Source organism: Pseudorasbora parva, chromosome 14, assembly GCF_024679245.1.
Source record: "Pseudorasbora parva isolate DD20220531a chromosome 14, ASM2467924v1, whole genome shotgun sequence".
Taxonomy (NCBI): Eukaryota; Metazoa; Chordata; class Actinopteri; order Cypriniformes; family Gobionidae; genus Pseudorasbora; species Pseudorasbora parva.
This window is the reverse complement of record NC_090185.1, coordinates 22760963-22833051: the sequence shown is the minus strand read 5'-3', so window position 1 is coordinate 22833051 and position 72089 is coordinate 22760963. Positions and strand designations below refer to the sequence as shown.

The following is a 72089-nucleotide window of genomic DNA, read 5'->3' as shown; positions in this document are numbered from 1 at the left end:
CAGGTAGATCTGTTTGCCTCCCACAACTCGTCCCATTGCAGCCTGTACTATTCCCTGACCGAGGGCACGCTCGGCACGGATGCACTGGCGCACAGCTGGCCGCAGGGCCTACGCAAGTATGCGTTTCCCCCAGTGAGCCTTCTTGCACGTGTTCTGTGCAAGGTCAGGGAGGACAAGGAGCAGGTCATCTTGGTCCCCGTACTGGCACGGCCGGACCTGGTTCCCAGAACTAGTTCTCCTTGCGACAGCCCCTCCCTGGCCGATTCCTCTGAGACAGGATCTACTCTCTCAGAGACGGGGCACCCTGTGGCACCCGCGTCCCGATCTTTGGAGCCTCCACGTGTGGCTCCTGGACGGGACGCGGCAGGTTTGAGTACCCTACCACCTCCGGTGGTGGCTACCATCACTTCCGCTCGGGCCGAGTCCACAAGACAGGCCTATGCATTGAAGTGGAACCTCTTCGTCAATTGGTGCTCTTCTCGCCAAGAAGACCCCTGGAAGTGCCCGATCGGGTCTGTGCTCTCTTTCCTCCAAGAAGGGTTGGATCGAAGGCTGTCTCCATCCACCCTGAAGGTTATGTGGCCGCTATCGCCGCCTACCATGACCTCTTGGACGGGAAAACGGTAAGAAAGCACGACCTGGTCATCAGGTTCCTGAGGGGTGCGAGGAGACTACATCCTCCTCGTGCTCCTCTCGTACCCTCTTGGGACCTCTCAGTAGTTCTAAGTGCTCTGCAGAGGGCCCCATTTGAGCCTTTGCGGTCAGTAGATGTTAAGTTCTTGTCTATGAAGACAGCGCTCCTGAGCGCATTGGCCTCCATCAAGAGGGTAGGGGACATGCAGGCATTTTCGGATGACGAAGCGTGCCTGGAATTTGGGCCGGCTGACTCTCACGTGATCCTGAGACCCCGGCCTGGATATGTGCCCAATGTTCCCACCACTCCGTTTAGAGATCAGGTGGTGAACCTGCAAGCGCTGCCTTTGGAGGAGGCAGACCCAGCCTTGGCATTGCTCTGTCCAGTACGCGCCCTTCGCGCTTACGTAGACAGGACGCAGTGTTTCAGGACCTCAGACCAGCTCTTTGTCTGTTATGGTGGGAAGCTGAAAGGGAAGGCTCTCTCAAAGCAAAGGCTGTCTCACTGGATAGTGGACACCATTGTTTTGGCTTACCGGTAGCAGGGACGTCCATGTCCCCTTGGGGTCAGGGCCCACTCCACTCGGAGTGTGGCCTCCTCTTGGGCTTTAGCACGTGGCGCTCCGCTGACAGACATCTGCAGAGCTGCAGGCTGGGCGACACCAAATACATTCGCCAGGTTTTATAACCTCCGGGTGGAGCCTGTATCCGACTATGTACTCGCCTCTACAAGTGGCCGGTAATGGATTGGCTCAGGTGTCTTCGCTTGCTCGCCATTCCACTCCACGGACTGGATACGTGCGATATTCTTCTCAGGTGAGCTCCCCGAGAGCCCTGAGCTCCTCCAGCACTGACGACGCCGATGCCAGTAAGTCTACCCTTAGCCCAGACACTCGTGTCCGGCCAGGTGCCCCATGTGCATGGTTCCCCTCCGGCGACCCCCACATGTGTATTTCCACCGTAAGCCTCCCTGAGCGGGTGTATTCCCTTGGCAACCTTGCCACCCCCTGGGGTTAAAAAACCACCTGTGGCTGGTACCCCAATATGCCTCCCAGTGTACCTTGGTATTCCTGCGTTAAGTAGAGGCCTTTGACCGTCCTAACTTGCATCAGGTCACGCTTGCGCAGGGCACTGGAAGACAGCCGAGTGGCGTTATTGCATTGGGACCCCCATTCGTCAGTCACTGACGTTACATCGGAGTGACTGAACGAAAGGGAACGTCTCGGTTACATATGTAACCCTCGTTCCCCAAGGAGGGAACGGAGACGTAACGTCCCGCTGCCACTTCCCCTGTACCGCTGGAACGGCCGAGAGTTCAGTCTTGGCTCCTCAGCAGGTAACATAATGCGATTCATGCCAGCTACTTCCTTATATACCCAGGTGGGTAGGCGGAGTTACGGATGCAAATCTCGCATGCACATGGCATTGGCACTGCCATTGGGCGTTTTCTTAGATCTCGAAGATGATTGGCTTCAAGGGCGAAACCCCCATTCGTCAGTCACTGACGTTACGTCTCCGTTCCCTCCTCAGAGAACGAGGGTTACATACGTAACCGAGACGTTACCAAGTGTCCCTTTGGAGTCTCCAAGTGGCCTTTTTGGAAAGGTGCCTAGACATATGCAGAACTAAATGCTTGTAAAAAAGTCATTTTTGCTTGTATCAACTTCAAATTTGAAACGTACATTTACAAGACATGTGGCTTTAGTTTGCATGTGTTTCCAGGTCCGTATATATTTATATTTTTTATTTTGGATATGTAATTTTGCACTCCCTTGCCAAAAGGTAGGAAGACTGCTAAGGGGTTAATGCAAGTAACAGTAACCCTGAAGTAATCCTTTAAGATGTGAAAATCATCTAGTGTGTCCCAGGCCTAAGAGAGACAAAAACCAGGATAAACACCAGGGACAAACAATTTTACAGAGAGCTTGCTGAAGGCAAAAAACCTTACACTGTTTGTTCTCTGGTATGCTTTATAGTTTCCTGCTCGATGACGTCACCTGCCTATGACGTTTCGTCACACCGCTGGACTGGTTTCATAAGTGCTTCACGACAGAATCACCCAGAGCCGTTTCCATTAACCAATGTTATGCGACTAAAAATTGTTTTTCTTTCTCTCGTGTTAGGTCATTCCAAAAACGGTAAACGGTTTATAATTATGCCTTTAACTTATCTGTATGGCTAAAAATGATGGAGTATTGTGAGTTATATCCGATATATCGGAATATATCGATTAGAATGTATCTATTTAGTTTCATAGTTAGGCTATGTTTAAATATTAGCCTATTATATTATTTTTTAAATTGAATTATGTTGATTATGAAAAGGGAGCAGCACAAGTAAGATAAGCTATGCACCATAAGATCCGCATATGTCTGGAGATTCTGACCACTTCCTTTAGTATTGTTTTGCAGAAAGACTTTCTTTAAATTTATTTTTGTTTTGTATAAATTGTATTTTCATTTTGATCAATGTTTTATCAACTACTTGCTTGTGACGTGCATAACAAAACTGTAGTGGAACCTAGGTGACACTAGGGGGCACACCAGTTTATTAACGCCTCTAGAGAGTGATGTATAGAATATAGGAGAATGAGAAATAAAGGTATCATGAGTGACTGAGCTGTTGATGTGTTGTGATGTTCCACGTTACGAAATAACCATCTGTTACATGGTGTCAGAAGTGGTTTTCAGAACCTGAAAGAACAAGACGCAAGCGCCTGAGATTAAAAGTGAGTTAACAGAAAAATATGGATCAAATATTTTCGCTGACACCTCCGGAAAGCTTTAATTTCGACGAGCCCAGTGCATGGCCACAGTGGATGCGCCGTTTTGAGTGATTCAGAGTAGCATCAGGGCTTGCAGAAAACCCCTTGCCTACCAGGTAAACTCACTTCCTTACATTATGGGGGAGAAAAGTGACAATGTTTTAAATACGTTGCCCCTAAGTGAGGAAGAAAAAACGAGTTATGAAGAAGTCAAGAAGGCTTTAAGTGAGCACTTTATTGGCAGACATAACATCATTTATGAGAGAGCGAAATTCAATAGCAGATTTCAACAGCCTGGCAAATCAGCAGAGAGTTTTATCACGGACGTGTATAAGCTCGCGGAAAACTGCAAATATGGTAATCTTCACAAGGAAATGATCAGAGATCGTATTTTAGTGGGCATAAGAGATGCAAAGCTCTCAGAAAAACTGCAACTCGATCCAAATTTGACATTGGAAAAAACGATAACCCAAGTCAGACAAAATGAAGAAATAAAACATCAGCAGCCAGTAATTAGACGAGAAAAGTCTGATGTGAAAGAGATAAACGTTGACACGGTCATGACAAAGAGAATATCTAAAGCAAGAATGACAACAATGAGAGCTGAGGGGCCATTACAAAGAATGCAAAGTACTCATGATGCAGCTCAGAAAATAAAACAGATGGATTCCTGTAAATTCCATGTGGGAAAAGTCCACAGCACCCGTGGAAAATATGTCCAGCCAGAGAAGCAGAATGCAGAAAATGCAGAAAAAAAGGACATTTTGCTGCAGTTTGCTGGTCAGCTCCAAGACTTGAAGCGATAGTTGATAGTTGATAGTTAGTTCTTATGAGTCTGCTTTTTTGGGAGCGATCCAGACCCAAAAACAAGAAAATATGTGGCAACAGAAAATCCTGGTGAATAAAGAACAAATCACCTTTAAAATTGATACAGGTGCGGCAGTCACAGCAATTCCAGTGTCTATGTATTCTGCTGCAAAGCAAGGGAAACTCAAAGATTCTAAAAAGATGATCTTGGGCCCTAACAACACTCCTTTGAAGGTGATGGGTACATTCAGTGCATGCCTGCAAAAGGACAAAAAGAGGATTCGGCATGATATATACAGTCTTGTTCAAAATAATAGCAGTACAATGTGACTAACCAGAATAATCAAGGTTTTTCGTATATTTTTTTATTGCTACGTGGCAAACAAGTTACCAGTAGGTTCAGTAGATTCTCAGAAAACAAACAAGACCCAGCATTCATGATATGCACGCTCTTAAGGCTGTGCAATTGGGCAATTAGTTGAATTAGTTGAAAGGGGTGTGTTCAAAAAAATAGCAGTGTGGCATTCAATCACTGAGGTCATCAATTTTATGAAGAAACAGGTGTGAATCAGTTGGCCCCTATTTAAGGATGAAGCCAACACTTGTTGAACATGCATTTGAAAGATGAGGAAAATGGGTCGTTCAAGACATTGTTCAGAAGAACAGCGTACTTTGATTAAAAAGTTGATTAGAGAGGGGAAAACCTATAAAGAGGTGCAAAAAATGATAGGCTGTTCAGCTAAAATGATCTCCAATGCCATAAAATGGAGAGCAAAACCAGAGAGACGTGGAAGAAAACGGAAGACAACCATCAAAATGGATAGAAGAATAACCAGAATGGCAAAGGCTCAGCCAATGATCACCTCCAGGATGATCAAAGACAGTCTGTAAGTACTGTGACAGTTAGAAGACGTCTGTGTGAAGCTAATCTATTTTCAAGAATCCCCCGCAAAGTCCCTCTGTTAAAAAAAAGGCATGTGCGGAAGAGGTTACAATTTGCCAAAGAACACATCAACTGGCCTAAAGAGAAATGGAGGAACATTTTGTGGACTGATGAGAGTAAAATTGTTCTTTTTGGGTCCAAGGGCCACAGGCAGTTTGTGAGACGACCCCCAAACTCTGAATTCAAGCCACAGTACACAGTGAAGACAGTGAAGCATGGAGGTGCAAGCATCATGATATGGGCATGTTTCTCCTACTATGGTGTTGGGCCTATTTATCGCATACTAGGGATCATGGATCAGTTTGCATATGTTAAAATACTTTAAGAGGTCATGTTGCCCTATGCTGAAGAGGACATGCCCTTGAAACGGTTGTTTCAACAAGACAATGACCCAAAACACACTAGTAAACGGGCAAAGTCTTGGTTCCAAACCAACAAAATTAATGTTATGGAGTGGCCAGCCCAATCTCCAGACCTTAATCCAATTGAGAACTTGTGGGGTGATATCAAAAATGCTGTTTCTGAAGCAAAACCAAGAAATGTGAATGAATTGTGGAATGTTGTTAAAGAATCACAGAGTGGAATAACAGCTGAGAGGTGCCACAAGTTGGTTGACTCCATGCCACACAGATGTCAAGCAGTTTTAAAAAACTGTGGTCATACAACTAAATATTAGTTTAGTGATTCACAGGATTGCTAAATCCCAGAAAAAAAAAAAATGTTTGTACAAAATAGTTTTGAGTTTGTACAGTCAAAGGTAGACACTGCTATTTTTTTGAACACACCCCTTTCAACTAATTGCCCAATTGCACAGCCTTAAGAGCGTGCATATCATGAATGCTGGGTCTTGTTTGTTTTCTGAGAATCTACTGAACCTACTGGTAACTTGTTTGCCACGTAGCAATAAAAAATATACTAAAAACCTTGATTATTCTGGTTAGTCACATTGTACTGCTATTATTTTGAACAAGACTGTATGTGGTAATGGATTTAGTGATGCCGTTACTGGGATTGCCCGCAATCCAAGGCTTACAGTTACTGCAGCAGGTAGCCAACATGCATGAACCTGGTGAGCAGTACAAAGCAATGTTCCCTAAAGTCTTCTCGGGTCTCGGGAAATTAGAGGGAAGCTACACAATCAAATTGACAGAAGGTGATGTTCCATGTTACGAAATAACCATCTGTTTCAAAAACCACTTACCTGTTTCCGCGGCCTTTGAGTAAGGTTGGATCTATAGCGCCTTTCTGTTTTTAATACATTTCTTGAATATGTCTTAATTACAGACCTATAGATAGTTATGATATTTGTGGCTGCACTGGGGTCCGTCATTACTAGGTTAAAGTTACGCCACTGAGGCTAATCATGAGCGGTCCATTGCCCCAAAAAGTTTGTGAAATTTTGATTTAGACAATGGCTATTTTTTATGAACTGTAGGCTACATCAATAAATAACAACAATGTCATGCTATGGGCACTGCCACTGATACAGGGAGCAGCGGAAACCTATTCCTGAGCTTGCTTCTGCTTTTCAAACATGGAAGTATAACAAAGGCACATAGACTATATAAATTCTCTAATGTGATAAAGGCATATTGTCCACACCACTATACAGCATATGTCCTTATTAGGAGAAAAATATGTAGTTTAAACAGCATGAGATCTCTTTATAATGAGACAACATAACATTTTTACAACATAACATCTTGTTGTTACAAGAAAAGAAGTTGTTAAAACGACATAAAAATGTCTACATAATTGAGTGGAGAAAATAATATGTAGGCCCTATGTGGCAGCAATGCGTCACCGTACTAGGTGACCTGTAAATGCGAAAAAATTGTAGTTCCATTGCATTGCAGTGCGAAAATGTCCTTTTTCAGATTGACTGAAAAACCTAGCCTAGAAATCTAGATGCACCATAGCACCTGTAATTTGTAATTTAACATCAAGTGTAATTTGCAGCCAGGGCATCTAGTGCAGAATATTTTTATTATTGAATTTAATGTAAAATAAGCTGTATATAAGACACTATTAGATATCGGATGTTTGCTGAGGTTGTGTTTGCCCTGTATTAAGTTTGTGGGGACGTTGACAACGTGCTTGAAAATGACATGTAGAAGATGCATGATGGACAGAAAAAGATCTTGGAATGTTGTGACGTATGAGCCAGGAAACCAACTGGAAAACTAGCTGAAGGTTGTTACCATTTTGGGAAAGCAGCTATGTATATATGCTAGGTAAACCAAAGAACTGGAGTTTGTCTCCTGCAGGGGAAACTCGGCTTTGTTAATTTGAATAAAGTCTTTCTGAAATCAAATGATCTTTGGAAAATTATTTTTGCAAGAAGAAAATTTCCAACACTAGCAACTATGTTTTTGCTGCAGTGCATAAAAAGGGTTTTTTTCTCAGCTTGAGGTGTCTGTACACTGATAGTAAGAAGATATTATGTGTGGCAATTCCTGTAATGTTGTCTGCATCAGCTGTTAAATATAAAGCCACAATAACACATAAAATATGGACATGTGCATGTAACTCAGAATATAAAAACAGTTTTTAGTATTTATTTGTATTTTGACTATACGATTTAAATGAAGAATACTCTTGCTGTAACCCAGACTTTTTTTTTAAGGGACACTTAGAAAATAATTTTGTTGTGAACAATATTATTCCTTTAAAATGATAATTCACCAAAAATGAAAATGTGCTGTTGATTTACTTACCCTCAGGTCATCCAAGATGTATTCATATAATTTAACACGGGTTTTCAAACTGGGGTCCTCCAGAAGGTTCTAAGGCAGGGGTCGGCAACTAGCGGACTCCAGTCGGAATCCGGACCGCGAAGCCATAAGACGCAATTAAATTAATAAATTAAAAATGATAGAAAAAAATCACATTTATGTCAGACAGGCAGCTCAGTAGAACCATTGATATGGATATGTATACATATCTGTGAGTAGAACCGTCTGGGTCCTATGTCACCAACGACAATTGCGACAACAAATACGTTACTATGTTCACTGTTGCTACGTTCAGACGCTCCGTCACGCATGCAGTGAAGAGACTGAGAGGTGAGAGGTGAGAGCAGAAAGCGGCGCGCAAAAATGGCATGTTCAAAAATTAGGAAAGTTGACGCTGAAAACCGAGTTTTCCAAAATGAATGGGTGGAAAAATTTGCCTTTATTCTTCCTGCATCCTGTACGAGGCCTGTATGTCTCATTTGCTCTCATTTGTCTGTTGCGGTTGTCAAAAGTGGAAACCTTAAACGCCATTACGAAGCTAAACAAACACTTTGAAGACACTTATCCTCAGCAGTCCGAGGTAAGGGCGCAGAAAATAAATGATCTCAAAGCCCAGTATGAGTGATCTACACGGGTCCTCTCTCACTCATTCACCGCCCAGCAGTGAGCATATGAGTATTCACTGAGAATACAATGGATTTAGGCAAACATAACAAGCAGTTTACAGATGGGGAAATAGTGAAGGAGTGCATCGAGGCTGCGTGTGACACACTTTTAGATGTAAAAGAAAGAAATGAACTGAAAGAATCAGCAGAAAAAGTTCAGCAGTTTCTTTAACAATATGAAAAGGCACGTTTATCTATATGAGAACATATTATATTTAGTTAAATAAAGAAAAAAATGTTATCTACACCAATTTCTTTAGTCTGGCAAAAAACATTAATTAATATTTTTAGGTATATAATTGCTTGGACCTTGGCCAGTGATGATGGTTCATTTACTGGACCTCAAGCAATTTTAGTTGAAGACCCCTGTTCTAAGGGGTCCCCAGAAAATTCAGGAAATAAAAAGACAAAGCAAAAATTGAAAAACTGTTTCATTTTCTAAATCTTTCTTGCCATAAACATACTTTCCAGAATAGTATATGTTTGTCTTGTACGTTTTATAGTGAGTTCCCTATCAGGGAACTCGAGCTGCGTTGAAACGCTGTGAGAACGCCTCTGCGTGATTGCGTCATGAAGCACGTGTCGAATCAGTCCAATCGGAAGACGAAACGTTATAGGCGGGTGACGTCATAGACCGGAAACTATAAAGCACCCAGGAACACAAACAGAAATTAGCTTCTGTGCCTTCAGCAAGCGATCTGTGTGAATCTGTCTGTCTATTTGGTGTTTTTGTCTGTCCTTAGTAGCGAAACTAAGCAAGAATTTTCCACCTTTGTTAATATATATATATATATATATATATATATATATATATATATATATATATATATATATATATATATATATATATATATTATAACATAAAGAGAAAAAGGAAGAAAAATGGTGATGTGTTCATCCCTGCCCTCGTTACATCATGGGTGGGGATACACATTCTATGTGTGTTGTCTGTTTGGGAGTGCAGCATGCCCAGGCAGCTCTCGGGTCTGCTTGTGAGCATTGTGAGCGGCTTCCACTAAGAACGATGTGATCCCGCCGGGCACTCTTCGAGGAGGGTGCCTCGGCTCGTGTTTCCCGTGGCTCGGGTCCCGCTGTTGCCGAGACAGAGCAGCGGCTTCAGTCGTGGGGTTCACAAATGGATCTCACATAGGGGTTTGAGAGGGGCCCAGCCTTATCTCAGCTCTCACCTGTGAGATCCAGTGCCTCTTCTCGGGGTTTGGAAGCCCGTCCTGCGGTTTCTTCCTCCCCGGCCGGGAAACCGGTGCTCCAACTATCCAGCTCTTAGGAGGTGGACGTTGAGAACATCGTGACTGAAGAATCGCCACTTAAGTCACCCGCTGGTGAGGAGATAGTTGAGGTGCTCACGAGGGCGGTAGCCAGGTTAAATATCGACAGGCCAGTTGAAAGATCGGAGCCTCATCATAGAAAAAGCAAACTTGATGAGCGCTTCTTACCATCCCGTGCAGCAGAGCCTCACCGTCGGGGCTTGCTGTTTTTTCCAGACCTTCACGCCGAGGTGTCTAGGTCCTGGAGAAAACGGCATCATATCGAGTGTTCAGCCCACAAACATCTACATCAGGCCGCGGCAGGTCTGCTTACGATGGCTATAATGCAGGAATACCAGGCTGACCTGCTAAGGGATCTGGATGGCAGAGATGAATTGAGGGAAGATCTCATCAATGAGCTCAGGAATCTAGCTCTTCGTGCCACCAAGGAGATGGCCAGATGTGTGGGTCGCTCTATGGCAGCTCTGGTGGCCACGGAGAGACACCTGTGGCTCAACCCCACTGAAATCAAGGAGAGAGAGAAAAGCTTCCTGCTTGATGTGCCGTTATCTCCTGCTGGCCACTTCGGTGACACAGTACAGACGGTCACTGAGAGGTTTCAGGAGTCCAAGAAACAGGCGGCGGCACTCAAGCAGTTCCTCCCTCTCCGCGTCCAGGTCACAGGGGCTGCTGCGGCACAGCAGCCCAAACTGAGTACGAGCTCCTCACACAGGGCGCAACAGAAACAGAGCGGCCCGTGCTCCACCCCAGAGAGACTGAGAGGCGGGGCAGCGCTCGCAGGCGAGGCCTTCGAGGGGTAGGGCTGATCTGAGGACAGTCCTTATCGCCAAGAAGGCCTCATCAAAGAAGTCCTGACGCCAGACGGATCAAGACGATGAGGGCGTTCCCCTCTGCGCCCCGGCATTGCGGCGGGGTTGGCAGCGCGGCCTCCTGAGGGCACCGAAGGAAGACGGGTACCATCTTCCTTCGGTGCCCTCAGGGGGCCACGCTGCCAACCCCGACGCAATGCCGGAGGGCATGCGAGCAGTCAGGTCAGGTGTTCCCTGCCGGTTCCCCACTTCAGGGCACTGCACTTGCTGTTCAAATTACACCAGAGGCCAGCCTCGAGAGGCTGGTTCCCTTAGTAGATTTTCTAGACGAATGGAAACGTCTATTGAATATATCTCCTTGGGTCCTGCAGATAGTAGAAAGGGGGTACGCAATTTAGTTCAGAAGGCGGCCATCTCCTTTCAGTGGTGTCCTACCCACAGAGGTGGGCCCGGAGCAGGCTCCATCCTCCCATATCACAGGAAGTTCCTGAGGTTTGCCTTCAGGGGAGAGGCATACCAATATTGAGTACTTCCCTTCAGTCTAGCAATGTCACCCCGCACCTTCACGAAGTGCGTGGATGCAGCTCTGGCACCTTTGCGCCTGCAGGGCATCCGCATACTCAACTATATCAACGATTGGTTGATTTTGGCTCAATCAGAACAGATGGCGGTTCAGCATTGAGATGTCCTCGCACATATGACAAGGTTGGGGGTGAGGCTAAACGCAAAGAACACTAAACTGGCTGTTTTTCTTGCTTTGAAACACTTCCTGCCAGAACTCAGGGCCCACCATGTGTTGGTCAGGTCAGACAACACTTCGGTGGTCGCCTATAAATCATCAGGGGGGTCTGAGGTCTCGCCCCCTGTACAAGTTGGCACATCAGATCCTCCTGTGGGCCCAAGGGAAACTGCGTTCCATCAGGGCAGTGTACATCCTGGGAGTCCTGAACCAGGAAGCAGACATACTGTCGAGGCAGGGGCCAAGGCCAGGGGAATGGAGGCTCCACCCCGAGGTGGTGGAGCTCCTGTGGTCAAAATATGGGAAAGCAGAGATAGATCTGTTCGCTTCGGCAGAGAATTCTCACTGCCCTCAGTGGTTCTCTCTGTCACACCCAGCCCTGCTGGGGCTGGAGGCAATGGTAAAGGAGTGGCCGAGGCTGCCCCTGTACGCTTTTCCCCCGATTGCTCTGCTTCCGGGATTTCTGGAGAGGGTGCGCCGGGACGGGGTCCGTCTGTTGCTAGTGGCTCCGTACTGGCCGACCAGGGTTGGAAGGCTCTCCAGTGAAGATTCCAACCAGGAGGGACCTTCTCTCTCAAGCGGGCGGGGTGTTCCTTCATCCCCGCCCGGAGTTATGGAAACTGTGGGCTTGGCCTCTGAGGGGAGCTCCAGAGCTCCATCCATGAGGAAATTATACACACTAAAGTGGAGATTGTTCTCTGCTTGGTGCAGAGATCGCCAGTTGGACCCAGTTAACTGTCCGGTTGGTACAGTGCTGGAGTTCCTGCAGGAAAGGTTCTTGGCAGGGTTGACCCCCTCCACAATAAAGGTGTACGTGGCGGCCTTAGCTGCTTTCCACACTCCTTTGGGTGGGGTTTCTTTGGGGAGACACCCATTAGTTACTCGTTTCCTTCGTGGTACCTTGAGGCTGAGGCCGGTAGTGCATTCGAGGGTCCCGGCCTGGGATCTGGCCACTGTGCTCCAGGGCCTATCTGTGGCCCCTTCAAGCCTATAGAAGAGGTGTCAGATAAGTTCCTGACACTAAAAACTATCTTTCTTTTGGCCATTTCGTCTCTTAAAAGAATCAGAGACATTCAGTCCCTCTCGGTGGGGCCCTCATGCTTAGAATTTGCACCTGGGATGGTGAAGGCTTTTCTTCATTCCAGACCGGGTTACATCCCTAAGGTCCCTAGGTTAGGGCACTAGATGCCTATGTCCACAGAGTGGTTTGTCTGTTTTGGAGCTTCGAAGAGGGGTGCTCCGGTATCCAAGCAGAGAAGGAGCAAGTGGGTGGTCGAGGCCATCTCGCTTGCTTATAAGGCGTCATAGGGAGATGGCTGTCCGGGCCCATTCTACTAGGGGAATGGCTGCTTCTAAAGCACGGGGGCTTCCCTCCAGGATGTTTGTAATGCGGCAGGCTGGTCCTCGCCGCTTACCTTTGTCAGATTCTACGAACTTGACGTAGGCTCTATGGTTGGGGCGCAGGTGTTGTCGTAGTCATGTGCACTGAGGTTTTACACATTCGAGCACTTCATTAATTAATTCATTAATTCATACGAGTAATAATACGAGCATTAATTCATTAAGAATTCTGCCTTACACTCCCAGTGAGTGAGATAAAGGGGGAAAAAACGTCTCGGTTACGTATGTAACCTTAGTTCCCTGAAGAGGGAACGAGACGCTGCGTCACCCTGCCATACTCCCGGCATGCCCGGATTCACTTACTTCAGGCTTTTCCGAAGCTAATTTCTGTTTGTGTTCGCGAGTGCTGTATAGTTTCTGGTCTATGAGGTCACCTGCCTATGACGTTTCGTCTTCCGATTGGACTGATTCGACACGCGCTTCATGACGCAATCACGCAGAGGCGTTCTCACAGCGTTTCGTTCCCTATTCAGGGAACTAAGGTTACATACATAACCGAGACGTTTTACCCCCTTTATCTCACTCACTGGGGCTGTAAGGCAGAATTCTTAATGCAGTATGAAAGCTTGTTTATATGCATTTATTGTGAAATTTGCTTATACAAAAAATTTTTAATTGAAAATGTTCTTCAGGTTTATACATCCAACATTAAATATAGGCAGTTTAAGTTTAGAAACAATATGTTGTATTTATAATGTCACACTTACTATGACTTACTGTTTTTTTTTTTTTTTTTTTTTTTTTTTTTTGGGGGGGGGGGGGGGTCATAAAGAAAAATATAGAGATAGATTTTAGGAAGAGGGTCCCTTATAAAGGTTCATCATAATTGGGGGTCATTGGCATCATAAAGTTTGAAAAACCCTGATTTAACACACCATTATTTACATCCTTACATTTACACACCATACCTGTACACACATAGCCTATAGCCTGCCATCCATTGTCTATGTATATTGTTGATTTTGTGTGTATATTTTACCTATTTACATATTCAATTTTTATTCTTTTTATTATCTGTGCCTGGTCACTGTCATTCGTGGAAGATTTTGTAACCAAAAATCTGTAAACATACCTGGCAATAAAGCTCTTTCTGATTTCTGATTCTAATATATATGATGTAAAAGGATGGCAGCTTGAAGCCACCAAACACATGGTCCTTTTTCTATTGCATGTAGAGCATGTAGTTGCATGCAATTATTACAGTCAACCTAAATCAGTGGTTTTCAAACTTTTTTAAGAGCGACCCTCTTTTTTGTAATTGTTGTTGTCGCGACCCATATATAGGCCTACAACCATTTACATTTAAATAAGTCATGCCAAGCATTGGCCATTTCACTGTATTTTCCATTAAACCAGTAGATGGCACAAGCTCAGCACTTTTCCACACAACCGCTATTGATCCTTGACGCGTTCGCAACGCAAAGTTGATTCTTCAATAATTTGATAGCTAAGCCTAAGCCTATATGGGATGCTAATTAACTGGTTAACCTTTAACCAACAAGAATTTTGAGAGGGAGAGAAAAACAGGTAAGTCGCATTTGATTGCATTCAGAAATAATACCAGTAAATAAAGCTAAATAACACTACTTAACAATTTAAACACTACTAACATGGTTAGGTTATTTTAGTTCCTGTCACTCCACAACAAATCCTTGAAATTGAACGGTATTCAGAACAGATCAAGAATTAAACAATATTAGAAGGCTATAACTATAAAGCCAAAACAAAATAATTTATTGAAGAACTGAAATTAACCAGCGTATAGGCTCACATGGCCTAACTCCCTCATTCGAATCCAAATGTTTCCATATTCGCGATGTATTTGGATGCTAAACAATTTTTTATTATTGGCTTTGTACCTACTTCACTCACGTCCCAATAGGACTCTTGGTGGGGGAAAAAATCATCTGCTACACATGCTAAAAAAATGGGAATAGAGACCTGCACTGCCGCAGTACTCGCGGGACCAAACGCGGCGCGGGTCTAGATTTGATGGATGAGTGCGGCCGCGGGCGGTAAGGTAGCTAACGTTACTCGTGTTTGTGCGGATTGCAGGACAATAATACTATTTGCGGGACTCCTACAAAATAGAAGTATATAGAAAAATAAAACATCTAGAAACAAATAAATTGTTATTCATCTACTGCAAAAAACAAAAAACAAAACAAGAACAACTAAAATAAAATGAAAACGATTGACAGGCACAAGCATAGGCAGAGTTTCTGTTTATAACATGTTTTGTTGCTTTTGCATTGTGCAATGTAACCATTAGGTGTTTATTTCTAGAACGCACTGGCCAAACAGAAGCATTTAAGAATCCACTCACCGATCAAAATAGTTCTGTATGCTGGCAAATCCTCTGATTATAACAAAGAAAGTATAGACATTATGGAAGATTCGTTGTGCAGTATTGTTTTATTGATAACAGAGCTTTGTGAGATCGCGATGAACTGAGATGATAATTTTTCGGAGTTATGACGGGAGCGCACTTTGCGTGTATTCAGCCACGCCAAACCATGCATGCACATGCTTACTTTTACGTTAAATTACTTGAAATAATGTAATGGACGTATACCGGAAAAAATTTTTTTTATACTTTTATGCAGACGGGAGCGGGACAAAACATGAATATTGTGGTCGGGAGCGGGTAACATGAAAAATGCGTCCCGCGCAGATCTCTAGTTGGGAAAACCACAGTGGAGCTGTTGGCTACTACTGACTATTTAAACTGAGCTGTGTAACTTTTTATAGGCTATATTAGGTTGGCTGTTTTATTTTGATAATGAACTGACTGCAATGTCAAGTTTGCAATGCTGGAATATGTTGTGTGCACGTGAGGTGCCCTCGCGAATGAGATAATTTTTGTCAGTAATTTTGTTCAGACAGATAATAAGAGAAGGACATTGTTTAAAATTGCAAAGTGTTTACTTACATTGTGCTATTGTAAAATAAAGAAAACAAGATTTGCTTTCTGTCTTCTGGGTTTCCATTCCGTGATTGAGGAGCGCCGTGCCTCACGATAACCAGACTCAGCAGCTACTGTCACATTTCTTTCTTTCTTTTCTTTTTTTTTAGTGTTAATCTGTTAATTATTTAAGTAAAATATATTTAATGTATTTATATCTATAGACTGATTTTATGAAAAATATTTTTTAATTTTTTAATGTAACTCCATTTTCTTTACTTCCTGGCAACCCATTTTTTAAGTCTAGCGACCTATAACCGACCCAGGGTTTGAAAAACACTGACTTAAATGGTCCATTGTGATGCTGTATGCCATTAAAAACAGAGAAAGGCAACTGACAGCTAACAATGCATGTGAAGTACCTAGACTGACCTCTTGTGGTGAGTTTTAGAAATTGCAGCGATTGATCTTTGATCTCACCCTCACTCTCTCCCTGACAGATGTCACTATGACATGACAGTAATCAGAATCAGAAAGAGCTTTATTGCCAAGTGTGCCTTTCACACACAAGGATTTTTTTTTTGGTGCTGAAGCTTCCAGTGCACATAAACAATATAAATACAACACAGTAATTATAAGATTATTATAAGATAATAATTATAAGAAGAAAAATTTGAAGAAAAATATAAACAGTATAAGGTCACGGTTACATTTAGTCAGAAAGACATAGATTATGAGCATTTACAGTATTTGGGTGGTAAGAATAAATATAAATAATAAATAATATAAGTAATCACCTGAGTTTAGGAGTTATTGCACTAAAAAGTGGGAGTAATTGCACTTACAGGCATTTGCCTTGGGGGGTGGGTGGGGTTAACTGTTCAAGAGGGAAATGGCCTGTGGGAAGAAACTGTTCCTATGCCTAGATGTTCTAGTGGCCAGTGATCGGAGTCGCCGTCCTGACGGTAACAGTTCAAACAGGAGATGTCCGGGGTGAGGGGAGTCTGTGATGATTTTACCCGCTCTCTTCCTCACTCTGGAAGAGTACAGGTCCTGGAGGGGTGGCAGATGGGCACCAATAATCCTCTCTGCCGTCCGGATGGTACGTTGCAGTCTCCTGATGTCTGATTTGGTAGCTGAACCAAACCATACAGTAATGGAGGTGCATGTAACAGACACCTCATCCTCACCCTAGTGAAAAATAAATATAATAAAATGTATTTGAAATACATTTATTTTATATTAAATGTACTACAAATGCCTTTTTATTTGTAATACCCTGCAAGTGTGCTTTTAATGTACTAAATTGTTAAACCTGTAATAATAGTAAAGCAAGTGCACTTGTGTGGCAGCATCCTGGGTTTAATTCCAATCCGTACTGGTTCCTACAATTAATATACATATATCTGGTGACATTGTCTCACTGATGATCATCTGATAAGCAAGTTAAGGATATACTGCAAGGTTACTATAAAATGTCAGAAAAAAAGCTAATCCATAAGCTGTGCCATTATTTATAAAAATTACTTTATTGTAGCCTATTTGAAGCACACTATAATGATGCCAATATCACACTTCAGGTTACTTGGAATGCCATTGAAGTGTGTTTTAAAACTAAAAGTGTGTTATTAGTATTATATTAATGTATTTTCAACACTCTTACAGTGTAATTGAATTGCATTGTAATGAACATTTGACGTGTATGTTGAGTTAAGTTTGCATTTATACAGGAGTATGTTTCAATTTTACTTTTTTCCTCATTGTTAAACTAATAAAAAATAATTTAAACACACCCTAAGTGCACTTCAGACCATGCGCTCAGATCGTTAGGGCCCTATGAGTCTCCTGTATCATTAATTTATTGCTCTGTGTAGCAACAAAAATGGGCAAAAAAACCTGAAAAATAATTGAAGCATTTTTGTGGTTGTTACATAAAAATAAAAATCAACTTTGCCTTTACAGCATCTGTACTAACCTAAAAATAAAACAGTATAATCCAATGCACTTTGAGGATTGTTTATTTAAAATGTATTTTTGAATTACAGCTAGAGAAAAAAAAAGTTAAAAATGCTTTCATTAAAGAAGAAGGAACCATCAAAGGAGATACTCTAGTTGTCATGATTCACCAGTGAGAGTGTCCCTGATTACCACCAGAGGGCACTCCACTCTGGACTGTCACTCCATCAAGGACAACATTACCCATAAACCTTTGCCTGGACTCATCAGCAATCATTGTTTACATGTGTGTGGCATTAATCTGTTTACCTCATTACCTCTGCCTATACAACCATATAAACCTGTCATTCACAATGAAGTCTTGTTTGTGTCTTGAGTGTTTTCCCTTGTTTCTTGGTTTTGGATTACTTGCCTGTTCTGTGGATTACCCTTTTGCCTGGCTCTCCCATCTCATTCGCCTGTTTGGACTGCTTGCCTGTGTATGACCTTCTGCCTGTTTTGACTACGATTCTGGGTTATGTTTGGATCCTCAACATTTTGTCTCAGAGCAGTTCCATCACAATAGTTTTGCTCACACTTGGCCAGATTCACTGTTAATAAAGCACTCTTCAATCGTGTAAACACTTCACATAAAGTGTTAACGTGACTCTCCCATGCATCTGAATACACCACCACATCATCCAAATATGCCTTGCAATTACTTCGCCGGATAAAACTCTCTGCATAAGGCACTGGAATGTGGCAGGAGCGTTCCGCATCCCGAAAGCCATGACGGAATACTGCAGAAAGTCATCCGGCGTAACAAGTGCAGAGGCATCGGTGGCACGAGCAGTAAGTGGCACTTGCCAATAGCCTTTTACAAGTCCAGCTTGGTGACATGGGTAATCCTGGGTAGAGGAAAAGAGTCAGGTTTAGTAACACTGAGTTTTCGATAATCTCTGCAATATCTAAACGTGTCTTTGGCACAAGAAGACAGGGCGAGCTCCACGCACTTGAGCTAGGCACAGCCAGACCGTTTCACAACAGATAATCTGCCTCTTTTCTCATCTCCGCCTTCTTTTTCGGATTGACCCCTCTCCCTCCAGCACGGAGTTCACCGAGTCTCGATCTCAACACTGCGATGGTCATGTTCCCGCTGTGAGAATATGACGCATCCATGAACGTCCGTTCAGCATGCACTAAGCCCAACAAGCATACCAAGCAGCGCTCATGCCCGTCAAGCGAACTAACCTGTCGACCACACCCAGGAACGGAGCATGGGCGAGACATCTTTAAAAAGACGTGCAGCTCTTTTTGTGAGGAGTTTTACTTAGGCAGAGTGCCGAGAAGCCCAGGGAGAACACACAGACCTATACAGACCACTGCACAGACCAACCGTAATGCGGAACCCGCTGGAATGCGCCGTATCGCCAACACTCTGGGGAGACACTCGTCTGGAAGAGAAGGATCGCTAAGGAAGGCAAGTTGAACTCGGCTCTGAACCAGAAACATACATGCGTGACGGCTATGCAACGCCGTTTATACCCACGCAGTGGAGCGGGGTTGCATTAGGCAAATTCTGTAGACCCATGATATTTTCATGTCATTGAATCGTTTTGATTGAGATTGAAGGCAGCTGGCTTTCTAAACGAAACCCCCATTTCATCAGGACTGATGTAACTCATAGTGTACTGACTGAAAGGGAACAATTCAATCAGAGAAACTGTGACTCACCGACATTACCCAATGTCTACACCAAGATTTTCTAATTTTCTGCCTTGGATTAAAAGTATTTTTCACGCTTCATTACCAAAAATATGCTTCTTTATGCTTTATTAACAAACATTTTATTTTCTAAATTTTTTGGAGATTATTTTATAATTTGATGTTGAGATCAATTTGTCAGATGTGACAGAGCAAATATTTTTCAGTGGAAAGATAGTTTCGACCCTTCTCAGCAGACTTGGTTTCCTGTTGGGGGTTGATCTTATTGAATGTGGTCAGACACCCTGTGATAAACACTCTAGTTTGCAAAGACATCTTAAAACGAAACTCTAATGACTGTGCAAGGACATGAGATTCACCACAGATTAGAAAATATGTATTCTTACTGGAAGCACCTGAAAATGTTAATATCAGCGCACACCTACTATTATGGACATTCAATAGTCATGGAGAAAAGTGAGGACATTCTGGTGACACTTTATAATAAGGGTGCAAGTATTAATGCTTAATTCGTGCACAGACAATCATGAGTTAATGTATTACTAATGGTGAACTAACCCATTTATTAAAGATTACTGCATCAGAAACTAATTAAGATTTTACATGATTAATAGATGAAGTAATCATTAAATAGTAATTAGTTAAATGTGTCATAATGTATTAATTCCTCAATAATGCATTATATTAACTAATAATGTAAATGAACGTGGTAATTACCACAACAGGTCAAAGTCATGCATTTCAACTTCCAGTTGCCTGCTTTAATTAATCATTAGCTAATGATTTATAAAGGTATCATTATGTTATGACTTTACTTGTTGGGGCACATGACTATTAACTAATTCAAAATTAATTCAAAATGCATAACCACAATTACATATTACTTAATCAATTAGTTAATAGTCATGTGCCCCAACACATGTTTGACCCCTAGTTGACCTTCAATGACCACATTAAACACATCTGCAAAACCTCCTTCTTCCACCACCTTCGAAACATCTCCAAACTTCGTCCACTTTTAACCTTTCCAGATGCAGAGAAACTTGTCCATGCCTTTATCTCCACCAGGCTGGAATACTGCAACAGACTTTTCTGTGGTATTTCTGGCAGAAATATCTAGATGCTTCAATACATCTAGAACGTCGGTGCCAGAGTCCTTAGGAGAGTCTGTAAATATGATCACAAATCTCCCATTTACATTTACTGCGTTGGCTCCCTGTTTCATCCCGAATCGACTATAAAATCCTCCTTCTCACACATAAATGCATCACTGGACATGCACCACCATATCTACAAGAACTAATTGTTTTTATTATTCTTTATTTTTACTTGTTTTATTAATTTGTGTCATTTTACCAAGTAGCCCTTAGAGAATCTTCAGAATGAATCTATTATTATTATTATTATTATTATTATTATTATTACAATTGATGACTAAAGACTAATAGTTGTCAGAAAAAAAATAGATCATTTGTATTAATAAAGGTATACTTTTTATACAATCGCTCTCTAAATGTTGGGGTCATATTGCTACTGGAAATGAGAAACATATAAGGGTTAGGACCGGTCTCTAGTACTACAACTCTACTTCCTTGTAAGTCTGATGAAAAATGAAAAACTTCTGTTGCATTATGTCTTCTACATTTACAATAAATGTGCACATTTAATGTTTATTTCATGCACTTTTTAGCATTGCTATCAATATGCTCACTCTTGGCTAGTTTTTGCAGGGCAAACTGCAATAAAACAGTTATGTTCATAACAATGTACTAAAAATTTTGAATAAAAGAAAAATATCCTAAATGTCCTAATCCTGCTTAGTTTGAATTGTACATAAATCCAATCTGGTTTCAAATCTGATTTAAAGGACTGACTCTTCTGCATTCAGGACTGTTGTCTGATATCTGCGAAATGACTCAATCAGAGAAACAGCTGTGACTCACCTACATTACCCAATGTCTACACCAAGAGTTCTGCATTTCTGCTATTGGATTAAATGTATTTTTGGAGGTGTGAAGCAAAAGCTTCATTATCAAACATTTTATTTTCTAACATTTTTGGAGATTATTTTATAATTTGACGTTGAGATCAATTTGTCAGATGTGACAGAGCAAATATTTTTCAGTGGAAAGATAGTTTCGACCCTTCTCAGCAGACTTGGTTTCCTGTTGGGGGTTGATCTTATTGAATGTGGTCAGACACCCTGTGATAAACACTCTAGTTTGCAAAGACATCTTAAAACGAAACTCTAATGACTGTGCAAGGACATGAGATTCACCACAGATTAGAAAATATGTATTCTTACTGGAAGCACCTGAAAATGTTAATGTCAGTGCACACCTACTATTATGGACATAAAATTGTCATGGAGAAAAGTGAGGACATTCTGGTAACACTTTACAATACAGGTGCACTAATATGCAAGTAAAGTTACAACATAATGATACCTTTATATATCATTAGCTAATGATTCATTAAAGCAGGCAACTGGAAGTTGAAATGCATGGCTTTGACCCCTTGTGGTAATTAACACATTAATTTACATTATTAGTTAATATAATATGTTATTAAGGAATTAATACATTATGACACATTTATCTAATAAATCATTAGCTAATGATATATAAAGGTATCATTATGTTGTAACTTTACTTGTTGGGGCACATGAATATTAACTATTTCAGAATTAATTCAAAACTCATAATCACAATTACATATTACTTAATCAATTAGTTAATATTCATGTGTCCCAACAAGTAAAGTCATAACATAATGATATCTTTATAAATAATTAGCTAATGATTAATTAAAGCAGACAACTGGAAGTTGAAATGCATGGCTTTGACCCCTTGTGGTAATTAACACATTAATGTACATTATTAGTTAATACAATATGTTATTAAGGAATTAATACATTATGACATTTAACTAATAAAAATGTAATAATTACTTAATCTATTATTCATGTAGAATCTTCATTAGTTGCTGATGCAGTAATCATTAATAAATGGGTTATTTCACCATTAGTAATACATTAACTCATGATTATCTGTGCATTAATTAAGCATGAATTAATGCCTATTAGTGAACCCGTGTTGTGTTACCGACTTTCTTTTAAAACTAAACTCTTTCCACACAGGTTTCTCAGAACATTCTCCTCATTTGCTATTGGTCAAACAGCACCACCCCAAACTCATGCCATTGGCTGAACTGTTGCTATGTCAGGCTGGTCAGGATTTTAATTGTACTTCGCATGCAGTAGAACTAAATGTATTTGTGACACTATAAATTGGTAGCCTAGACACCTAGACATTGCACCCTAGCGGCAGCAAATGTAATCTGTCCGTGAGTGTCGTCTAGCAACTCTCAATACCCTTCTGAGCTGTAATCGCCTAACTCTTGTCGGGCCAATAACACCATGTATAGAGTCGTTGGGCAGGGCCATAATGACAATGGCCGAGTTGCGTTTGCGTGCTTCTAGTAAACACAGAAACTGGCGAATGGCGGTCTTTCGAATCAGCTTTGACCGTGACTCTCGAAGACTTGGAGTTAAGCTTTTCTCTAAAAAAAAAAAACAACAACACTAACGGCACTGAAGTCATTCTTAAAAAGGGAAGATGTGTTCGGAGTTTTGCCAACCGGATACGGTGAATGTTTAATCTGTCAACAAGCTCTGTTTCACCTTCGTTGCTCTGGTTGGTTGTAGCGCTATCCTAACTTGAGCAGAGGGAGTTTGGAAGACAACCGTTTATCCCGCCCCTTGGATTGAGCCCTGTCAATGGTGAGTTTCCAGACCAAACATCTTGATGTGTGTTTGGCTTGTCAGGCTAATAAATTGGTATACTTAAAGTCTGTTAAATCAGAACAACTCATTTTAAACTAAATGCATTTTAGTTGTACAAAAGCTGTGCTAAAGTTCAACTAAAGTTGAATACTTTAAATATACTTGTTTGTGGTAAAGTGGAACTATTCCAAGAATCCTTTCATTGTCATGCTGATGACATGCAACTTTATATCAAAACTGTCTCAAGCCCCTCCATATCTCTGTCACAACTCACCACATGTCTTGAGGAGATAAAGGCATGGATTAGAAGTAACTTCCTCCAGCTGACCTTAATAAGTAAAACTGAGGCACTACTTGTTGGCACCCCTCATCAGATCCACTCCTCTCCCTTATCCCAGCTCATCTTTGACGGCACGGTCATCACTTTCTCCTCCTCAGTCACAAACCTAGGGATTCATTTTGACCCCTAGCTGACCTTCAAACACATCTGCAAAACCTCTTTCCACCACCTTCGAAACATCTCCAAACTCTGTCCCCTTCTAACCTTTCCAGATGCAGAGGAACTTATTCATGCCTTTATCTCCACCAGCCTGGACTACTGCAACGGACTATTCATTGGGATTTCTGGCAGAAATATCCAAATGCTTCAATACATCTAGAACGTCACTGTTACGGCGTACAGACACTACGGAGACAAGATATTAGTGAGTCAGGTTTATTGAGCAACCAGTAGAGTATCTGTAAATCACATTAAACATTAATTCTGCAGTTTCTAGGGCCGTGGGCAGGCCCTTCAGGGGAATGAGCCAACAGGACTTGGAGAATCTGTCCACAACCACAAGGATGCATGTGTAGCCATCGGACACTGGGAGATCTGTGATAAAATCCACCCCTAGGTGTGACCATGGCCGATTAGGAACGGGCAGAGGAAGGAGCTTACCGGCAGGGAGTTGCCGGGGACTCTTCGAGATGGCACACTCCCGGCACCCTCTCACGTATCTTCTGACCTCTTCTGCCACGTTGGGCCACCAGAAGCGGTCTCGTAGCAGCGAGAGGGTTTCATTGATCCCTGGGTGGCCAGTGCCCAATGATGTGTGAGCCGAGTGAATTAGGAGAGTGCGCCGTGTCCGTGGGATATACTGGAGTCCTGGTGGGAACCCCAGCGGGGCGTTGGCAGAGGCATTGGAGGAGGGAAGGGTCTCCTCTGACCAGGTGATGGGGCTCACGAATATCCTGTCAGACAAGACTGGTTCTGACCTCTCCGAGGATTCTTCGGGAGCATGAAGGTGGGAGAAGGCATCGGCCTTCACATTCTTTGACCCGGGGCGATAGGAGATAGAGAAGTTGAACCTGGTGAAGAAGAGCGCCCACCGGGCTTGGCGCGGATTAAGCCGTTTGGCATCTCTTAAGTACTCGAGGTTCTTATGGTTGGTCAATACCAGAAACGGATGTTCAGCTCCCTCCAGCCAATGCCTCCACTCCTCCAGGGCCAACTTGATGGCAAGCAGCTCCCTGTTCCCGATGTTGTAATTGACCTCCACCGGGTTGAACTTCCGGGAGAAGGTGGAGGCATCGACTTCCACGACGGAGGCCTTGGTAGGATCTGGATGTACTAGGAGGGGAGCAGTGATGAAGGCTTTCTTCAGATCTTCAAATGCCTTCGTGGCCGCAGGGTTCCAGGACAGAGACTTTGGATTACTGCGCAGGAGGTGAGTGAGTGGGCTGGAGAAGATACTGTAGTTCTGGATGAATCTTCTATAGAAATTGGCAAAACCTAGGAAACGTTTTGAGTTCTTTAATCGTGGAAGGAGTTGGCCAGGTCCTGATGGCATCCACCTTTCCTGCTATCGATGTTGTATCCAAGGAACTGCACTGAGGGCTGGTGGAAGGAACACTTTTCAGCTTTCAAGTAGAGCTGGAATTCCCTCAGGCGTTGCAGGACCTCCGCAACGTGGTGGTGATGGTCGGTCAAGCTCCGGGAGTAAATCAGGATGTCATCGATGTATACCAATACGGACTTGTGGAGAAACTCCCGGAGCACCTCGTGTATGAAGTCCTGGAATACGGAGAGGGCGTTAGCTACTCCGTAGGGCATGACCAAGTACTCGTAGTGGCCAGTAGGGGTCACGAAGGCCGTCTTCCATTCGTCACCCTCACGTATCCGGATGATGTTATACACGCTGCGGAGGTCCAACTTGGTGAAAACAATGACAGATGTTCCAGCGCTGTGGGGATGAGAGGAAGGGTATAACGGAATTTTACTGTGATCTTGTTTAATGCCTGGTAATCAATGCAGGGCCGCAAGCCTCCGTCTTTCTTGGCCACGAAGAAGAAGCTGGAAGCAGCAGGGGACGTAGATGGTCGGATGTAGCCCTGGTCGAGTGCCTCCTGGATGTATTCCTCCATGGCCTTCTCCTCTGGCAGGGATAGGGGGTAGATCTTCCCCTTGGGCACTGGCTCACCTGGAAGCAGATCAATGGCACAGTCCCATGGCCGATGGGCAGGCAGCTTGGAAGCCTGGTGAGGGCAGAATACATTGCTAAAGGGGGCGTAGCAGAGTGGAATCTTCACTGACCGCTGCTCGATGGGGCTTTCGATGGACGTAGCAAAGACGGGAAGCCTCCTGGAATGAGACATGGAAGGAACAGGAAGTGCAGACAGGCAGCTGGAGAAGCATTGATCGCCCCACTTTAGGATCTCACCGGACTTCCAGGAGATGACAGGGTTATGCTGCTCCAGCCATGGGCGCCCTAAGATCACGTCAGTGGTGGAATCCTCCAGAACCAGTAGATGCATGTTCTCCACATGAAGGATGCCGGTTTGGAGCTGCAGGGGACCGTCGAGGAGACCAACTTTGCGTCGACTGAGTGGTTTTCCGGTTATGGATTCAACCTGGTAGGTGGACGGAGTGTGAGTCGTGGGGAGGTGGAGCTGATGGCAAAGGGCACCGGAGATGAAGTTCCCAGGGGAACCGGAGTCGAGGAAGGCAGAGACTGGCAAGGAGACATCGGCAGTAATGAGGTTCACAACTGTGGTTAATGGCTGACTCTTGTATGAAGATGGGTAGATCACACTCACCAAAGTACGAGGAGGACATTTGGCAATGAAATGATCAGGCTCCACAATATAAGCATAATCCTTGCCCTATCTGTCTCCTCTGTTCCGCTGGGGTTAACTGTGCGTTCTCCACTTGCATGGGTTCAGATACTGGTTCTGGAGGGCTGATGGATTCTGGTCGGCAGAGGGACGGCAGGCTCGGGAAGTGGCCCTGGTGTTCTTCGAGACACGCCTGCATACGAGTGGCGAAGCGGATGGAAAGTTGGATGAAGCATTCGAGCGTGATGGTATCCTCGTATGCAGCGAGATGCAACCGCACACGTGGATCCAGCCCTTGACGATAGGTGGTGAGAAGAGCCTGTTCGGCGGCCAAGGTCCGAAACTGTAAAGCATATTCATTCACAGACATGTCATGTTGCTTGGAATGATACAATTTCTCACCAACTGAAGCATCCCAGGCGGGCTTTCCGAAGACATCCTTGAAGTGAGAAAGGAAACTTGACAATGATTGTACGATGGCATTATCTTGTGAATACAATGTTTCCGCCCAACGCAGTGCCTTGCCGCTCAATTGGGACACAATAAACGCCACACGGGCACAATCGTTCGGGTACAGGTGCGGTTTCATCTCCAGGACCAGTGAGCACTGCAGGAGGAATCCGTTGCAGTCCTCCGCCGATCCAGAGAAGGGCGCTGGTTTGGCCATGGGACTGGCGAACACCGGGGACGTGGAAGTGGTGCTGGTGGATGCGGAAGCGCTCGCCGGCGCTGAGGATGGTGGACTGGAGGGTAGAGCGCGGCGAACTGCATCCACCAGTTCTTGAAAGGGATCCGGTTGACTCATACTGGTGCTCGCGGTGTTGGTCCGGTCTTCTGTTACAGGGTACAGACACTACGGAGACAAGATGTTAGTGAGTCAGGTTTATTGAGCAACCAGTAGAGTGATAACTTGACGGAATGTTGACAGGATGGTGAATGTCTTTGAACAGAGTTCTCAGGGTGCACTTCGGAGGTCGTAGGAGAGGCTCAGGAGGGGAACGATGGAGAACACGGAACACACACACGCTGGACACAGGAGATCGCTGGAGACTTGGGAGATGACGTTGGAGAAGGGTCCTTAAGGTAAGCATAAGAGGTTAGTACCTTATTGCAAATGAGACCGGACCATGACTGGGTGCGTGTGTGTGCCTTTTGTGCTGCTGGTGATTGGAGTGATGATGGGCTGCAGGTGTGTGTGGTTAGAACTCAGGTGATTGTGATCGCTGTGTGACTGTGACGTGGGAGCCTGGCATGTCTGTGACAGTCGCTGCCAGAGTCCTTATGAGAGTCTGTAAATATGATCGCAAATCTCCCATTTACATTTACTGCATTGGTTGTTTCATCCCGAATCAACTATAAAATCATCCTTCTCACACATAAATGCATCACCGGACATGCACCACCATGGGCCCATTCTTCGTACGTCGCTAAAGGCGGGCGTACACGATGCAATTTTTGCTGTTGTACGAACTCGCAGATGATTTTTTTTCTCGGGAGAAACCGCGTGGACATCGTGGATGCTCGTATGGTCGCGGCTCGCACTGTGTGAGAGGAAATACAATACGAGCCGAGCACGTTAAGAGTACCTCCCGACCTTACGATCATTTTTAAACATGTTTAAAAAGTTCGGGGAGTCGGCCCGATTTTTACCAGCATATGGCTGTCCCCTATTGCCAAATCATGCACAAGCACATCACATAGCCTAACGCTCAATCTATGACTATTATTAGCTCAGTGGCTGCCACATACTGCGTTCACACACACACACACACACACACACACACACACACACACACACACACACACACACACACACACACACACACACACACACACACACTTTCTCTCACGTGCACTCTTCTCTCTCCCTCTGATTGTTTCGGTTAATCGGAATGGCTACTACTGTTCTCTGCTTTTCAACAAATCATTTGCACCCCTTTTTTCTTTATTTTTTGTATCTGAAGCTATAGCAGCAACATTGAAAGCTCCGGTGTCTGTGTTACACGAAAACTTGTGTGATCGCGGCCGGCTCGGGGTGCAAACAGTCGTGCCATGTACCAGCTGATTTGATGCGATGATCAAATTAAATGACTCGTAGCGTCTGCAATATCTCACGACCTTCCAAGTGTCCGAATTCGCACAGTGAACGCCCGCCTTAACTCAGTTAGCTGGATTTGATTATTGATGATTTGGCTTGATCTCGGATTGTTTGGTTCTTTAAAGCTCATCCTGGACTTGCTGTCATAGCAATAGGTCTGTAAGCTTAAACCTGCTTGGGAGGTTTATTTCATGTAAACAGGATTAGATCGCATCTTGAGGTGATATTTAAAATCTTTCCCAGCCACTGCTACTTTATTACAAGAGTTCATTACTGAACCAGGGGCAATAATAATTTAAAATATTAAATTATTTTAAAGTGTGTACAAATGTTATAACATTTTGAATATAAATAATTGGGAATCATTTTCATCAAAACATTTAATTGATCTAACTTTTATGTTGGTTTGGTCGTTTGTCTGTTTCCTTATAAAAGTCCAGAAATTCATTTTTTTTCTTCTTCTTTTGTCTTTGACAATTTTTTTTGCCAGGTGACTTTTTTAATTATATGATGTCATTACGTTGTCTTGACGCCAGCCAATCGCCGCATTGCTGATCATGGATTAAAGTATTGATGCATCTGCCCTCTTCAGGGAACACAAGCACGAGCAGTGATCTCAGATATCTTAATCCAGATAATTTAATTCAAATTCATTTGAAGAACCAAATTAGCCAGATATCAATTATCACGATTAAAAGATCAGGGCCCTCATTTATCAAGGGTGCGTACACAACGTTCTGTGCGTAGTGAGTGCGTAAGAACAGTTTCACGCAAAGTGTGGGATTTACCAACTTGTACTTATACGTAGAAATGTGTGTAAATATAAGCACACCTCTGAGCTTGCTTACGCAGAGTCTTTTGGTTTTTTAAGCCAAGTCTTTGTTTTCTGTTTATGATTGTCTCTAATAAAAGACTGCACTGGGGTTCATCACCTCACCTCTCAGTGGAACTTTGATACAAAAACACATTTTGCACTGATACATTTGAGTCACAAAACACTCAACACAATACTGATACTTGCCATGTGATACTTTATTGAAAGAAGTTATTTACATTTTACATTTACATTTAATCATTTAGCAGATGCTTTTATCCAAAGCGACTTACAAAAAAGGGGAGAGCAATAGAAGCAACGAAACAAACAAGGCCAACAAACTGTAAGAGTTTGTAAGAAGTCTCAATTAATTAGCACAGTACACAATTTTTTTTTTTTTTTTTTTTTTTTAATAGCCATATACAATACCCACCTACAACAAAAACTCACGTACGCAAAATACAGAACACTGGATTTTGATAGCCATGATAACAACCCATTAGGACTAAGGTTGTTGCCCCAACTGTTGTCGTTAATGCAGATTCAGTTATAATGAAGGACTTAGAACTTAGCTCACTTCACATTTCTGATTATCTTGTTGATCCATTCAAGATATGGTGAAATCTTACTATACACATTAGGATATTCAGCTGAATTGCACTAATCTTTATATCCAAACGCTGTGATGCCAACTGCAGTTTTTCCACATACCAGAGGACCTCCTGAGTCATACTGTGAAGAAATAGAACACGTCACTAAAGTGCCTTATCAGTACACATAACTAAGTAACAATCAAAGTGTGTGAATCATCTTTTGTACTTACAAGGCAGGATCCACCATGACCACGTGTGCACATCATATGTGAGAGTGAGTATTGGACGAATTCTCTCCATCTATAGCTACATTCTGGGTTATTCATTATTTTCACGTTTGCCTCCATTAGACAAGCACTCGCTGGACTATTAATATTCAGACTTCCCCAGCCGGCAACACTACAGACTCGGAAAAGTTTGTTTCTGTTTCCACATCTTCTCCTTTCTCTGGTAATGATATCCAGTCAACATCTGTGTTTTGGTCAACTCTTTCCTGTAGCTGTAAAAAAACAACAACCGTTATTAATGAAATATTTAATCATCTTCATTAAGACTGTCAAACTGTGGTTGATTATACTGCCGTTTGTGAGGTTAGTACGAAAACCCTGAAAGCCAAGGAGAGGATCTGTGCATAAAATATTCAAACAGACCATTTTCAAATTCTTTGAGAATAATTCTTACATCAAGACACTGCAACAGAAATTCAAACTTTGTGTGTTTTAGCTTTGTGCCACTGTTTCCTGATCAGATATTGAATGAACAATTCAGACCTGCAAACTTGTCGCTTTTTGGCGACAATTGCCGTTTTCTTGGTCAATTGGGTCATTTATGTGAATCGCATAGAACCGAAGAGTTGTTGTTGTTGTTTTTTTTGGGGGGGTCTACAGTTCGACTAGACATGTAGACTAGGACATGTCAAACTTTATTGGATGATTCTTAAAACAGACATTTCTCTGGGCCAATCGGAAGCTTAGCACTTGCGTCAGAATCCTAAAGCACACAGCATCAACTGAGCTCGCCATTGAATGAGACGCCTGGCTACCACGCGAGTCTGACTGATGGAAGGAAGCGAGCTTAGTGTTCAATTCAAGCATGGGTGAAGATTACGCGGGGAACGGGGGGAAGTGTCTCCCGCACTTTTAAAAAAGTGTTTTTTCATCCCCCGCAATTTTACTGGGTCTCCCCGATCCTAGTCGACCCGCTCTGAGTGGGATTCGAACCGGTGTTACCTGTGCGAGGGCGGGCAAGTTAACAGGGACGCTAAAGACCGCTTTCTCTAACCTCGGTTGATTGCGTGCTTTTTGAGGTCACGGGCAAGTGTATTTATACATAGAAACCAATGTGAATACAACAAGATTTAAATTCAGAGACAAAAATATCTATGCATGACCTGTCATTTTATTCGTATCTAAATATGAGGAGGGCGCTCTCACAGAAAGTCCAAAAGCAGATTCGTAGAAATTACTGCTGGAGCTGCAGCTGAAGGAAAACAATCGTTATGAGAGATGAAACGTGACGACGACAATCAGACGATTGCGACAAGCCATCTCAATGTCGGCAATTTATTGACAATAAAGTAGGCCTATCATATGAATAATGCAGTGCTAACTGACAGCTTTTTAAATGTTTATCTTCTGCTCACCAAAGCTGCATTTGTTCATATAATCTGCATATAATCAAAAATACTGTCACAATTCACCAGTGTGAGTGCCCGTGATCACCACCAGAGGGCACTCCACCCCGGACTGTCAATCCATCACAAACTACATTACCCATAATCCTTTCCCCGGACTCATTAGCACTCAATGTTTACACCTGTGTCTCATCACCTCATTACATCTGCCTATACAAGCCTGGTTATCTCTGTCATTCATTGCGAAGTCTTGTTTAGTGTACTGCATTTCTGAGCGTTTCTATGGTTCCATGTTTCTTGGTTCTTTGGATTTCTTGCCTGTCTTGGATTATCCTTTTGCCTCTGTCCCTTGTTTTGTTTGCCTGATTGAACTGCCTACCTGTGTATGACCTTTTGCCTGTTTTATGGACTACGACTTTGGATTACCCTTTAATAAAAACTGCGTGTGGATCTTCAACCTTCTGTCTCAGAGCAGTTCGTAACAAATACAGTTAAAACAGTAATATTGTGAAATACCATTACAAATGAAAACAGCCTTTTTCTATGTGAATATGGTAAAGTGTAATTTATTCCTGTGATCAAAGCTGAATTTATCATTAGTCCATTCTTCAGTGTCCCATGATCCTTCACTAATCGTTCTCAAATGAGGATTTCATAATCAAGAAACATTTTTGATAATTATCTGTGTTGAAAACAGTTTTGCTGCTTAAAAATGTTGTGGAAACCATGATATATTTTTTTTTCAGGATTCTTTGATGATAGAAAGTTCAATGGACAGCAATTATTTGCATTTATTAAATCAATTATTGTCTTTTGTAATATTAAAAATATCACTTGTGATCAATTTAATGTAGCCTGTGTCTGATCAACAAAAGTTTTAATTTCTCTCTTTTTTAATTTTACCACAAATGTTTGAATGGTATTGGTTTCCACAAAAATAAAACAGCACCATGAGCAGCAAAACTGTTTTCAACACTGATAATAATCATAAATGTTTGTTGAGCATCAAATCCTAATATGAGAATGATGAGTGACACTGAAGACTGGAGTAATGATGATAAATTCAGCTTTGATCACAGAAACAAATGACACTTTACTATATATTCACGTAGCGAACAGATGATGTACTTTAAGAAATTATAAATTGATGAAAAATGCATTTCCATATTGTGGATAATAAATGTGTATCATTTTAATTTGCTTGTTACTAGGGTTGGGTATCATTTAGGTTTTTTACGATTCCGGTGCCATACCGGTACTTTTAAAACGGTTCCGGTGCCTGAATAAAAATAAATAAATAATTATTGATTTTTTTTAAATTCTTTAAATTGAACAATTTATTAAAAGTTTAAAGTATACTTAAATATATAAATAGATACAAAACACAATTTACTTAAATTCACAGTAAAAGCTAAAGCCACCTAACTTAACTACAATAGGCCTAATTTAACACTAAATAACAGCACTAATACTAGTGATATTACAGCACTAATAACAGAAAACTAGTCTTTAGTCTTGGTCTGCCACAAACCAGCTTCAGTTCAGCATTATTTTGCATTAATATGACCATATTCTCTGGCTTAGAACATGGCCTTATTGTTTCCATGGCAACGCGTCGTGCTTCTCACATGACACAAAAGCAGCCGCAAAACCACTCAGTGCTCAGCTATATCGGTTTTTTATTTTTATTTTTAATTCAAAATATTCAAAAACTTGTTACCTATGTCATGAGCTATCTGATATTTTGATTTTCAAATATGTATAAGTGAATGTGTTTTGTCATGATCATGTTAGTTGATCTATAATGCGCGTTGGGCGCCGTCATGTTAGTTTGCGCCTCAGAGAATCGGATCTGTCAGATTTACATTACGTAAATTCATCCTTGTCTCAGGAAACACATGAAAGTAAGTGAACGGTGAACTCAGAGAAGATATATAGTAAACTATATAGTAACTTATATAATGTGTGTCTGATACGAACAAAACAGTCAAATTATAACTGTCAGAGAGGATTGTTATTGCCACTTCCATCAGCATGTTTTTGCTGCTACTTATGTGCATTTAAATGTCTGAAACCTAAAATAAACATGGTGTGGTTGAAAACTATCTATCATATATCTCTGGCTCACCCTAGTGAAAAAAAAGTATACTAAGTATACTTGCGGCCAGACTCATTTTCAGTATACTTGAAGTGTGTTAATGACTAGTTAACTTGAAGTGTGCTATTTTGACACAACTCATTTTGTACTAAGTATATTTAAGTTGTAATTAAATTGTGTTAAAGCACAACTTTAAGTGTATTTAGTATACTTTTGTGTGCTAAATTGGAACAACTGTAAGTATACTTAGTACACTTTAAGTATATAGTGACTAATTACATGCTTAGTGATATTAAATGTGCTTTATTTGTATTATAAGTATATTTTATTTGTGTTAAGTATATTTTATTTGTGTTAAGTATACTTTATTTGTATTATAAGTATACTTTATTCATGTTATAGTACACTTTATTTGTATTATAAGTACACTTTGTGTTATAGCATACTTTATTTGTGTTTTAATAAATTACAAATTAATTACCAGTATATTCAGAAAACACAAACAATATACTATGAATATAATATATATTTTATTTACCTTGGCTCATTCAAATGACTAAACATATACACTTTGTAGTCAATAACAATACAATGTGTTATTACTTAGCTATACATTGTACAATATACTTTCAATTACAATGTCACACAATACAGTATTTTAATGTGCTACATTACATTTAATGAATTACTTACTGACTTACTTTCCCAATGTTGAATGCATTTGTTTTCAAGGACATTACAATAAATTAAATCAAATCTAACACACATAACTAATGAAGAGACATTTCATTAAACAAGCCCAACGTTTTTTATAAATGGTTTCACATGGTTTCAGCAAAGCTAAACAAAATTAACTTACTATGTTTTTCATTGAATTAACACTGGAAGATGTTGGAAAACATATCATTGAACTAATTCCACTGACCATCTCTATACATAAATATAAATTACACATTATATTCAATTTCATTACACTTGCGTCTGATGACCGCTTACACATAATCTGGGGCAGTTGACAGCAAACACTTGTGAAGAACGCAATCTGTTAACAGAATATACAAGAGATAAGGTCAGGTGCATGTTCATTCAACTTTTTATTCACGTTTAGTGATATTACATAGCCCTATTACTTACCTCCAAACAGAAGGACTTTTTCCGGTGCTTTTCGGGATCACGTAACGTTTGGCCATTTTATTCCAAAACAGTTTATCGTCACCATCAAGGTCAGGCAGCGATGTGACGTAATTGAACTGGTCCGAAAAATGAGCAATGTACTTTACGCTCTCAGTGTTTTATTAAATAATTAATGTAACGCAACATTGTGCTTCACCTGCAAGGCTGCAAACCTCCCGCGAGTGAGCGAGACGAGTACCGTCAGCAGCTCTGCCTCTGATTGGCTGCAGGCATTAAGCAACACAATCTGATTGGTCACAGATCAATGAAGAGACATTTGAATTCCGATAAGAAACAACTATTTAACTCATAGTTTCTTGCGTTGTATTTTAAGTGTGCTGTTGGATTCTAGCCTAGAAATCTAGACGCACCCTAGCGGCAGCAAATTTAATTTGCCCGCAAGTGTCGTCTAGGCACTCTCAATACCATTCTGAGCTTTTGTTGGAACTGTTTTAAGTTTTATTTAGCTAATAAAATATTTAATCTCAAGACAATATTTTGTGTCTAATAATTATTTATTTGAGACTAGTAATAATAATAATACATTTTATTTATAATGCACTTTATATTAAACAAAATCTCAAAGTGCTACAGAATTAAAAAACAATCAACAACAATAAATAAATAAGTAAATTAAAAAAATAAAATAAATAAAACTGAAAAATAAAATAAAGAAGTAACAAGTCAATTAAAAGCTCTGATAAAAAGGAGGGTTTTAAGACCACGCTTAAAAGCATCTATAGTCTGTGGAGTCCGCAGGTGGTCCACAGACTGGGGGCTGCAGAGCAGTAGCCGTGTAATAAGCGGGATAATGTTTATCCCGCTTCGCGTCGGGGTCCTGATCACTCTGTCGGGGTTTATTCTGAGATAACAACCGGCTGGGTGAATGTGGCGTGAGCCGGGGAGAACTGTACAGCTTGACACACACAAGCTCAAGTTTAACTACTTATAGAAAATGCGACTACGCCACCTGGGAGGGTTTCACCCAGGAAGTAGAATTAAACCCCACAATTTGTTATTAGGTCACACAGGTTCGACTCTCTTATAAAGAAATGTGGGCAGGAAACGTGGGCATCATATAAAAATACAAAAGTTCTCTTCACAAATTGAATTCAAGATAAACAAATCACTTAAAATCAGCTCTGATATGTGCCATTCATAACATCTTTCTGGTGACAATACAACAAATTAACACAAACGGACAAGAAAGAAAAGAAACGTTAAACAAAACCCAGTTACGCAATTTCCAAATGAACAAAACAAAATAGAATATAATTAATTACAGGGCTGGGGTTATTGCACCGGCGTGATTGCTACACTAGTAATCCAAAAATCACACTTCCACACCACCGTGAACTCAGATCACACACACTCGTACACTTCAGAAGTGTCACAGGGCAAACGTTGTAGCAGCACCACCACCACCACCACCACCACAAAGATCATTCACCCGTGGGACCCCAGCTCCTGAAAAAAAAATCATAAACAAAATAAGTCTCACAAACAAATGAATAAAAGACAAAGTCACAATTCCACCATAAACGATGGTCAACAGTCACCACAGTACCGTACAGGTGACAACATAGAAATCTTGAAAAGGAAAACAACAAAAACTCATTAAAAGTTTGGGGGACAGGTCTCAGAAAGGAGCACCCACGTTGACCTTGGGCCAGCTCCAAAAACAGCACGATCCTCCACCCCAAAGTAACCCAAAAAAAAGATGATATGATTTAAAACTAAATCACAGAAACCAGAGGCAGCAGCAGAAGTCCCCCTAAATAGTTGTAATCCGATGTTGTTAGTACAGCGCACAACGAAGGAAAAACCAGGCTGTAATAAACAGCCAGGACGAAAGGGAGAATCCTATAACAAATATAAATACAAACAAACAGGATTATTATAAAATCGCCCATCACATGCCCAAATTCCCCACCCGGTAAACCCAACAAAACTTACCCAACACGGATAGATGAGTTTTACAATCAGTTCACCACTCAGGATACACAGCCTTCAAATAACTCGCCGGTAAACTGAAGTACAGGGACTGCACATTACTCAAACCATCCGCCCCTCAGTGAAGCTAGACATCGTTTACTTTAAAACTTCCTCCTACCTGAAGGGAGGGCAGAAATCGCATCCAAAACAGCATCCGACGGAGAGACAGAATTGATGAAAAGACAGGCTGGTGTACAACAAGCAAATGATTAGTACAATGGAAAATAAGTTAGCAAAATGCTACGTGCTAACAGCACATACCTAGAACCGCTGAAGCAAACCGACAACAAGGGGAGGATACGGACGTGACGCATCCCAGGCTCAAGCCAATCAACCTTTAAATAGTACACACTCGCTACTGATTGGTGGACATAAGTGTCAATCACCACCCTTACCTCATTCATACGGTCACATGTACATTATCCCTTACTTAGCTAATGATTAATTAAAGCACACAACTGGAAGTTGAAATGCATGGCTTTGACCCATTGTGGTAATTAACACATTAATTTACATTATTAGTTAATTTAATACGTTATTAAGGAATTAACACATTGTCAAGTGTTATATTTAACTGTGCGCTTTCCCACACTTGAAGGAGATGGGTCTCACAATTTCAATGATTAAACTGGATTCCACTCAATGAATTAAGGCCTCGTGAATTTCTTTCAGCCATTTATTTCTTTTAGCATTTGGCTAAGCAGTTGAAAAACCTTTAAAGATACAAACATACAGTGTAAATCACCAGCAATACCAATAAAATGCATTAATTAGCAGGTTTAACATGATTTGTGTAAATGTTATACTTAATTCATCAAATAGATTTAATTAATGAAGCATTCAATACATAAATATTTCACAATATTTTTCACACAAGAGTTGTTAAATATCTGACATTGAGTTCAAGCTGATTTAAATAGATATTAAATATTTCACCTCAAAACCAATGCATTTGAATCTTATTAACTACACATTTTAAGTACAGAATAAATAGATTTTAATAACACATGTTTATAATTTAATTTAGTAGATTCCAACTACAAATAACCTGTACTTTTATCTATATTTATCAATGAATTGCTATTTTAACAATTTGTATTTATATAAGCAAAATATGAACACAAAGACATAATAAACCCCATAAACACCAAGAAAATTATGCTACTCAAACCATCAGCGCGTTCCAGAGAGTGTAATTAAATACTACATTCGTTTCTTATGATAGCAGCTATTAATAACATGCATAAACCACAGGGTTTAACCAGTAGCGCTTAAGCTTACCGGCTGTCACTTTAGGGTTCTTTTGTGAGTACTCCCGCACAGTGTTTTAATATCGATCTCCAAACTAGTTTCTCTTTGTTTAGCGCTGCTCTTTGGTGTAGCGTCAATTCTTAAATGCATACCAATTTCAAACAGTGTGCTGCCTTATTCAGCTCAGGGACGCGCAACAGATTGCGCATTTGATTCACCTGTTACTCAATGAGGGAAGGCGGGGTAATGGGCGGTTTGCCGCAACACCTCCCACTCGATCTTTCATAGTCCCCTTGGAAGATCGCACAGCTTGGCAACAGTCACATTTATAGCCTTTACTCATTTTTCATTTGCTCTTCGATAGGGAGGAGAACAACAAGGCGTCTAACGTCTCTGTGCAACACAGTACCTTGACAGACCCTCTTCCCTTCACAGGATGCAGATTCTTTGACTATTGAATTCTGGACAGGAACACAGTAGTTTGGAGACATCCGAACATTCACATCCCTTACGATGCCCTTTGGATCAAAGTTTACACTGATGACTCTTCCAAGCTTAAACTGGCCTCTTAGCACATTTTGATCACATAGCCACACAATGTCCCCAACAGCAACATTCCTCTCTGCTGTATGCCACTTGTTCCTCACAAACAGATTAGGACCAGCAAGTTGGCTCCAGGATCTCCAAAAGCAATTGACTTGGCTTTGTATCTCTCGCAGCCTTTTATAAGGATAGTTGTCAAAGTCAAATGTCTTAAAGTCCCCTGTCTGTGTGGCTCGGCCAAGCAATAATGAGTTTGGTGTCACATATTGTATGCATCCTTCCTGGCACTGAACTCTAGCATCAATAGGACGCTCGTTTGCAAGATTGGCCGCTAGTTGAAGTGCTGTCAAGAACTCACTGAAAGTAAGGTGTGACCCTTTCTCAAGACTTTGGAGAGCTTTCTTTGTAACACGCACTGCGGCTTCTGCAGCTCCATTTCGGTGTGGTGAATCAGCTGGATGCACTTTCCAGACAAACTGTGTTCCATTTTTGACTGCATACTCCTCTAATGTTGCTTTAGTTTGACTTTCCAAAAAAGCATACAGATCTTTCAGTACAGGTTTTGCACCAATGAAATTGGTTCCTGGGTCTGACCAGACCTTTCGGGGATGACCTCTAACAGCCGTGAACCTCTGGTATGCCAATAGGAAGCTCTCTGTAGAAAGAGAATCGGCCAACTCTACATGAATAGCTCTACTTGCCATACAGCAAAGGACAACTCCCCAAACTTTCATTGACGCTCTTCTCTTGACATCATCCTTTACTTGGTAGGGTCCGAACAGATCAATGGCAGTGAACTCAAATGGTGCAGCAGGTCTCGTTCTCTCTTCAGGTAGTTTACCCATTACTTGTTGACATACTCTGGCCTTTGCTTTTTTGCAGAAGATGCATTGGTCAACGACTTTTTGAACAACTCTTCTTCCTCTCAAAACCCATGCTTTCCTTCTCATCCTCAACAAAGTGCCTGCCACTCCATCATGTGCCTCGCCATGAGCTTCATAAGCCAACAAGGTTGCAATCCAGGCATCAAAGGGCAAGAGGGGAACAGTCTTAAAGTCTTCCTGAAAGACTTGAACTCTGCCACCACACACCAAAAGTCCAGTTGCCATGTCTTTATAGACAACCAGTCGATCTATTGTGGTGTTTGAGAAGATCACATCTTTTTGTGCTGCTAGACAGAGGTCCCTGAATGCATCTTCTCTTTCTTTGTGAGTGATGATACCAGCTAATGATACCGCCTCCCACTTTAGTATATCCATCGTCTTGAGTTGAAGAAACTTCTTTGCAGCTCTCCAGACCAATGCCACAGTTTTGATAAGCCGTGTTAGACTGCTGAATCTTTTCACATCAATTATCTCTTGAACTCCTTTTCCGCCAGGTGGTCTACTTGGCTCCGTCTGGATTAAACTCGGATTTTCTTCTGGCTCTTGTTTTTTCAACTGAGCTCTGGTAAGTGCAGAAACAAAAGCTTTCTTCTGAATCTTTATGATGTTTTCTCTGGCTACAGCAGCAACATCTTTAGCGGATTTAATTGGCCACTGGTTCACTGGTAGACTGAGGAACTTTGGACCGGACTGCCACTCAGAGCCTTCATCCAAATCTTTTGGGCCAGTTCCTCTCGTGATGATGTCTGCAATATTAATTTGCCCTGGAACCCACCACCAATCCTGGACGTTGGTGCTGCTTTGAATCTCTCCAATTCGATTCGCAAAGAAGGTTTGGTAACCATAACTTTCACGCTGCACTGCTCCTAAGACGGTCTGACTATCAATAAGATGATACCACTTCTCAACGGAGATCCTGCAATGTCTTTGGAAGTATTTTTTTAATCGGGCAGCAAAAACAGCACCGCACACCTCCGCTTTAACAGCATCGCCCTTATGGTCGAGGGGGGTTAGTTTGGCCTTAGATTCAACAAGCCTCACAGTTACACCTTGACTGCAGCTCCAACGCAGATACAACACTGCTCCATATGCCTGTTCACTGCCATCAGAGAAAGTGACACCAATGGGTTCAATGGTGGTGTCTAGAGGTGTCAGGGGTCTGATGAACTTTACTTGTCCCAGCTCCACATACTCTTCCAGAAGCTTGATTGCATCCTCCCGGAGCCCCTCCGACAAAGCTGCATCCCAGGTATCCTTAATTGGGCCATAGATAACTTTGGCCTCTTGAAAGGCTCTCCGCACCAGAATTGCACCTTTTTGTTTGGCTGGAGTCACCAGACCTAACGGATCATACAGCCCTGAGACTTGACTCAGTAATTCTCTTCTGGTGAGTGGATTTGGAGCTTGTGACCTCACCTGCCCTTTTAATAAATCTTGGCCAAGTCTCATTTTTCTCTTCTTCTTTGAGAAATTCACAGCGATCATGATGTGGAGTTTGTCATCTTGTACAGTGTACCCCAGGCCAAGGGCTTTGTTATCATCTTCTGTAAGCTGATTTGGTAAGAACATAGTCTTTGGTTCAGTATTCTTGTCTCTGGATTCCTTCCTCCCACTTTGACCGGAATAGACCCAGGGCTTTATGTGGAATCCACCAGCTTTTAGGATCTGCTCAACATTCAATGTAATAACCTTCAGTTGATTCATGCTGTTGTGAGAAGTCAGGATATCATCAACATAAGCATCTTCTTGTAGCACACGTCGCTCTTCCTTAAGGTGACTGAATATGGGTAGATTTGCAGTCTCTCGCATGGCCAGTTGAGCAATACAGCCTGCTGGTTTGTCTCCAATATTTACCCTTGTTATAGCATATTCTTCAATTTCATCTTCTCCAGAGTCACGCCAGAGGAATCTGTGCAGATGGATTTCTTGGTCTTCCAGCCAAACAGAGTTATACATTTTGCGTATGTCACCCAAGGCAGCAAAGACTCCAGCTCTAAACCTCAAGAGAACAGCACGAATGGGGTTGAGCACATCGGGACCTTTGAGCAGCAGGTCATTCAAGCTCAAACCTCTAAACTTTTGGCTGCTGTTCCAGACTAGCCTTACTGGGGTTGTAACAGAGTGAGGATTTGGAGCGATTAGGTGGCTGATGTACCACACAGGCCCGGTCCAGCTTTTAATCACCTCATTTGACAACTTTACTGCGGCTTTGCAACGGACCATGTCATGTACTTGTGCTGTGTAGGCAACTTTCCATTCTGGTTCTTTTGCCAGCTGTTTTTCGGTCCTGAGGAATGTTGCTTCCACAGCCCTTCTGTTATTTGGCAGGGAGGCTGGATCCTCTGTCCATGGGTATTTAGCATGCCAGTGTGGTTCCTCACAATGCTCATCTCCATTTACATATGTTAAGCCATTTTTTACCATTTCCACTTCTCTTTCTTCAGCAAGTGTCATTTCTTTACCCCCTGGCTGGCAATTTCCACAGCGACAACCTCCACACTTAGGCTCACAAGCGGCTCCGATGCTATCCCACTTCCACCATTCCAGGAAATCTCGTTTGATGGTGGCAGTGCATGAATGAACAGCAGGATGCACAGGAGACTGACGAGTAGCTGGAATTTTACAGATTAACTCTTCGTACTTGACTGCTGCAGTCCTCATTGAACGTGCAAAATGAGTTTTTGACATATGTGCAGTTACAGCAAGTTCTTCAAAAAGATCAGGGTGAGTACCTCCAATAGTTTTCCCCAGAGGACCATCCCAGAGGACAAGATCTCCAACTGCACGAATCTTCTGGGGCACCAGCTGTCCTTCCTTGTGACTTATAAGAAGTTGGATTTCTTGGGGTCTTACCAGTTCATACAGTGGAATGTCAGGGAATATTCTTTGCAGCTTCCTGGCTGTCACATGCTGATGGATCTCTGCAATACTGTCAAGTCCATAACACACTAACTGGTGTGACTTAAGAATACCTCTGGAGGTGTTAACTCTGATCTTCAACAGGTACCGCTTGGTTTCAACAGATACCTTCATCCCGCCAACTCCATGGACCACCAGAGTGACGTCTTCACTTCGAAGGTTTAATTCCTTAGCTGCTTTATGAGTGATATAATTTGTATCTGAGGCTAGGTCAATTAATGTTCCAATTTTTTGTCCAGCATTGGCTGTTACTTGCAATAGCATCATAATGACTGGAAATTCATGCAAACCACTTTCTGCCAGTAGCCCCTGCTCACTTGCCACAGAGTTGAAGGTCCTGGATGCTGAATTGCAGAATGCATCTCGACACTGTTGAGCCAATTCAGGTAACAGCTTGGAGAGGAACTTCTCCTGAGACTCTGTGCACCTTCCACTTCCCACCAAGCCAGACTTTGTTCTTCTCTGGGGATTGCTTATGGTTTCAGCATGTGGACACAGGTAATAATGGTGCTCAGGGTTTTGTTGGTCTTTGCATTCCACATTTCTGCATAGGTAAGTGGTTTTGCAGAATGCATCACTATCATGGCTTTCCAGACACCTGTTGCATGCTCTGAGCCTTCTTACCACATCCTTTCTCTCTGAAGGGTTTAGGGTCTTAAATTTCTTGCAAAAATACAGCTTCTTGTGTTTGCGATCTCCACAGACAATACAACCTGCTGGGTCACTGCTCACTTTGGTGGCTCTTGTTCTGGCATACCTCGGGTCAGACCTGGTGTCTTTCTTGCTCGATTCATCTTCTCTTAACTGATCCAGCTGCTCATATATCGCCTCCTGCTCTTTGAGGAACTCGAGGAACTTGTCGAAACGAGCATGTGGTGCAACAGCATTTTTCTCACCAGCAATATAAACCAGCCATTCCTTTTTTAGTGACTCCGGGAGTTTGCTCTCAATGGATTTTGTCACCAAGGGATTCTTCATGGCACCAGTGTCTCCAAGCTCACTTAGATCATACAGGGATTTTTCAACAGTTTGAATCAGCTCCACTATTTTCCTGGCTTGGTGACCTCTTACTGGTGGCATTGCTTGCAACTCTTCCACAATTTCAAGGGCAATAGCAGCTCTATTCCCAAAGCGATTCTCCAGGACACGGAATATTTCTTCTGCTGAACTATAAGCTTTCAGTCGAAACTCTCTTGCCACTTTATCTTCAAGACTGTCCAGCAGCTGAAATTTCTTCACCTCTTTTGACCCGGTTGGTTCACCTTGCCTCTGCAAAGCTTCCCACTCCTTCCTCCAGCGGTGATAATCACGTTTCACGGGAAGGGAAGTAGGTTTCAACTTGATGGCTGGCCTTGGAGAACTATGGGCTGTACCTGCTTCTCTCTCAGAATCCTGCTTGAATCTTGCTTGAATAAATTCAGACTTTTTGGAAATTAGCTTTGGGAGACAAATCTCAAGCTCCCTTAGACGGCTGTTAAAGTCTTTTTGCTCACCAGAAGGGGCCCAGCGATTCCACCGGATATGCGCTTCTCTTGCAGCTTTAATCAATCCTCCCAGGTGACTCAGCATGAAGTCATATGCTTCCACGTTCGCACAAGGTTGAACAGAAAAGACTCGATCACATTCCGCCTCTGCCACTTGGAAAGTCAGGGACATTTGGGGATTCCCAAAACTGGTCCAGAAAGTTTTCAGAATTAATTCTCTGCCCTCCTTCAGTTTTTGATCACATTCTCTTGCAGTCTTCTCTAGGTCAGCCTTTTGCTGTGAACTTAATGCTGGCACATCCTCTGCACCCAGCTCAGCCTCACCTTCCATGATGAAAGCAGCCTCCACATCCTCATTTGCCTCCATGACTTTTGTGGCTTGAAGTGAAAGGTTGTTGAGGCTTTCTCTGAGCTCTTCCTCACCCATGTCCATATGGGTTCTTGAAATGGAATTGACAAGCCGAGAGAAGAGTCTTTTTGCGCTGGTTCTTTCAGCTTTAAGCTGCTCCAATGGCTTCGTCTCTGCCATTCTTTCTAGTTGGAACAGCAGAATAATGATGCACACTTTGAGATGACACTACAGCAGTTTACTTTTCTTCTTCCAGGCCTCCAGGTGAAATCTTCCAATCCTGGTCCCGGTTTTTCACTGTCAAGTGTTATATTTAACTGTGCGCTTTCCCACACTTGAAGGAGATGGGTCTCACAATTTCAATGATTAAACTGGATTCCACTCAATGAATTAAGGCCTCGTGAATTTCTTTCAGCCATTTATTTCTTTTAGCATTTGGCTAAGCAGTTGAAAAACCTTTAAAGATACAAACATACAGTGTAAATCACCAGCAATACCAATAAAATGCATTAATTAGCAGGTTTAACATGATTTGTGTAAATGTTATACTTAATTCATCAAATAGATTTAATTAATGAAGCATTCAATACATAAATATTTCACAATATTTTTCACACAAGAGTTGTTAAATATCTGACATTGAGTTCAAGCTGATTTAAATAGATATTAAATATTTCACCTCAAAACCAATGCATTTGAATCTTATTAACTACACATTTTAAGTACAGAATAAATAGATTTTAATAACACATGTTTATAATTTAATTTAGTAGATTCCAACTACAAATAACCTGTACTTTTATCTATATTTATCAATGAATTGCTATTTTAACAATTTGTATTTATATAAGCAAAATATGAACACAAAGACATAATAAACCCCATAAACACCAAGAAAATTATGCTACTCAAACCATCAGCGCGTTCCAGAGAGTGTAATTAAATACTACATTCGTTTCTTATGATAGCAGCTATTAATAACATGCATAAACCACAGGGTTTAACCAGTAGCGCTTAAGCTTACCGGCTGTCACTTTAGGGTTCTTTTGTGAGTACTCCCGCACAGTGTTTTAATATCGATCTCCAAACTAGTTTCTCTTTGTTTAGCGCTGCTCTTTGGTGTAGCGTCAATTCTTAAATGCATACCAATTTCAAACAGTGTGCTGCCTTATTCAGCTCAGGGACGCGCAACAGATTGCGCATTTGATTCACCTGTTACTCAATGAGGGAAGGCGGGGTAATGGGCGGTTTGCCGCAACACACATTATTAAATATTTAACTAATAACATTTTAATGATTACTTAATCTATTAATCATGTAGAATCTTCATTAGTTGCTGATGCAGTAATCATTAATAAATGGGTTATTTCACCATTAGTAAACTAAACTCTTTCCACACAGGTTTCTCAGAACATTATCCCCATCTGCTATTGGTCAAACAGCCCCACCCCAAACTCATGCCATTGGCTGAACTGTTGCTATGTCAGGCTGGTCAGGATTTAAATTGTACTTTGCATGCAGTAGAACTAAATGTATTTGTGACACTATAAATTGGTATACTTAAAGTCAGTTAAATTGGAACAACTCATTTTGAACTAAATGCATTTTAGTTGTACAAAAGCCGTGCTAAAGTTGTATTAAATATACTTGTTTGTGGTAAAGTGGAACTATTCCAAGGATCCTTTCATTGTATCCTGATGACACGAAACTTTATATCAAAACTGTCTCAAGCCCCTCCATATCTCTGTCACGACTCACCACATGTCTTGAGGAGATAAAGGCATGGATGAGAAGTAACTTCCTCCAGCTGACCTTAATAAGTAAAACTGAGGCACTACTTGTTGGCACCCCTCATCAGATCCACTCCTCTCCCTTATCCCAGCTCATCTTTGACGGCCCGGTCATCACTTTCTCCTCCTCAGTCACAAACCTAGGGATTAAGTTTGACCCCTAGCTGACCTTCAATGACCACATTAAACACATCTGCAAAACCTCTTTCCACCACCTTCGAAACATCTCCAAACTCTGTCCCCTTCTAACATTTCCAGATGCAGAGAAACTTGTCCATGCCTTTATCTCCACCAGGCCGGACTACTGCAGCGGACTCTTTATTGAGATTTCTGGCAGAAATATCCAAATGCTTCAATACATCTAGAATGTCGGTGCCAGAGTCCTTAGGAGAGTTTGTAAATATGATCACATATCTCCCATTTACACTTACTGCGTTGGCTCCTTGTTTCATCCCGAATCGACTATAAAATCCTCCTTCTCACACATAAATGTATCACTGGACATGCACCACCATATCTACAATAATTCATTGTTTTTATTATTCTATATTTTTACTTGTTTTATTCATTTGTGTTATTTTCCCAAGTAGCATTTAGAGATTCTTCGGAATTAATCTATTATTATTATTATTATTATTATTATTATTATTATTATTATTATTGCAATTAAATTACACTGTAAGAGTGCTTGTAAGGTTTTCTCACTTACTAAAACTGTCACAAGGTGTTTTGGTGTAGGTTCAGGTTTTGAGTTATCATGTTCACTGTCATGTTTTGTCATGCATTTCCTGGTCTTGTCATGTGATTTCATGCCCTCATGTGTTCCTGTGTCATGTTGTCATTGGTTTATGGGTTGATCATTGTTCACAGGTGTCCCTTGTCTTGTTATTAGCCCTTGTGTATTTAAGCCTTCATGTTGCCATAGTCTATGTCTGATATTGTAAGTTGTAACCCATAGGTTGTGGTTTTAAGCTAAGTCTGTTTATGTCTAAGCAAATTTGTTTAAATCAAATCAAGTCAAGTTTATTTAAGTCACGTCTTTGTTTGATGTTTATGATTGTCTCTAATAAAAGACTGCACTGGGGTTCATCACCTCACCTCTCAGTGGAACTTTGGGTAACACTTTATTTTAAGGTTTAGATATTAACTAGTTGCTTATTAGCATGCATATTACTAGGATATTGGCTGTTTATTAGAACTTATAAAGCACATTTTAATGCCTTATTCTGCATGACCTTATTCTACATCTCTTAATCCTACCCAATACCTAAACTTAAATGCTACAAAAACTGCCTTGCTATCTATAAATAAGCAGTAAATTAGGAGTTTATTGAGGCAAAAGTCGTAGTTAATAGTGAATATGTGTTCCCAATACTAAAGTGTTACCGAACTTTGTTACAAAAACACATTTTGCACTGATACATTTGAGTCACAAAGCACTCAACACAATACTGATACTTGCCATGTGATACTTTATTGAAAGAAGTTATAAGGAAGGACTTAGCTCACTTCCTATTTCTGATTATCTTGTCAATCCATTCAAGATATGGTGAAATCTTAGTATACACATTAGGATATTCAGCTGAATTGCACTGATCTTTATATCCAAATGATGTGATGCCAACTGCAGTTTTTCCACATACCAGAGGACCTCCTGAGTCATACTGTGAAGAAAGAGAACACGTCACTAAAGTGCCTTATCAGTACACATAACTAAGTAACAATCAAAGTGTGTGAATCATCTTTTGTACGTACAAGGCAGGATCCACCATGACCACGTGTGCACATCATATGTGAGAGTGAGTATTGGTTGATATCTTTCCATCTATAGCTACATTCTGGGTTATTCATTATTTTCACGTTTGCCTCCATTAGACAAACACTCGCTGGACCATTAGTCGTCAGTCTTCCCCAGCCGGCAACACTACAGACAGTTTCTGATTCCACATCTTCCTCTTTCTTTGGTAATGATATCCATTCAACATCTGTGTTTTGGCAAACTCTTGCCTGTAGCTGTAATTCAAAAACGCAACCGTTATTAATGAAATATTTAATCATCTTCATTAAGACTGTCAAACTGCAGTTGATTATACTGCCGTTTGTGAGGTTAGTACGAAAACCCTGAAAGCCAAGGAGAATAAAATATTCTCTATGTGCATAAAATATTCGAACAGACCATTTTCAAATTCTTTGTGAATATTTCTTAAATCAGGGCATTGCAATAGAAATTCAAACTTTCAAACTTTTAGCTTTGTGCCACTGTTTCCTGATCAGATACTGAATGAACAATTACATGTGTTACCCTCAAAAGCATGATGTCATTCGAGAAAGAACTGAATTTATAGTCTGGATGTGGGATGTAGGACTTCACATCGATACGATCCGACTCCTCCCTTAAGTCATGAGCTCCAACCACAACCGTCAGATTCTCTTCTCTGTCGAAAGAAAATGTCATGGTGTTATACGTAAGTTTGGCCTGATGGATATAATTTTTGGATCAGGATATAAATTATAATATATATTGTTTAAGAATTTATAAATTAATGAAAAATGCATTTCCATATTGTGAATAATAAATGTGTATCATTTTAATTTGCTTGTTACTAGGGTTGGGTATCGTTTAGGTTTTTTACGATTCCGGTGCCATACCGGTACTTTTAAAATGGTACCGGTGCCTAAATGGTGCCTGAACCAATACTTTAAAAAAAGAGCCACAAAACGATGGTGGAAGACATTAAATAATGGCTTTTTATTGATTTTTTTTTATTCTTTAAATTAACAAATGTATTAAAAGTTTAAAGTATACTTAAATATATAAATAGATACAAAACACAATTTACTTAAATACACAGAAAAAGCTAAAGCCACCTAACTTAACTACAATAGACCTAATTTAACACTAAATAACAGCACTAATACTAGTGATATTACAGCACTAATAACAGAAAACTAGTCTGTAGAATTGGTCTGCTACAAACCAGCTTCAGTTCAGCATTATTTTGCATTAATATGACCATATTCTCTGGCTTAGAACATGGCCTTATTGTTTCCATGGCAACGCATCGTGCTTCTCACATGACACAAAAGCAGCCGCAAAAGCGCTGTATGACAGCTCAGTGCTCAGCTATATCGGTTTATTTTTTTTTTTAAATTTTATTCAAAATATTCACAAACTTGTTACCTATGTCATGAGCTATCTGATATTTTGATTTTCAAATATGTATAAGTGAATGTGTTTTGTCATGATCATGTTAGTTGATCTATAATGCGCGTTGGGCGCCGTCATGTTAGTTTGCGCCTCAGAGAATCGGATCTGTCGGATTTACATTACGTAAATTCATCCTTGTCTCAGGAAACACATGAAAGTAAGTGAACGGTGAACTCAGAGAAGATATATAGTAAACTATATAGTAACTTATATAATGTGTGTCTGATACGAACAAAACAGTCAAATTATAACTGTCAGAGAGGATTGTTATTGCCACTTCCATCAGCATGTTTTTGCTGCTACTTCTGTGCATTTAAATGTCTGAAACCCAAAATAAACATGGGGTGGTTGAAAACTATCTATCATATGTCTCTGGCTCAGCGGCAGCCAAAAAGCACGTTTGATATCACCAAAATGAGGAACCGAAATCTGCGTTCTGATTCGGTCTGGTACCGGTTGTATAGGTACCAGTGCTATATTAGCACTGGGTTTCAGTAACCAACCCTACTTGTTACACAGTGGAGCCTACTTTGTAATAATTATTTGACGTGGCCTACTTTTACACTGAGAGTGCTGAGGGTAGGTTATTATGTTGTGTATGCAGAGTGATGTTAACATTTAAGCTAGCTGCTAAGGCTAAAGAAAATGGCACTATCAAAGAGTCTAAAGAGGAAAGTTGACAGTGAAAACAGGGCAAAGAAGAATTAAAAGACAACTATGCATCCATCCCTACCTAGTTTTGTGAATGCAAAGCCATTTTGTCTTTGTTGCAGATAGATGGCAGCACAAGACTAAGCATGGCACCTTTTCTTGTCAATCTATTTTGATAAAAAGGAATCTGAATTTGCTTTGTTATTGTTCACGTGTTGGTGCTGAGGCTCTGTGTTATAAGCATATGTTTCAATGGTTCACTGTTAGTTTTTTAAACACTGCTGCAAAACCGTTCTTGTACTTTTATTTTGAAGGAAAAAATCACTAAAGACGAAGTGATTGTGAGTTACTGTTGCTGTCATGATATCAGTTTTGGCCTGCAGGCTGCCTGTTGCTGACCACTGTATGGTTGCATTGCAGTGGTTGCGTCAGTCAAGCATTTTCTAAACAAGCTCTTACCTATTCCAACAGTGTGCGGCAGTCAAGACAAACTTGTTAGAAATCAGGAATCCACCACAGATATGTCGCCGATTCGACTGAACTGAAACCATGTAAGGTCTGGAGTGGGGTTTGGCTTCATTGCCGTTCACTATACCCACATTTACATGAGCTGAGAGAGAGAGAGAGAGAGAGAGAGAGAGAGAGAGAGAGAGAGAGAGAGAGAGAGAGAGAGAGAGAGAGAGAGAGAGAGAGAGAGAGAGAGAGAGAGAGAGAGATGTCAATCAACTTATTCACCACATACAAATGAAACATTTTTTAAAAATCATTGTAATATGCTGTTAAATAATCAATCTCACCAGTGAAGGTCAGGTGTGGCAGCAGAGAGGCCAGCAGGAGCAGAGAGATTATTATCATGGTCATGATGAAGATGAAAGTGAGTTATCATGGCAAAGCACTGTATAAATACACTGTAAAATGGGTGGAGACCAGGCGCGTAGCCATCTTTTCAGAAGTGAGAGGGGCAGAAATGTTGTAATACCATTTTTTTTTTTTTGACCGATATAATTTTTTTGCATCTCTTGCTTTTAATTCAGTAAGATATCAAATACACTGCTGAATAAATAACCACTAATATCTATAATATTTTTCTCCTATATTTTATGCCAATTTTTGTATTGTTTATTTCTGTGCTGCATTTATTTAATAAAAAATGCAGTAAAAAACGTAATACAGTGAAATATTATTCTGATGTAAATCAGCTGTTCTCTTTAATATATAATAAAGTGCAATTTACATGATCAAAGCTGAATTTATTATCATTACTCCAGTCTTCAGTGTCACTAATCATTCTCATATTAGGATTTGATGCTCAACAAACATTTATGATTATTATCAGTGGTTAAAGTTTTGCTGCTCATGGTGCTGCTTCATTTTTGTGGAAACCACCATACCATTCAAACATTTGTGGTAAAATTAAACAAGAGAGAAATTATTAATTTTATTTATCATAGGCTACATGCATTAAATTGACCAGAAGTGATATTTTTAATATTACAAAAGATAATAATTTATTTAATAAATGCAAATAATTGCTGTCCATTGAACTTTCTATTCATCAAAGAATCCTGAAAAATAAAATGTAGGCCTATCGTGGTTTCCACAACATTTTTAAGCAGCACAACTGTTTTCAAATGTTTTGATAATAATAATAAATGTTTCTTGATTATAAAATCCTCATATGAGAATGATTAGTGAAGGATCATGTGACATTGAAGTCTGGAATAATGATGGTAAATTCAGCTTCAGTTTCCATGTAAATACACTTGCCCGTGTCTTTAAGAGGCGCGCTATCAACCGAGTTTAGAGAAAGCTGTCTTTAGCGTCGCTGTTAACTTGCCCGCTGCCACGCAGGTAAAACTGGAATCCCGCTCGGAGCGGGTCGACTAGGATTGGTGAGACCCAGTAGAAGTGCGGGGGACGAAAATACATTCTATTAAAAGTGCCCCCCCTCCCTTCCCCCGCATAATCTACACCCATGGTGGAGACACTGAGAAGCCCCCAAGTCTTTTTTTTTCTTCTTTCAGTATGAGCAAGCCAGTGATGAAAAGATACTGTTCTAGTAAATCCTCTCAGTCTTGCACGCAGATTAAAGATAGTTTAGGTGATAAGAATAAGGCACATGCTCTACACGTGCATTTTGGTACTTAAATATTAAATACATGGGGACCTACTTTATATTAGTAGCCGAAGTATTTTTTCCATTGTATTTGTTTTTTATGTAAGTACATAGTAGTTAAGGCCAAATAATATAAAGTGTAACCATACATGGAAATATAGAGCTGATTTGCAACTTGTTTCCCTTAAAAGCACAATATCATTCCAAAAATGCCAATCTATCTATCATTTTGATGCAGGATATACAAGGACAACCCTTCCAATTAATTATGTCATGATAGCTGAAAGACATTCTGCAATAAGTCAACTTAATAAACACATACCAATAAAACTCACTTTATACTATAGCTCCTTAAATGCTTGATTCTAATTGGTCGACACATTCTAAACTGTTATTCTATAACTGCATTGCTAAAGTAGCTCCAGGCAAAGCTTCACCGCATTACATTTCCATGTCAGTTCACCAAATTATTTAAGTTATTTACAAAAACATAAATCAAAATAATCAAAATAAAACATTTGATTACAAAATAATCAAAAAACCGTACAATTACAGTGAGGAGAATTAATTAATTTATTATTATTAATAATATTTCAATCTAATGGTAAAAAAAACTGTAAGAGAATTTATGCTGGACATTTGATGGATATTTCTGTGCCAAAAATACTCCTTCCAGTTTCTCGCAAGTTTCGGGAAGTTTTTTCGAGTATGTGTCCGTTTGACGTGAACAAGAGCGGACTGTCCTTGTATAGGCTCTTCTCCCTGAAGGGCGGGCGTGCGTGCGGCTGGAGCGAAAACGTGCTTTGCTCGGCTTTAAGGAAGCCGGCTGCGCTGCACAGGTCACAGGACTTCACCAAATCAACAATGTCACTAAAGAAGTGTGTTTTTGGTTGTCAGGACAAGACAACCCTGTACAGCTTCCCAAAGACCCCAGCGTCAATGGGACAGTGGATGGAGATTGTTTTTCTTGAGGAGTTGTGCAAGTGTCTTTGATTGTTCCCTGCATTTCGGCAATAATTGTTTTTATAAACAAGGCCCAGTTCGACTTCGGATTTGTAGCTCGTCTAATGCTTAAAGATAGAGCGGTCCCAGCAATTAAGGTTCATGGTCGTGCGTTAAGCAGGTGGTGAGTAAAACTATTTGTTGGCACATCGACATGATCATCGTATAGTTAATTTATCAATGGAGCATTCAATGTTATTTTATATTAAATCTAGGGGATGTTCACACAAAATATGCTTCTTCATTCAAATGTGCTACTAATCAATTTTTCAAAGTAAATGCGCACTATTATATACTACTAGTCTGACATGCAAAAAAACGTTCAGCTTGCTACTGCTAACGTTAAATCGCATACAATAGTCCATAAACCAAAGTATGTCCTCGTAAACCACCAAAATTTGAGTTGATACAATGAAGGAAATGTGTTTAATAAATATAAACTCAAAATTGTATTGTATCTGAAACGCATAAAACATTTGATAAATCATGAAAATAGCACAATTTGGCATGTTTCACTGCGTCATCACAAATAAAACACACAATTACCCAATATGCTTATAAAAACTTTTAATAATATTTTAATAAAGGTTGTCGAATCTCTAAAAATGTTCGTTGTATTAACTCAAAATGTTAATTTCAATGAACTCAATGAGAATGAGAAGTGAATGTAAACATTTGCATTATAAACCTAATATAAGAATCAGTGGAGTATGTCATACAGTGAAGACAAACAATGTAAGTGAATGGGATCAAATGTTAAAGGACATAGGGTCGGCCGTCAAACACTGAACTGGGCTGGATCCTAAAATCAACAGTACAAACACATTTGGAGTCTGAGACCACATTCCTACTAAAGTGCATAAAAAAGGATCTGAATTCTTTTTTAGCTACAGGGACAGTGTGAACGTGGAGAGAACTGGGTCCTTTTTCACTTGGTTCATCTCCTGGTCAACTTAAAGGAGTTTGAGTTTGGTTCTTTTAAAGAGGACCCAAGTGTTAAATAGCCTGCTTGTGCATTACATCATAAGTTTATGAAAACATAATGCAAATGCACTTACTGCCTCCAATACGGCCATTCTATTGGCAGACAAACATATCTGAAATTCCCTGGTCAAAATACCATTTTAGCTTGACTTTGGTAGAATGTTAATAATATGACACATGCAAATGTCTGACCATATATAAAGCCAAAATATCAACTTTGATATGGCCCTGCAATGGCCCTGATGAAAATGTCAAACTATTAACAGTTTTAAACTAAATTACCTTTTATTATCACTATAGCATAATCTATCTCTTTCTCATGCTCTTTCCAACCAACGTGTACATACAGACTATTGCATAACAACTTATCAGCACTGCATGTGGTAGACCATTTTATCGATAAAAGAAGTTCTGCTTATTATATTCTCAGTAGTAAGGACGATAATATCTGTGTCAAAGATTGTTGCCTAACAAGGCGCACAAATTCAGGAAATTCACACGCGTTCTCTCTCTCTCTCTCTCTCTCTCTCTCTCTCTCTCTCTCTCTCTCTCTCTCTCTCTCTCTCTCTCTCTCTCTCTCTCTCTCATCACTGCATGTCAATGGTTCTAGCCTTCATTGCTAGTTCTGAAATGACAGACTGGGCATTCTATCAGAAAGTTCTACTCAAGTTCAACACAATGAATTTTAAGAACAAAAAACGTCTTGGTTACGTATGGTAACCCTCGTTCCCTGAAGGGCGCAGTAAGCCTACACTCAGAACGGGCACTTTGGTGTTACTGACTATGGGAAGTGAGTACACGGGAAAGATACCGGCTCTACACGTTGGCTATATAGCGAACGTGTTGGGTGTCGCCCAGCCCGCAGCTCTACAAATATCTGTCAGTGTGGCGCCCTCTCCAACTTGAATATTAACGAATTTAAAATTAATTCAAAATTCATAACCAAATTTACATATTACTGAAAGGGGGGGGTGAAATCCTGTTTCATGCATACTGAGCTTTTACACTGTTAAAGACTTGGATTCCCATCCTAAACATAGACAAAGTTTCAAGAACTAATGTTGGACGTTTGATGGAGTATTTCTGTGTCAAAAATACTCCTTCCGGTTTCTCACAAGTTTCGGAGAGTTTTTTTCGAGTATGGGTCGGCTTGACGTCGATAGAGCGGAAGGTCGGGCTCTTCTCCCGGTAGGGTAGGCGCGCGCGTGTGACTAGAGCGAGAGAGGAAATTCACGCCCATAAACACTCTCTCAGCTGCAGATCCAGTCGTCCGTGAACACTTGTGTCGTTATAGTCCGCGCCGTGCTCCACTTTATTCCTATGGGTGACCTCGAGCGACTTCAATGCTTCAGCACAGCATTCGGGAAGGCAGCGCTGCATTTGAACCGATTTGAGCGCAGAAATGACGGGAAGCTTCACAACATCACTTCAGTCGCATCGCAAAGTGGATCTCCACGGTCACTGCTGTCACAGGACTTCACCAAATCATACCAAAGAAGTGTGTTTTTGACAGGGCGGTCCCAGCGATAAAGGTTCACAGTCGGCGAGTAAAACTGCTTCAAATGTCTATGCTGTTGGCTATCGTCGCGTGAGTAAACATCAGTAAACGACACAATCGGTTACTCCATTGTTGTTCTATGTATAAAGTTACACTAGTCTGATGTGCAAAACCGTTTTGCTTGCTACTGCTAAGGTTTAGTCGCATACAATGGTCCATAAACCGAATCATGTCCTCATAAATTGCGAGTAAACACACACAAATGTTGACAGGCCACTAAATACAGTACATACCACAGAGACGGACGTCCTGCTGTTGCTGTTTCTCCTGTTCAATTTATTTCAGCCTCCGAATCTGATTCTGGATCATATATGTATTAGCTGAATCAATCGATAGCCATGGGTTTCTCCATGCTTGAGGACGTCACCGCTTTGTGCGCGATCGTCATTCTTTAGCTCCGCCCACACGATACGCCTCCAGGCGCTCTGTTTTTTCACGGAAAGACTCGGTACAGCCCATATTTCTTTTATAAATATAATAAAACTAAAGACTTTTCGGAGATATGAAGGATGCAATACTACTCTATAGGTACTCAAGATTGACATGAGATTGACTGAAACTGAGTGTTTCACCCCCTTTTAATAAGTTAGTTAATTGTCATGTACCCCAACAAGTAAAGTCATAACATAATGATATCTTTATAAATCATTAGCTAATGATTCAGTAAAGCAAAAAACTGGAAGTTGAAATGCATGGCTTTGACCCATTGTGGTAATTAACACATCAATTTAAATTATTAGTTAATATAATCCCTTAATAAGGAATTAACACATTATTAAATATTTAACTAATAACATTTTAATGATTACTTAATCTATTAATCATGTAGAATCTTCATTAGTTGCTGATGCAGTAATCATTAATAAATGGGTTGGTTCACCATTAGTAATACATTAACTCATGATTGTCTGTGCACGAATTAAGCATGAATTAATGCCTATTAGTGAACCCGTATTGTAAAGTGTTACCCACATTCTTTTAAAACTAAACTCTTTCCACACAGGTTTCTCAGAACATTATCCCCATCTGCTATAATTGGTCAAACAGCTCCACCCCAAACTCATGCCATTGGCTGAACTGTTGCTATGTCAGGCTGGTCAGGATTTAAATTGCAATTTGCATGCAGTAGAACTAAATGTATTTGTGACACTATAAATTGGTATACTTAAAGTCAGTTAAATTGGAACAACTCATTTTGAACTAAATGCATTTTAGTTGTACAAAAGCTGTGCTAAAGTTGTATTAAATATACTTGTTTGTGGTAAAGTGGAACTATTCCAAGGATCCTTTCATTGTTATCCTGATGACACGAAACTTTATATAAAAACTGTCTCAAGCCCCTCCATATCTCTGTCACGACTCACCACATGTCTTGAGGAGATAAAGGCATGGATGAGAAGTAACTTCCTCCAGCTGACCTTAATAAGTAAAACTGAGGCACTACTTGTTGGCACCCCTCATCAGATCCACTCCTCTCCCTTATCCCAGCTCATCTTTGACGGCCCGGTCATCACTTTCTCCTCCTCAGTCACAAACCTAGGGATTAAGTTTGACCCCTAGCTGACCTTCAATGACCACATTAAACACATCTGCAAAACTTCCTTCCAACACCTTTGAAGCATCTCCAAACTTCGTCCTCTTTTAACCTTTCCAGATGCAGAGGAACTTGTCCATGCCTTTGTCTCCACCAGGCTGGACTACTGCAACAGACTTTTCTGTGGGATTTCTGGCAGAAATATCCAGATGCTTCAATACAATTAGAACGTCGGTGCCAGAGTCCTTAGGAGAGTTTGTAAATATGATCACATATCTGATATCTCCCATTTACACTTACTGCAATTGCTCCTTGTTTCATCCCAAATCGACTATAAAATCCTCCTTCTCACACATAAATGTATCACTGGAGATGCACCACCATATCTACAATAATTCATTGTTTTTATTATTCTATATTTGTACTTGTTTTATTTGTTTGTTTGCTTGTTTTTTACTTTTTAACTTGTATTACATTTGTGTCATTTTCCCAAGTAGCACTTAGAGATTCTTCGGAATTAATCTATTATTATTATTATTATTATTATTATTATTATTATTATTATTATTATTATTATTATTATTATTACAATTGCAATTAAATTACACTGTAAGAGTGCTTGTAAGGTTTTCTCACTTACTAAAACTGTCACAAGGTGTTTTGGTGTAGGTTCAGGTTTTGAGTTATCATGTTCACTGTCATGTTTTGTCATGCATTTCCTGGTCTTGTCATGTGATTTCATGCCCTCATGTGTTCCTGTGTCATGTTGTCATTGGTTTATGGGTTGATCATTGTTCACAGGTGTCCCTTGTCTTGTTATTAGCCCTTGTGTATTTAAGCCTTCATGTTGCCATAGTCTATGTCTGATATTGTAAGTTGTAACCCATAGGTTGTGATTTTAAGCTAAGTCTGTTTATGTCTAGGCAAATTTGTTTAAATCAAGTCAATTTTAGTTAAGCCAAGTCTTTTTTTGAAGTTTATGATTGTCTCTAATAAAAGACTGCACTGGGGTTCATCACATCACCTCTCAGTGGAACTTGGGGTAATACTTTATTTTAAGGTTCAGTTATTAACTATTAACTAGTTGCTAATTAGCATGCATATTACTAGGATATTGGCTGTTTATTAGAACTTATAAAGCACATTTTAATGCCTTATTCTGCATGACCTTATTCTACATCTCTTAATCCTAGCCAATACCTAAACTTAAATGCTACAAAAACTGCCTTGCTATCTATAAATAAGCAGTAAATTAGGAGTTTATTGAGGCAAAAGTCGTAGTTAATAGTGAATATGTTCCCCATACTGAAGTGTTACCAAACTTTGTTACAAAAACACATTTTGCACTGATACATTTGAGTCACAAAGCACTCAACACAATACTGATACTTGCCATGTGATACTTTATTGAAAGAAGTTATAAGGAAGGACTTAGCTCACTTCATATTTCTGATTATCTTGTCAATCCATTCAAGATATGGTGAAATCTTAGTATACACATTAGGATATTCAGCTGAATTGCACTGATCTTTATATCCAAATGATGTGATGCCAACTGCAGTTTTTCCACATACCAGAGGACCTCCTGAGTCATACTGTGAAGAAACAGAACACGTCACTAAAGTGCCTTATCAGTACACATAACTAAGTAACAATCAAAGTGTGTGAATCATCTTTTGTACTTACAAGGCAGGATCCACCATGACCACGTGTGCACATCATATGTGAGAGTGAGTATTGGACGAATTCTCTCCATCTATAGCTACATTCTGGGTTATTCATTATTTTCACGTTTGCCTCCATTAGACAAACACTCGCTGGACCATTAGTCGTCAGTCTTCCCCAGCCGGCAACACTACAGACAGTTTCTGTTTCCACATCTTCTCCTTTCTCTGGTAATGATATCCATTCAACATCTGTGTTTTGGTCAACTTTTTCCTGTAGCTTTAATTCAAAAACGCAACCGTTATTAATGAAATATTTAATCATCTTCATTAAGACTGTCAAACTGCGGTTGATTATACTGCCGTTTGTGAGGTTAGTACGAAAACCCTGAAAGCCAAGGAGAGGATCTGTGCATAAAATATTCGAACAGACCATTTTCAAAAATTTTGAGAATATTTCTTACATCAAGCCGACATTGCAACAGAAATTCAAACTTTGTGTGTTTTAGCTTTGTGCCACTGTTTCCTGATCAGATACTGAATGAACAATTACATGTGTTACCCTCAAAAGCATGATGTCATTCCCAGTAGAACTGAATTTATAGTCTGGATGTGGGATGTAGGACTTCACATCGATACGATCCGACTCCTGCGTTAAGTCATGAGCTCCAACCACAACCGTCAGATTCTCTTCTCTGTCAAAAGAAAATGTCATGGAGGTCATTAGTGTTATACATAAGTTTGGCATCAGGCCAAAGAACATAGTCAAAGGATAATTTACGAAATTTTAAATAGCTGAAAAAGGCATTTCCATATTGTGAATAATAAATGTGTATGATTTTAATTTGCTTGTTACCAGGTTTGGGTATCGTTTAGGTTTTTTTATGATTCCAGTGCAAACTGGTACTTTTTAAACGATACCGGTGCCTAAATGGTGCCTGAACCAATACTTAAAAAAAGAGCCACAAAACGATGGTGGAAGACATTAAATAATGTCTTTTTATTGATTTTTTTATTATTCTTTAAATTAAACAATTTATTAAAGTATACTTAAATATATAAATAGATACAAAACACATTTTACTTAAATTCACAGTAAAAGCTAAAGCCACCTAACTTAACTACAATAGGCCTAATTTAACACTAAATAACAGCACTAATAACAGAAAACTAGTCTTTAGTCTTGGTCTGCTACAAACCAGCTTCAGTTCAGCATTATTTTGCATTAATATGACCATATTCTCTGGCTTAGAACATGGCCTTATTGTTTCCATGGCAACGCATCCTTCTCACATGACACAAAAGCAACCGCAAAACCACTCAGTGCTCAGCTGTATCGTTTTTTTATTTTTATTTTTAATTCAAAATATTCACAAACTTGTTACCTATGTCATGAGCTATCTGATATTTTAATTTTCAAATATGTATAAGTGAATGTGTTTTGTCATGATCATGTTAGTTGATCTATAATGCGCGTTGGGCGCCGTCATGTTAGTTTGCGCCTCAGAGAATCGGATCTGTCGGATTTACATTACGTAAATTCATCCTTGTCTCAGGAAACACATGAAAGTAAGTGAACGGTGAACTCAGAGAAGATATATAGTAACTTATATAATGCATGTCTGATACGAACAAAACACAGTCAAATTATAACTGTCAGAGAGGATTGTTATTGCCACTTCCATCAGCATGTTTTTGCTGCTACTTATGTGCATTTAAATGTCTGAAACCTAAAATAAACATGGTGTGGTTGAAAACTATCTATCATATGTCTCTGGCTCAGCGCCAGCCAAAAAGCACGTTTGATGGCACCAAAATGAGAAACTGAAATCTGCGTTCTGATTCGGTCTGGTACCGGTTGTATAGGTACCGGTGCTATATTAGCACTGGGTTTCAGTAACCAACCCTACTTGTTACACAGTGGAGCCTACTTTGTAATAATTATTTGACGTGGCCTACTTTTACACTGAGAGTGCTGAGGGTAGGTTATGTTGTGTATGCAGAGTGATGTTAACATTTAAGCTAGCTGCTAAGGCTAAAGAAAATGGCACTATCAAAGAGTCTAAAGAGGAAAGTTGACAGTGAAAACAGGGCAAAGAAGAATTAAAAGACAACTATGCATCCATCCCAACGTAATTTTGTGAATGCAAAGCCAGAGTGTCTTTGTTGCAGATAGATGGCACCACAAGACTAAGCATGGCACATTTTCTTGTCAATCTTTTTAATAAAAGGGAAGCTGAATTTGCTTTTACCCATTCCTGCAATGTGCGGCAGTCAAGACAAACTCATCAGAAATGAGAGATCCACCACAGATATGTCGCCCATACAACTGAAGAGAAACCATGTAAGGTCTGGAGTGGGGTTTGGCTTCATTGCCGTTCACTATACCCACATTTACATGAGCTGAGATAGAGAGAGAGAGTGAGATAGAGAGTGCTGTCAGTCAACTTATTCACCAAATACAAAAGAATCATTTTTTAAAAATCATTGTAATATGCTGTTAAATAATCAATCTCACCAGTGAAGGTCAGGTGTGGCAGCAGAGAGGCCAGCAGGAGCAGAGAGATGATGATCGTGGTCATGATGAAGATGAAACTGAGTTATCATGGCAAAGCACTGTATAAATAAACAGTAAAATGGGTGGAGTCACTGAGAAGCCCCCCAAGTCTTTTTTTTTGTGTTCTTCTTTCAGTATGAGCAACACAGTGATGAAAAGATACTGTTCTAGTAAATCCCCTCAGTCTTGCACGCAGATTAAAGATGGGTTAGATGATAAGAATTAGGCATGTGCTCTACGCAAGCCTTTTGGTACTTGAATATTAAATACATGGGGACCTACTTTATATTAGTGTCCTATGTACAGTATTGTTCAAAATAATAGCAGTACAATGTGACTAACCAGAATAATCAAGGTTTTTCGTATATTTTTTATTGCTACGTGGCAAACAAGTTACCAGTAGGTTCAGTAGATTCTCAGAAAACAAATGAGACCCAGCATTCATGATATGCACGCTCTTAAGGCTGTGCAATTGGGCAATTAGTTGAATTAGTTGAAAGGGGTGTGTTCAAAAAAAATAGCAGTGTGGCATTCAATCACTGAGGTCATCAATTTTGTGAAGAAACAGGTGTGAATCAGGTGGCCCCTATTTAAGGATGAAGCCAACACTTGTTGAACATGCATTTGAAAGCTGAGGAAAATGGGTCGTTCAAGACATTGTTCAGAAGAACAGCGTACTTTGATTAAAAAGTTGATTAGAGAGGGGAAAACCTATAAAGAGGTGCAAAAAATTATAGGCTGTTCAGCTAAAATGATCTCCAATGCCTTAAAATGGAGAGCAAAACCAGAGAGACGTGGAAGAAAACGGAAGACAACCATCAAAATGGATAGAAGAATAACCAGAATGGCAAAGGCTCAGCCAATGATCACCTCCAGGATGATCAAAGACAGTCTGGAGTTACCTGTAAGTACTGTGACAGTTAGAAGACGTCTGTGTGAAGCTAATCTATTTTCAAGAATCCCCCGCAAAGTCCCTCTGTTAAAAAAAAGGCATGTGCAGAAGAGGTTACAATTTGCCAAAGAACACATCAACTGGCCTAAAGAGAAATGGAGGAACATTTTGTGGACTGATGAGAGTAAAATTGTTCTTTTTGGGTCCAAGGGCCACAGGCAGTTTGTGAGACGACCCCCAAACTCTGAATTCAAGCCACAGTACACAGTGAAGACAGTGAAGCATGGAGGTGCAAGCATCATGATATGGGCATGTTTCTCCTACTATGGTGTTGGGCCTATTTATCGCATACCAGGGATCATGGATCAGTTTGCATATGTTAAAATACTTGAAGAGGTCATGTTGCCCTATGCTGAAGAGGACATGCCCTTGAAACGGTTGTTTCAACAAGACAATGACCCAAAACACACTAGTAAACGGGCAAAGTCTTGGTTCCAAACCAACAAAATTAATGTTATGGAGTGGCCAGCCCAATCTCCAAAACCTTAATCCAATTGAGAACTTGTGGGGTGATATCAAAAATGCTGTTTCTGAAGCAAAACCAAGAAATGTGAATGAATTGTGGAATGTTGTTAAAGAATCATGGAGTGGAATAACAGCTGAGAGGTGCCACAAGTTTGTTGACTCCATGCCGCACAGATGTCAAGCAGTTTTAAAAAACTGTGGTCATACAACTAAATATTAGTTTAGTGATTCACAGGATTGCTAAATCCCAGAAAAAAAAAATGTTTGTACAAAATAGTTTTGAGTTTGTACAGTCAAAGGTAGACACTGCTATTTTTTTGAACACACCCATTTCAACTAATTGCCCAATTGCACAGCCTTAAGAGCGTGCATATCATGAATGCTGGGTCTTGTTTGTTTTCTGACAATCTACTGAACCTACTGGTAACTTGTTTGCCACGTAGCAATAAAAAATATACTAAAAACCTTGATTATTCTGGTTAGTCACATTGTACTGCTATTATTTTGAACAAGACTGTACTAACATTTAAATGAATTATTTGATACGATGCATTAATGTGTACATACAGTACATGTTTTTACGTTGTACTTACATTTGAAAAATGACATGCATGTAAATACATCTCTAATTCATCTCATTTATTATTACACTGTTGACCCATCCCTTACACCTAACCCTTCCCTTAAACTTACCTATACACCTGTCCCTAACTTTACCCGTATCCCACCTCAATATCAGCCAAATAATTTTTTCCATTGTACTTATTTTTTATGCAAGTACTGTGACGGGGTGAAGAAGCACACGACACAGGATGGCAGGTGAATTCCCCGAAGGGTGGATTGTATTAGTGCAGATGGCGGTGAAAGTGAAAGTGCGCCGTGAAGACTGCTCGGTGCTCGGCGTGTTCCTCTTTCTCTCCCTCTTTAGTGCTCGCGGTGATGTGGGTCCGTGCTCTTTCTTCTGTACTGGGGGCTAGCCGTCACACTCTGCTTTCTAGAGGTTAAATGGAAACAACAGTTAGCCGAGTCTTCTGGAGACATCTCTCACCTCTCTGGTCATTTGTCGGCTTTATGAAGCCGCCCACTGATGATCCGCAGGTGTGACGGCTCAGCCCGTGATGAGCGGGTGCAGGTGTGACTGCCTTGTTTCCAGGACGACGCTGATGAGCGCTCTGGACACTTGTCTCAGTACATAGTTAATAGGGGTGTGCATTGGCACTGCCTTCACGATTCGATTCGATTACGATTCACCAGGTAACGATTCGATTCAATTTGTATTCTACGATGCATTGTGATGCATCAAAATTCTACTGCACACAAAGAAAATTTTTCATCAGTCATGAGGCAATACAAGCAGATATTAAACAACAGATTGTATTGGCTGCTTTGTGTCTCCTGTATCTTTGACATAAAAGTTATTAAATAAAATAAAATGTAATTAAATAAAATTAAATAAAATGCAATTAACCCTTAAATGCATGACTGTTTCACCAAACATTCTTACATATTCAGGTCGTTAGCGACCCGGATCTATATTTAACATGGATAGACCTCTACCTGTTGTGATAATATATAAAACTCCTGATTTTAGAGTAACAGCTACAGAAGAATAAAATAAAACCTATTTTGTTACCTTTTGGAGCTTGGAAGGATTCAGTTTGAGCAGATGTTTAATACATCATATGACCTCGTCAGAGCTCGTTTACCAGTATATTCAGCATCTGACTCATATTCGCGATCTCATGCATATTCTCCAAACTCATTTTCAATGTCTTCAAAATCAATATTTTGATCACTGACAGCTTCTTGACCACATCCATCATCAAGAGACAGTGACACTAACATATGATTGTGTTTAGTACTTGCTCTCTGAAGTAAATCACTAACCCATTTCAAGTTTTGCAGATTATAATTATTGTTTCATTTTCTGTCAGAGGTAACTATGAGTGAAACGTCACTTCATCATTGGGTATCAGACATTGCCACCTTGTGGAATAAAGGTGAATTGCGCCATATTTCGTCATTATAGATTAATTTATTATTGTGCAAAAAATATATACGAACAATCCTACACACCTCGGGTCGTTAGCGCGTTTTTAATAACCCGTCTATCGCGGTCATCTCCCTCCGCCTCAGCCATCTTCCTTGTTGTTGTTGTTATTCTCCCGGAACCGGAAGTATTTGAAACTTCACAACTTTATCGTCCGCCAGAAAATAAACAGTGACATAATCGATTATGGCACTTTGCCGCATCGATGCTTAATCGTTCATGCCCCGCATCGCGATGCATCGTCGAATCGATTATTGATGACACCCCTAATAGTTAAGGCCTAATAATATAAAGTGGAACAATACATGGAAATATAGAGCTGATTTGCAACTTGTTTCCCTTAAAAGCACAATATCATTCCAAAAATGCCAATATCGATCATTTTGATGCAGGATATACAAGGACAACCCTTCCAATTAATTATGTCATGATAGCTGAAAGACATTCTGCAATAAGTCAAATTATTAAGCACATACCAATAAAACTCACTTTATACTATAGCTCCTTAAATGCTTGATTCCGATTGGTCGACACATTCTAAACTGTTATTCTATAACTGCATTGCTAAAGTAGCTCCAGGCAAAGCTTCACAGTATTAAATTTCCATGTTAGTTCGCCAAATTGTTTAAGTTATTTACAAAACCATAGCAAAATAATAAAAAAATGGTACAATTACAATGAGGAGAATTAATAAATGTATTATTATTACCATTATTTCAATCTAATGGTAAACAAAACTGTAAGACAATTTATGCTGGGAGTTTTTCTGTGCCAAAAATACTCCTTCCAGTTTCTCACAAGTTTCGGAAAGTTTTTTCGAGTATGTGTCCGTTTGACGTCAACAAGAGCGGAATGTCCTTGTACAGGCTCTTCTCCCGGAAGGACGGGCATGCGTGCGGACAGAGCGAGAACACGCTTTGCTCAGCTTTAGGGAAGCCGGCTCTGCTGCACAGGTCACAGGACTTCACCAAATCAACAATATCACTAAAGAAGTGTGTTTTTGGCTATCAGAGCAAGACAACCCTGTACAGCTTCCAAAAGAACCCAGTGTCAATGGGACAAGGGATGGAGATTGTTTATCTTGAGGAGTTGTGCAAGTGTCTTTGATTGTAAAACTATTTGTTGGCACATCAACATGATCAACGTATCGTTAATTTATCAATGGAGCACGCAATGTTATTTCAGATTAAATCTAGGGGACTGTGATGAGGTTCGCGTGTGTGTGGAAGGAAGAAGACTTTGACTGGGACTCGCTTTTATTCAGTCTCTTTGAATTTAAACAAAACAAACGCTCAGTGGCGTGCCTCTCTTCTTTCAATCTCGATCGTTCTTTTAAGGATTCTTTTTTAACAGCTCAGTGGCCCACAGTCGCAAAGTCCCAGTCCAACTCTCTCTCTCAACTCTCTCCCGGCCGCGACTTAAATGCGCTCCACGCCAATCACTGCAATCAGAAACATGTGTTCGTCACCTGTTCGTGACCTACTTACCTGCCGCTCTGCTCTGCTTACTCTCTCCCGCTGCAGACCTCGCAGAACCACGCCCCCTCCGCGACATACCCCCACCACCCGACTCAGGCCGGGGAGCCATCTGAGCACCCGGCCTGTGGATCACCTTGAACTTAAATGGCTTTAAAGCTAGATACCAACGGGTGATCCGTGCGTGGCATCCTTCATGCGGTGGAACCACTGCAAGGAGGCGTGGTCCGAGCAGAGGTTGAACTCCCGCCCCAGGAGGTATTAGCGAAGGGTAAGGATGGCCCACCTGATGGCCAAATACTTACGACTGATGTACAGCACCGGCCGTTCCTCACCCTCCACCTCCTGAGACAGGACGGCGCCCAGCCCCCTGTCCGAGGCGTCAGTCTGCAAAAAAAAGGGAGAGAAAAGTAAGGAGCTTGTAGGAGTGGACCACCACACAGAGCCGCCTTTAACCTAGTAAAAGCCTGCTGGCACCGCTCGGTCCACAGAACTGTATCTGGTTCTTCCTTTTTAGTTAGATCAATCAGTGGGATGGCGAGGTCCGAATAATTAGGTACATCTCCTATAATATCCCGCCAGCCCCAGGAACTGTTTAACCTCCTTTTTGGTCTTAGGTCTCGGACAGGCCGCAACTGCCGCCGTCTTATTAACTTGGGGACGCACCTGACCGTGACCTAAGTGGAAGCCCAGATATCTTACCTCCACCCGCCCAATTGCACACTTCTTCGGGTTGGCCGTGAGCCCCGCTCTTCTCATCGACCTGAGGACAGCTCTCAAATGCTGCATATGACGTTGCCAGTCCCCACTATAGATGATGATATCATCTAGGTAGGCAGCGGCATATGCAGCATGTGGCCGAAGAATTCGGTCCATCAGGCGCTGAAAAGTCGTAGGTGCCCTGAACAAACCGAATGGAAGGGTGACGAATTGGTGTAATCCGAACGGCGTGGTGAAAGCTGTCTTTTCTTTGGAAACTGGAGATAAGGGGATCTGCCAGTAACCCTTTGTCAAGTCCAATGTCGAATAAAAACGAGCAGTACCCAGCCGATCAAGCAATTCGTCAACTCTCGGCATGGGGTAAGCATCAAATTTAGACACCGCGTTGACTTTTCGATAATCCACACAGAATCGGACAGAGCCGTCAGGTTTAGGCACCAAAACTATCAGGCTCGCCCAATCATTGTTGGATTCTTCTATGACTCCCATCTCTAGCATCGCATTCAATTCTGCCTGTACCACTTTCTTTTTGTGTTCCGGCAATCGATACAGCCTACTGCGCACAACTACGCCCGGCTCCGTCTCAACGTGGTGTTGGATGAGGTCAGTCCCTCTGAGGAGGCAAATTCGACAAATTCCGCCTGTAGATGTTTTAGGTCTATGAGCTGGGAGGGTGAGAGGTGATCTCCCCCTGGCGCCAGGGCGTGGGATTGCGTGTTTTGACTAGCCTCTGGCCCAAGATCCTCCTCTCCACTCACTACCGTCGCCAGCATCACAGCCTCTGCCTCAACCCATTTTTTTAATAGGTTGAGGTGGTAGATTTGACGTGCCCCGTCCCTATCCGAGCGGATTACCTCATAGTTAAGATCTCCGACTCACCTTGTGACCTCAAAGGGCCCTTGCCATTTTGTGAGTAATTTAGAACTAGAGGTGGGCAGTAATAGTAGCACTTTATCTCCCGGTGAAAATTGTCTTAGCTTAGCTCCTCTGTTATACAACTGTCTCTGTTTGTCTTGCGCCTGTAATAAATTTTCCATAGACAGCCACCCCAAAGTGTGGAGTTTTGTTCTCAGGTCCAAGACAAACTGAATTTCATTTTTGCTTGCGGAAGGTCCGTGAATAAAGCCTGATAAGTACCCCCCTTAATACTCACAGGTATTTGGTACAGGCCAGCTTGATCGGGGGCGGCGACCCGGACCAGTGTCCCCACCTCCATCACTGGACACTGGTCGATAAAGTGTCCTGGGTCCCCGCAACGCCAGCACGCCAGCCCAGGTTTTCCCGCAGCCCTAGTGGCTGGCAGTAGGCCTGTGAATTGGCGTGGAGAGACGGCAGGCCGGGAAGCCAGCTGACCGGAGTCCTGGGCTCCCCTCTGGGCCGGCTGGAATGCGGGAGATGGTTCGTGCAAACCACCCCCTCTCCACCTTGGTGCCGGCCGGGGAAGTAAACCACCTCTGGACCTGGGGAGAGGGACAGGTTTAGAGAGAGAAGGGGAGGGGGAAGAAGAAGAAGAAGAAGAAGAAGAAGAGAGAGAGAGAGAGAGAGAGAGAGAGAGAGAGAGAGAGAGAGAGCGAGAGAGAGAGAGAGAGAGAGAGAGAGAGAGAGAGAGAGAGAGAGAGAAGCCACTGGTAAGGGCTCGCCGACCCCACGGGACGGCACCATCTCGACCTCCACCAATTGGATGGCCTGGTCTAGCGACGTCGGGCGGTGGCACTGGACCCACTGTGCAGTCTTCCGCGGTAGTCGGGCGACAAACTGCTGCAGTGCCTCAATGTCACTCCCGTCGGCCATCAGTCACTTGTGGCACGAGTCCCGGAGCTGGTGTGCGAACACGAAGGGCCGGCCGAACTCGTCAAGGGTCAGGGTCCTGAAGCATTGGCGGTGTTGTTCTGGGGTCCGGCCGACCCGCTGAAGAATGGCGTGCTTCAGGTCGTCGTAGACCAGAAGATTCTGGACTGGCAGTTGGTGGGCGGCTACCTGGGCCTCTCCAGACAGCAAGGCATTGGCCAGTCCGCTTTGGGCCATTCCTAGAACCCAGCCGCCTACTCGAAAAGTTCGATAAAGGCCCCTGGGTCGTCCTCGGGGCCCATTTTTGCGAGGGGGACGGTGGCGGCCGAGTCGATGTTCTGTCGCTGGGGAACGGCCCGAATCTCCCGGTCCATCCAGCTCTGGAACAGCTTGCGGTCTTCATGCTGGGCCGTGAGGAGAGCTTCAAAGCACTTCTGCTGCTCTTCCCTAACGGCCAGCAGGTTCTGATGGTGTTCTTGGTGTAGACCGGCGAGCAACTGGACGATGTCCGCAAGTGGGGTCTTTGGCGGAGTTTGCATGGCGGCGGGAGTCTTCTCCCTCCCGGGTTTCGGCACCAGTGTGATGAGGTTCGCGTGTGTGTGGAAGGAAGAATACAGGAGTCGGCTTTGACTGGGACTCGCTTTTATTCAGTCTTTTTGAATTCAAACAAAACAAACGCTCAGTGGCGTGACTCTCTTCTTTCAATCTCGATTGTTCTTTTAAGGATCCTCTTTTAACAGCTCAGGTTCTCTTTCTCAGTGGCCCACAGTCATGAAGTCCCAGTCCAACTCTCTCTCTCAACTCTCTCCCGGCCGCGCTCTCTCTCTCTCTTAAATGCGCTCTCTCCACGCCAATTAGAAACAGGTGTTCGTCATCTGTGTGTGACCTACTTACCTGCCGCTCTGCTCTGCTCCCGCTGCAGACCTCGCAGAACCACGCCCCCTCCGCCACAGGGACATTAACACAAAATGTGCTTCTTCATTCAAATGTGCTACTATTCCCTTTTTCTATGTAAATGCACATTAGTCTAACGTGCAAACAACGTTCCGCTTGCTACTGCTAACGTTAAATCGCATACAATTGTCCATAAACCAAATTATGTCCTCGTAAACGACGAGTAAGCACACACATATGTTGTAAAACTTGCGCATGACAAGCCGTTAAACAAATAAAGTTACAGTACATACCACATAGAGATGTCCTGCTGTAGTCGCCATTGTTGCTTCTCCTGTTCAGTTTCAGCCTCCGGATCAGATTCTGAATCACATGGTTGAATCTATTTGATAGCTATGGTTTATTTAGGAAAACGTTTTCTCTTTCACGTTTAAGGCTGTCCCAGCTTTCATTTTGTATGCTCACAACGCAAGAGCTGCGCACGCAGAGTGGGCTTCGAGGACGCCTCTGGGCCTTCTCACCTACTCTCTGTCCAGACCAGGAGTGCTCTGGCCAGACTCGGGAGGCCCGGAGACGGCCCAAATTGTTGCCCGAGCACTCCTGGTCTGGACAGAGAGTAGGTGAGAAGGCCCAGAGGCATCCTCGAAGCCCACTCTGCGTGTGCAGCTCTTGCTCTTGCGTATAGCAACTCCACTTCGCTGCCCCACCTCGGGTACGTCTGTTGGTCCCGCTTGCTCGGTCCCTGGGGGCCTGGCTAGATCTTCCCAGGCCGTCTCGCTGGCTCATCCGTACCATCAGACTCGGCTATGTGATTCAGTTCGCTCGCCGGCCGCCAAAGTACAAGGGCATCCTCTTCACCTCCGTGCGAAGCAGCGATGCTCATGTCTTGAGGTCAGAGATCGAGGTCCTACTGGCGAAGGACGCAATCAACCGGTTCCTCCAGCCGATATGAAGACGGGGTTCTACAGCCCCTACTTCATTGTGCCCAAGAAAAGGGGCGGGTTACGACCAATCCTGGACCTGCATGTCCTGAACCGGGCCCTGCACAAGCTCTCGTTTGGGGAGCTAATGCAGAAATGCATCTTTGAATGCATCCGTCCCCGGGATTGGTTTGCAGCGACCGACCTGAAGGATGCGTACTTCCATGTGTCTATTCTCCCTCGACACAGACCATTCCTAGTTTTTGCGTTCGAGGGGAAAGCATATCAGTACATGGTCCTGCCCTTCGGGCTGTCCCTGTCGCCTCGCGTCTTTACGAAGGTCATGGAGGCAGCCATTGTTCCGCTAAGAGAATGCAGCGTTCGCATCCTCAACTACCTTGACGATTAGCTGATACTCGCCCAGTTGCAGCAAATTCGATAATGTCTATCATTATTTGTCCTTGTCCTAGTTTTATTTATATACTCCAATTTAAGTCCCCAACCCCAGCAAAAACAATCATGGGGAACTCATGGGCCGGTTGGGCTGGGTTTGCCAGGGCCGAATTTTAGCCCCAGTCCAGCCCTGGATACAGCTGTTTAGCATGACGCAATCGGTCACAAGACACACAAGAAACAGTGGCTGCATCTGAAACCTGGAAAATGCTGCCTTCGGAGGACACATTTCAAGGCAGGAAGGCATTTGCTTCACTTCCTGTCTCCTGAGTTACTTTATCTGATCGATTTTTTAAGGCAGCATATATGCATCCTTCGATGCCTTTGATATCTCACAATCATGTGTCCGACACTTGTGTTTGCTGGTATGTTTGTGTGTAAATGTATGTTTTTAGCAATATTTTCCACTTCTGATGTCATTTCTAGTGAGAAATTACTGATGTAGAATCAATCACAAATCACTTATTTGACCTCGGGTCACTTGGAATATTTGTACTTTTTGAATAAATTGTTCCTGCAGTTATATCTGCCTGTTATATTTTATCTGCCTGTTTTTTTAATAATACACAAAGGGGTAGGTTTAGGGAAGGGATTGGTTTACATGACGAATAACGGTCCTTTCACACTGGACTCTATTTTGACGCGCAAACGTTCTATTTTTTGATCAGTTGTTTGTGTAAGTAGTGCTTCCACAGTGAACGTGAATGTGCTGTGGTGGACAAACCCACACAGTTTTTTTTTCCCCGTTTCTATATCGATTTTTTTACTCTAGCAGCGACAAAAACGGCTTCAACCAATCACATACAAGGAAACAAAGGTGACGAAATGTCCAGTTGATGTCACTAGCTTTTCAATCAACATTAACCGCTGCTGTTGTTAAAGTTGTATACCTGCAGCTGTGTTTACTCACTGTATGCTACAGAGAGCAATAACTTAACTTGCTAACATTACTGTCTCTGGAGGAGCTCAAATAGTCCCACGGAATTTCGAAATTAAGTGCGGAACCGGCCATGATACAGTTTTAGCTCCTGTCGGCTACAAGATTAGCATAGTCTTCTTCTGTGTTCTCATAAGACCAGGCGCACCATAAACCTTCTTTTCTTAAATAAGATGAAAACCTCATCTTCACTGAATGAGGAAGTGTCTGTGTTTTCTCAGCTAGTCGCGCAAATGTTTTGGAATGTGTGAGCACTGAAACGTCACAGACATCACAAATTCGTGTCGTGGCTGATGTTAATGGTTTTGAC

At 41.5% G+C, this 72089-nt stretch overlaps 2 protein-coding genes and 1 pseudogene across 2 annotated transcripts; all 3 read right to left on the bottom strand.

Moving 5' to 3' along the window:
• Positions 1 to 29551: 29551 nt before the first annotated feature.
• LOC137039760 (mast cell protease 3-like) lies at positions 29552 to 36897 on the bottom strand (annotated as a pseudogene).
• Positions 36898 to 47322: 10425 nt separating this feature from the next.
• LOC137039510 (granzyme B(G,H)-like) lies at positions 47323 to 50591 on the bottom strand. Its single transcript, XM_067414818.1, has 5 exons — positions 50508 to 50591; positions 50170 to 50320; positions 48154 to 48286; positions 47607 to 47864; positions 47323 to 47515 (listed from the first exon to the last, which is right to left on the bottom strand). Exons 1-5 carry the CDS (start codon positions 50569 to 50571, stop codon positions 47357 to 47359), a joined length of 765 nt encoding a protein of 254 aa, XP_067270919.1. The 5' UTR covers positions 50572 to 50591; the 3' UTR covers positions 47323 to 47356.
• A 7706-nt stretch (positions 50592 to 58297) lies between these two features.
• On the bottom strand, positions 58298 to 61150 carry LOC137039509 (mast cell protease 3-like). The gene is made up of 5 exons (XM_067414817.1): positions 61087 to 61150; positions 60821 to 60971; positions 59131 to 59263; positions 58591 to 58848; positions 58298 to 58499 (listed from the first exon to the last, which is right to left on the bottom strand). The coding sequence occupies exons 1-5, from the start codon at positions 61148 to 61150 to the stop codon at positions 58341 to 58343; spliced, it is 765 nt and encodes a 254-aa protein (XP_067270918.1). The 3' UTR covers positions 58298 to 58340.
• Positions 61151 to 72089: the final 10939 nt, after the last annotated feature.

Excerpts from the sequence above, each read along its gene's own strand:
- LOC137039510 (XM_067414818.1), bottom strand. The coding sequence starts at position 50,571 with ATGACCATGATAATAATCTCTCTGCTCCTGCTGGCCTCTCTGCTGCCA. Across the intron at positions 50,321-50,507 it reads GCCACACCTGACCTTCACTG|CTCATGTAAATGTGGGTATA; the intron begins GTGAGATTGATT and ends TCTCTCTCTCAG. Across the intron at positions 47,516-47,606 it reads GTCATGGTGGATCCTGCCTT|TATGACTCAGGAGGTCCTCT; the intron begins GTACGTACAAAA and ends CTTTCTTCACAG.
- LOC137039509 (XM_067414817.1), bottom strand. The coding sequence starts at position 61,150 with ATGACCACGATCATCATCTCTCTGCTCCTGCTGGCCTCTCTGCTGCCA. Across the intron at positions 59,264-60,820 it reads GCCGCACATTGCAGGAATGG|AGAAGAGAATCTGACGGTTG; the intron begins GTAAAAGCAAAT and ends TTCTTTTGACAG. Across the intron at positions 58,500-58,590 it reads GTCATGGTGGATCCTGCCTT|TATGACTCAGGAGGTCCTCT; the intron begins GTAAGTACAAAA and ends GTTTCTTCACAG.